This window comes from Clytia hemisphaerica, unplaced genomic scaffold (assembly GCF_902728285.1).
Source record: "Clytia hemisphaerica strain Z4C2 unplaced genomic scaffold, Clytia hemisphaerica genome assembly, whole genome shotgun sequence".
NCBI classification, from domain to species: Eukaryota; Metazoa; Cnidaria; class Hydrozoa; order Leptothecata; family Clytiidae; genus Clytia; species Clytia hemisphaerica.
Window position 1 is genome coordinate 85,418 of NW_027103325.1, and position 72,089 is coordinate 157,506.

General features: G+C 35.3%; 3 protein-coding genes and 2 long non-coding RNA genes across 5 annotated transcripts in view; 2 read left to right on the plus strand and 3 right to left on the minus strand.

The window, feature by feature from the left end:
- The first annotated feature begins 8,757 nt into the window (after positions 1–8,757).
- LOC136815227 (uncharacterized) lies at positions 8,758–9,335 on the plus strand. The gene is made up of 3 exons (XR_010847697.1): positions 8,758–8,807; positions 8,946–8,981; positions 9,157–9,335. It is a non-coding gene; the product is annotated as an uncharacterized lncRNA (long non-coding RNA).
- Positions 9,336–26,365: 17,030 nt separating this feature from the next.
- On the minus strand, positions 26,366–26,920 carry LOC136815234 (uncharacterized). Its single transcript, XR_010847698.1, has 3 exons — positions 26,879–26,920; positions 26,618–26,760; positions 26,366–26,391 (listed from the first exon to the last, which is right to left on the minus strand). It is a non-coding gene; the product is annotated as an uncharacterized lncRNA (long non-coding RNA).
- Positions 26,921–29,681: 2,761 nt separating this feature from the next.
- On the minus strand, positions 29,682–30,851 carry LOC136815241 (uncharacterized). The gene has a single exon (XM_067071689.1). It carries the CDS (start codon positions 30,849–30,851, stop codon positions 29,682–29,684), a length of 1,170 nt encoding a protein of 389 aa, XP_066927790.1.
- A 25,486-nt stretch (positions 30,852–56,337) lies between these two features.
- On the plus strand, positions 56,338–61,326 carry LOC136815252 (uncharacterized). The gene has a single exon (XM_067071698.1). It carries the CDS (start codon positions 56,338–56,340, stop codon positions 61,324–61,326), a length of 4,989 nt encoding a protein of 1,662 aa, XP_066927799.1.
- A 10,573-nt stretch (positions 61,327–71,899) lies between these two features.
- LOC136815263 (uncharacterized protein C14orf93 homolog) overlaps positions 71,900–72,089 on the minus strand; it is a 1,852-nt gene continuing 1,662 nt past the window's right edge. Inside the window, exon 4 of the mRNA XM_067071708.1 lies at positions 71,900–72,089. This exon is cut by the window's right edge and continues 216 nt beyond it. Coding sequence (XP_066927809.1) covers positions 71,991–72,089 — 99 coding nt within the window. The 3' untranslated portion in view covers positions 71,900–71,990.

Genomic DNA, 72,089 nt, shown 5'->3' on the forward strand with positions numbered 1-72,089 from the left:
TGAAAACCTGCAATATTTTAATAAATTTATGGTGAAATTTCAGCTAATCACCATGTCATTATTGAAAGATTAACAGTTTTTCACCGCCAATTCATCCAAAAGGTCAAGGTAATTTTTTTTTGATTTTTTCCTATTGATACCTTAAAAGAAGAAATTTTGGTGGGAATTTAATTTGGCGGATGGCCGAAAAAGTTTTTTAGGAGGGAATTTAATTTGGCGTTTGCTGAAAAATGTATCCTTAAAATGGCGTAAAAACAGCAAAAAAAAGCAAAAACACCTTAAAAGAGATCAAATTTTCAAAAAGTTCCAAATCCACCAAATTTTCTTTCCGCCAAAATTTCTTCCTTTAAGGTACTGTATACCGTGAAGTCTGGTAACATGCATAGCCATCAAATGACTGACCAATCAAAGCAGCAAAATTTCAAAACAAATGAACTATGCAGCTCTGCTCGCACCTCTACTCTACACTTTTTTATTTTGATTTAACTTTGTATTTTAATGACCAGCCAGGTCACTCATTTAAGGGTTATGCATGTTAGCCTCCACTGATGTATAGACCTTTTTTTAAAGAGGCAGCCATGTTGAATAATTATGTACTCCAGCATAAAAACAATGATACAGCCTTGCATAATTACTGTATCATGCATATTTTTAAAAATTATACATGGCTGTATCATTGTTTTTATGCTGGAGTACATAATTATTCAACATAGCTGCCTCTTTAAAAAAGGTCTATTAAGTTACCCCGATCTCACGGTAGTTTACAAATTTCATCTAAAATTTTACAACCATATCCTGCGAAAACACAAATTTTGTTTGAATTTTGTGAACTAAAAATTTATCATAATTCCTGAACCAATGATCAAAACTACTTTAGATTTGAAATATAGGGTCACTGTGATGATTGAAATGTATTTGTAAGGAAAAATTCCCCAAAAAATCTGTGGTTCAAATTTTCAATTTTAGACCTGAGGCCGAGAAGGCGTTTTTGACTGAACCGGATGTTTTGCAAAAAATACCTAGTCAAAATAAAACCACGTTGTAAATTTCTTTACTCAAATATCCTTTTAAATCATCCAAGTGACAATTCCATAACATCCCACGTAAAAATGAATTGATTTATTCAAAATTTTAAAAAAGATAACCAAAAATATGAAAGAAATTTCATACATTGATTTTGGCATGACAAATCTGCCCTTGAAAAATTCCTTTCAATTTTTTTTTTAAAGAGTGAGAATTTTTGCATGGTATATGGATTGTGTCTAAGACTTTCTTTTTTACTTTCTTTATAAAAAAAAAACAAAATTTAAAATATTCAATATGATTCAATTATATGATAATTGTAAATAATGCCTTATTTATATACAGTACTGTAAATGCCCATATTGAATACAGAAGGGCAAAATAACAACTATTAACATACAGACATATAGCAGTTCATAAGAAGATTAATAAACAAAAGTCTTTCTTAATGGCCATCTTGCTAGGAATGGTTGCTTTTTTGTCCACAATTCAAGTTGGTGTCAACATCATTGGAAAGGTTTATATACACCTTTCTAAAAATAAAAAGTTTTAGCACCTACTTGTATAATTTTTCACTATTTTGAAACTACCAAGATTATTTTGAAACTTTCATATTTTTAATAGCTATCGAAATTATATCAGTATATATATATGACAACTTGGTACAGGAAAAAAATTAATAAAATTCACCTTGACTTTTTAGTGAATTCACAGTGAAAAGCTGCAATTTGACAATTCACAGTGAAATTTCACCTTTTCATCTTGAATTATTAATTGCGGCTTTTCACCGTGAATTCACTAAAAAGTCATGCAATGATTTATATTGAATTTTTCCTGTGTTGGACTTGGTTTTGGTAGACTATTTACAGGCACACCACGACCGAACCTAAAATTTACCTAAAGCTTGCAGTCTGTAAAAAAACGACAAATTATATTGGCTTGCCTAAACTATATCTGTAGACAAAAAATCAAAACTAACAATTATGCCTTTTATGAAAATTAAAAAAAAATTCATAAAGAAAAATAATGCATTTAATTAAAAAAAAAAGCTGTTTGTGATTTGAAAAATACTGTACCACTCTTCATAAAATCTTCCTAGAGCAATTAGACAAAACATATACCACATACACTGTAGATAAACCTGGTAGATGCAAGTTTGCATTACGAAAAGTGAGTCTTTCAAAATAAAAATAAAAGAGAAAAATGCTTCACCTCTTCTTCTCTCTTTTATAGCTTTCTTGAAAAAAATATGATATATACTTGCTTGAATCTGAGTTCTGCTTGTTAAAAATAAATTCAAAACAAACCATTTACATAAAACACCTTGTTGCAAAGAAGTTACAAAATAAAGTACTAACTAATAGGAGGCTAGACTCAAAAAATGCTAAAGGATTGCACAAATAATTTCCACACCTACAGATTAACTTTCTGTCGCTATGTTTTGGAATCATTTTCCAGTCGGGTCCATCTGTATTAGCAGCAAGAATTGGTGGCGGCAATTACCGGCCAGACCCGACTGTTTGTTTACATTTGTTCGAACCGGGCCGGCCGATCACACCGCTAACCAAAACCCAAAATTTCCGCTTTTCTACCGAATTGATATAGTCTAAGACAACAGCTACTCCCGTAAAAAATTCCCGTCTTCACTATGTTCCTCTTAAATGAAACTCGTCTTAGACTATAGCATAGTCTACTGTCGTACATGTTTACTTTTAATAGAGTAACTTTGTATATTCTTCAATATACTCTAAGGGCTGTGTTAGGTACCGTATGCGCATCGGCGTATAGTCATTTTTTCTTTTGATCGTGAAAGTATAGTCCTTGAAGAGTCAGAAAACGTGTGTGGCGTTATTTGGATCAGGCACAAATTTCCATAATGGCGGATTTTGGATTTTCAAGCCTTTTTAGCCCTCTTGCTTGAAAAAAAGATTTTTTTGACTTTAAACATAAACATATTATATACCAATCGATCACAAATTTTATGCTAATTAAGAAAAAGGTCAGAATCATGGTCTGAAAATTTCGTTATCTGGAGATATGAAACACTTTCGATCTCGATTTTTTGAAATGACTACTTTTGGTTCCAGATTTGCGTGGCTGTAACATTTGATTGGCTTACTTAATTTACTTGTAACTTTCAGAAGTTCTTGCCTACCGTTCAAATAATAAAATTCAGGAAAAGTTTTTTTTCTACATGAATTTCGAAATCCATAATGGCGGATTCAAAATTTTCTTTCGTCACATGGGCTCTTAGGCTCTGCTACCCTAAGAAAAATATTTTTTGAGCTTAATACCCTGCATATTATATACTAATCGATCAGAAATTTTATGCTGATTAAGAAAAAGGTCAGAACCATGGTCTGAAAATTTTGTTATCTGGAGATACGAAGTACTTTCGTTTTAAAAACTTAGAAAACGTAAGTACTTCGTATCTCTTGATAACGTAATTTTCAGACCATGGTTCTGACCTTTTTCTTAATCAGCATAAACTCTGTAATCGATTGGTATATAATATGTCTATGTTTAAAGTTAAAAAAAATTTTTTTTCAAGCAAGAGGGCTAAAAAGGGTTGAAAATCTAAAATCCGCCATTATGGAAATTTGAGCCTGATCCAAAGAACGCCACACACGTTTTCTGACTCTTCAAGGACTATACTTTCATGATCAAAAGAAAAAATGACTATACGCCGATGTGCATACGGGACCTAACTCAGCCCCTAGAGTACAGAGTACCTTCACGTTGCAACCGGAGCATACGTTTATCTGATCATCAAACCAATTGACTCAAACGCTAAGTATGTTTACGATAGCTCGAAAACAACATATCGCAATTGTGGAATTCAGTTCGGAGCACCAGCACCTGATCTTCAACGTCCGTCTTCGACAAGAGGAAAAACAAACACTCCTTTGAAAGATACAAGGAAAAGAAAGTTCAAAATTTCAGAAATACCGAAGTTAAATGTGAATAGTCTTCCAAAATCCAAGCCAAAGAAATCGAGGACATCTTCGAAGGAACTGAATGAGAAGGATAATGGGAGCAAAGGCTGTAAATCGATTGTGTCGTCTGCAAATAAGGAGAATAAGTCTTTAGATAAAAACAAAGGAACACCAAGCATAAAACCGAAATCAAAAACAGTTTCAAAGAAATCAGCTTCAAAAACAAAGCAAACAAAAACAGCTTCCACAACAAAGCAAACAACTGCGTCCACAACAAAGCAAACAAAAGCTTCCACAACAAAGCAAACAACTACGTTCACAACAAAGCAAACAACAGCTCCCACAACAAAGCAAACAACTGCGTCCACAACAAAGCAAACAACAGCTTCCACAACAAAGCAAACAACTTCCACAACAAAGCGCTTGGTACGTTCTGCAATTTGTAATATTTGTGCTGGAGTCTCAGGTGGTGAATGCGTGTATGATTCTCCAGAAGATATAAAGTTTAGAGCTTCAAAAGGTGAAAGAGCATCTTGGATTGGTTGCGATTTCAAACAACGCAAGTGTACATATTGGGGCCACGCTTGCTGTGTGGGAGTTTTGATAAAACCCAGGGTACCGATTGAAGACCACGTCTTTCTTTGCCCAAACCACAGACCAAAGTAAAAACATTACATTTTTAAAACTCTTTTGTTATTAAAATTACGTAGTCATAATAGTTTATTTTAGTAAAGGACCAACATTAAAAACGAAAAGTTACTTATATCAACCTACCTCTGTGAGTTCATCTATGTTTCTAAAAACTTTAATCCATCGGTCGTTAGTTGGTACTCCGGACATTTTAAACCAAGATTTGCTCTCTTTATTAAGCTCTTCTAGCATGGCATCGCCACCTTGACAGTTTCCAAGAGTCCCTGTTCTCGAACCAGATACAAATTTGTTCATAATTTCCTGTAGTTTGGCTGGCATTAGTATTTGATCACGACCGTGTTGGAATAAAATATTTTGATAAATTGGATGGTTTCTCGCAAAAAAGACGTGCGAGAGCTTTCCAATAGATTCGTCGATGAGTGTAGCATTGCATTTCCGGACACCTGAAATGTAAACGGGACATGTAAACGGGGTCAAAATTATTATTCTCATCCTTTTATTATAGAATCTCTGACAGTTAAGCCCCCATATCACTTTAACCCTAATTATTGTCTTATTCAAAACAAGTGTGTAAATCAAATCCATGATGAATAAGACTTAAATTGTACATGAAAAGGGATCTTTTACCTGCCCTCAGCATCATCAAGCTGTGAATGTAGCTGAACACTGATTCTTGCAAGTATAAGTAATTTGGATCTTTGACTTTTTCTGACCAGTCCCAATAACTATCAACTGAAGGAGTCTCTTTTTCAACAATGCAATATCGTACATAAGGAACCATCAACTCCATTCCAAGACTAAGGTATAATATCTCGAGGAAATGCCAAAGTTTATGATGACTTGCGCCTTTATAAAGATAAGCTTGAGCTTTAGGGGACTTAAATCCCAATACAGATCCTAAACTACTTGTAAAAACATCCCAGTTCAGCTTGGTGAACGCTCGAGCGGCATTCATTTCAAGATGGAGTAAACCAAATACTGGCGAAAGCCAACCAAACTCGCGGCTTCCCTCAACTTTCTCTAACACGTAACATTTATGATCTTCAAAGTTAGATTTCTCATAAAAACAATCTGAACAACGGTAAACTTTTTCTATGATATCTCGGATAATGTTGTATTGTAAACCATCGCATTCCACCATTAACCATTCTCTATTACCTGTCCCATACTGCTTTACGCCAGCTCTCGTACCGATTGCTTGAATTATCTGAATAATGCTATCGTAGCTGCACGGATTCAAAAAATCGGGTTCACCAGCTTTACAAGAGATTTTTGGTAAAGATGTTTGATGGTGTGAAAAAGAACCGTAAGGGTTTATCTCGTCTGGTTCTCCTTTTTGAGAATGAGATTGATGTAGTGGAAATTTAATTTCGCCAATGTCTCGTTCCACTTGTACATCTATCTCATCTTTAGAAGATTTGTCGTGCTCTTTAACAACCTTAGTTAAGCATACACGAATATGAGCGTCTCTTGTCTCGCGAAAGTTTTTTTTTGAGGAAGACAGATATTCCTCTAACTCACCGGAGACTTTTCCATCTATTTCGTCCCACATCCAACCAAGTGGCTTCAATGTCAAGTCTTCTTGCAAATTACTATCGGGATCAAGAGTTACCCAGAGATGACTGGTGATGACACTCGTTTTAACTATATTCGTTTCTGAAATCAGATGTGTTTTCCCGATCTTTTGGTTGTTGTCGAACACTGATTTCGCCAGTCCGACTGGGAATGTTAATGCTTCAATTCCTTGTTCTCTTAGCCAATTGTTTACGTAAGTATAAGATCCTCCTGGGCATCTATTTCCAAGGAAACTCAATTGAGATTTGCAGTTGGTAAAAGTGTAACATAATAGATTTTCCAAGAAGTGATTTGGTAATACCTTCTTGGAATTCATACTGTAATATAAAAGCTCTACAACTTTGGAAAGTATGATGTTTTTGCCCTACCTGCGGTGTTTAAGTCAATACCACTTAGACTGCATAAAAAATGTAGCAAGGGTTCTGGTCTTTCTCTAAACCAATTCAAATGATCAAAGTTTTTAAGCTTGGTGACAGAAACAACATTACCAATTTTCTTCATATCCGAGACATTTGTTTTTTTAACTCTTCTCCTAGCTCAATACATTTTGATATCAACTCTTCATCCACATTTGAATGCTCAGTTTCAACGGTTTCAACATTGTCGTGCTCCTCCACGGTATTGTCACGATTTTGAATGACGATATTCAAACACACCCCACATATGTTTTTAGTGTCATAGTCAATTATCCCTTTAGAGAGAAATGTCTTATAGTCAGCACTTTTAATTCTAGATCTCTTTTGGAGATCAAACAAACTGGACTGTTCAATAATTGCAGAGTTGTCATGCATTTTTGATCCACACACAGCCCTATATCTACCCGTATTCTCATCTCGCTCTTGTTCATTTTCATTTATTCTCTTACTTTTTCGTTTTCTATTTATCTATGATATGAGGAATTTAAAGTGATTTCAATACTTTTATATCTAGAATGCTAGAGTTATTACCAAAAAATTAGGAGCCTGAATTGTAAAGGTAGAAAAATAGTATCTTTATTACGAGCCTTAGCATGGATTTTGATTTTAGTACAGTTTAGTAATACTTTAAAAACTGAACGTTAATATCTTTGAAATGCTTATCCGTTTTTGAAGAAATGTAATATCATAATGTCATACATATATATATAACCAGATATATAATCCTAGAAAGGAAAATCCTGTACAAGAAATGTGTACAAGAAACAAAAAGAAAGTTAAAAAGGTTAAAAGTACTAGATGCACTCAACTACAGGTCCTTCCAAGCTCTTGCTTTTTAATGCCATCTGAAGTTTTTCAATCACTTTATCATAACAAGAATCGAATGTTTTTAAAACGAACTTGCATGGAACTACAGCACCTCCACCTTCTCTGTCATTTTTTTGCTTTGGATTTTTTCTAAATGATTGGCGATGATCAACGTGCTTACTCGAGCAAGCATTCCCAACAGCAATACAGCTTATTTTGGTAATCTTTGCTTCATTCAAAAAGTTCGAAAAAATTCTGCATAAGTTGGCTGGCACATGTCCGACCATTTTCCCATCAGGCAGTTTCACACTAAGAGCAAGCCTATCATACTTGTTATTAAGATCCCTTTCAACCACCATGACCATTCCAGTGTCGGGTTTAATCTTGTAGATATGATATCCCTTGATAACAAATTTGTTGATGATGATATCGTTCATAATTATTTGCACTATTTATCCCTTCTTTTACTATCTATAATCAATACCTCAATATTTGTCCAGAATAAATGAATCACCCGATGGCCGTATGATCACTCGATCGGTCGCGTCCTTTTTGTCCGGAGGTCGACTTTCTCTAATCAGGTGATAATCACCCGAATGACGGTACAATCACTCGATCGATGCAAAGTGCGGTACTGTTGATGTAAGAAAACAGATTTTCAGAAGAAAATTTTTAGCCTCTCACTTGTTCTTTTTCAAACAGGTAGCATCTGCAACTTCTGAGACAATCAATATTGATTGTGCTAGTGTAAATGTAAATGATGCTGACCCTGATGCCACAGTAAGTTTGGACGAGAAAGAAGAGGACGATAGGATTGGCGAAGTTCCACAATCCACCCAAGCTTTTGAAGAGGTGACTAGATAACTAAGGTAAATTTTGGTGTTAACTGTGTTACATGAGGTGACAGCTTTTCAATATGATGACTTTACTCTAAAATCAAAAGCTGATATATATTCATCGCAAATCTGATCCAAATTAGTTTACAAGGTTGTTTAACGATATTTTTTAAATGAGATTGATATTATTTGCTTACTCGTCAGTTTTAATTCACAAGCTTTTTCATATTGGATTGACACAACGAATGTGGAGTAAGATTGGTCAGAAAGAGGAAAAGAAAAACAAGATTTTTTTTATATCAGCATAATAGAACAATAGGTAGACACTGTCCTGAAATGAAATATGTGTCGGTCAGATAGCTCATATTTTTCATGTTGACGATAAAACTACATGTCATAATCATAGGTATAAAGGCTGGTGAATAATTAAATTTTCAATGTTTTTAATTTCAAGGGCACAAGATCTTTCAATGGCATATTTGAAAACGGGGAAGATCCTGATATGATGCACGATGCCATTGAGAATGAGGATACTGAAGAGAGTGATGATGGTTTTAGTCAAGGTATTAAAATTTGATACATCTTTCTTATAAAATTAGGAAAAGTAAACATGTATTGCTTGAATGAAATTTTTGAGCTGATTTATATGTACCAATTTTCTGAAGCGGTTTATATTTGAATTATTATTTCTTTTTCAATAGAATCTCAGCCAGCTACAGCTCCAATAGATATTTCAGGTAAGTCTTCAATGTCCTTATATTCTAGTCTTATAAACACTTTTCTTATCTGTTGGTTTAATCATTTATAAAATGAGAAGTGGGGGGATGTCAAATTTCTTTTTTCGATGTACTGCGATGAGTTTGTCAACCATCAGACTGAAATACTATGTAAATTTTTATCTATTTTTCACAGCTTTTAGCAAGGACGATTTTTTGGATGTGGTGAAAAGGTATGTCGACAGAAAAACACCTAAACGAGGGCACGTGATAAAGGGTCTAATGACATCGGGGATGAAGATGGATGGAAAGATGGGGAGCATGACGGACGACGAAGTGTTCCAGCAGTTAGGAAGAAAGCTGTTCGAATTCAAACGTGTCGTAGTTTTCAACATCCCAATAAAGTCTAAGGATGACATTTTGATAATGCCAAAACGTGGCATTAGTATATCTAGCATCGAAAGTGAAAAGTAAGGTATTAACATTTGTTTTTGTCAATTTTAGTGCGATGCAAGAACATTTCTTTTCTTTTACGAACAGTATATAAGCAGACATTGCAAAAAATTAAGCATATTCAAAGTATTTACATTGAGTCGTTCATTTTGAGATTTTGGCTGAGATAAAAGGCATCTTTCAATCAAACCATTTTTGAGCCAATTCAGCTTTTTTGAATAATTATAAAAACATGTATATATACCTGTCCCAAGCCAGGATAAAGACAGAGGGACCCAGAGAGGACTAATTACCCTTTCATTGTAACATCGTCTCTCTAAGAGGAAAAAGAATTCGGCCACTCTTTGTTGTTTGTAGTTCTGACAGGAGAAAACATTTTATTTTTTCATACTATATATATTTGCCTAGTACATCAGGATGTGCGAGGATGTCCCCTGCCTGGTGTCTAGTGCAGTCGGCTCCAAAGGAGTCTAAGGTGTTTAAACCTTTGTTGATTCATGTTTTGTTTTCTTCTCCTGTCAGTCTACCTGGAGTTTGTTGTCATCTTGTACAGGCCGCTGGGGTAATGTCGCCTGACTGTCTTAAATGACATTGTAACATCGTCTCTCTAAGAGGAAAAAGAATTCGGCCACTCTTTGTTCTGACACGACAAAAACATTTTATTTTTTCATACTATATATATACTCCAGATTGCATTTGTTGGGGTTTTGAGTGATTTTTGGTGTTTGTGTTTACGTGATTGCTGTTTTGTTTTTCTGCTTGGCTTTTTGAACTTTATGTCTATTGGTTTGTTTGTTCTTTTTCGCTTAAAATTCTCATTTCTTGACAGAATGTTTGACTCGTTTGATTGATGTATTTAGCAAAATTCAAAAAAATGGAAAAAAACGTATGATTATAAAAATATTGTTCCTTTTTGTGTTTCATCTTTATTGCGGAACGTGCGTTTGAGCGCGCGCAGCGCGCTCAAACGCGCGTTCCGCATCCTTTGGCAAGATCTGCGTACGCGGGGCGTAAATTTGTATATGTTCGAGAAATGCTGCCGATTTGGCTCACGAAAAAACACCGAGCAAAGTAGACTTTTCTTTATTTTATAAAATAAAAGTGTTTTTAAAATTATATCGAGTTTGACTATCCAATCAAGTGCGAGATGTTTGTTTTTGTTTTGTGTGTTTTTGCACACTTGCGAAACAAAGATGGCGATTTTTGTCAAGGCAGGATCCTGCTGATTTTTTAAGCTGGAAGGCATCTTTTGCTTGTAAAATAACGTTGCTGCTGTTCACACTTAGTAGATTTTACTCGAGTATCATTCTTGAGGTTTTTTACCACTACCTCTGGCGTCTGGGAGAGGAGAGCTGTCCTACCATCCACTTGCTAATGTGACAATGTGTGTGGCTATTTTTTTTGTTGTCAACTGAAATTTTCGATAATGGTTTGACAGATGGTTGTTTTTCTTGTGGCATCCATACTGCATGGCACATTTTTGTGACAATTGATTGGAGTTACCATTCCCATTACATCAATTGATCTCATTGAAAACTATTTTTATGGCTTGAGATCAAACCAAATATCTGCAACAGTCAAGTCAGATTTAAAGCAACATTTGGATTTCGAAATAATTTAACATTTAGACTGTATAATTTTATTGGAAATGTCATGTCATGGTTAAACTTTACATTCAGCCGAACAATGATTATTTCGTCATGTTGTCAATACACGGTTCAACGTATTTGAGTAAACGCTTTTACGGAACGCCATCGAATATTGGGTGATTGTGGTCAGTAACATTTGTTGAGGAGGTATGCTGCGAAGAACTGACACGTTATTTTTTAATGGACTTTATCAGAGTTTTTTACTTTTCTAAAAAAGCGATGCATTGAGGGATTGTTTCGAGTGTACAGGGTGTCCCTAATTAAAGTATCGAGTTTGAACATGCGATTGAGTAGAAAAGTTTGTGTGTGTTATCGCTAAAATATAAGAACGTTCTCCATCACACAGGCTTATTACAAAAAGGTAGTTACAACGTATAAATTAATCGTAATGACAAAGAAAAAAGAGGGAGAGCTTAAAATACAATTTTGTGAACACGCACATAAAACTTTCTACTCATAGTTGTGTTTCGACTCGATACTTTAATTAGGGACACCCTGTATTACAAATAATATCTCTTAGGAACACTCCTCCAGGGAATTCTATTGTAATACACATCGCTTTTTTAGAAAAATCAAAAACTCCAATAAGGTCTATTATTTAACACGACATATAAGAAAGACTTTGTTGTAGTTTGAGATCAAGCTAACGCAAACATTACCAGATTCCCATCAAGATTCAATATTAATATTATGTAGCTACGTATAATATAATGCAACACTAGAAGGGGGACAAATTGTGAATGTTTTGGTGGTACATGGTGGGATGTTTTGTGTGTAACATGTGATGCTTAATTTAATGACATTAAATTTTACATGTTAAGGCAGCAATCAGAAAATACACTTCCATTTTATTTTTAATCTTTTTAAGTCAGTAGTAGAAAATTTCAAATTCACTGCTGCTGGTGGTCAAACACTTTAAATAATTTCCAAATAAAATAAGCTCTTTCACAGAATTTTCCTCAAAATTCTTGAACATGTTACTGGCAAAATGAAATGCATGGAGAGGTTCGTGATCGCTGCCTTATAATATTGGAATGTTTCAAGGGGTTTGAAGTCATTGCATGATTTGCTTTTTTGATTGCATGAATGTATGAAAACTAGTACGTAGTAGTGAATTATAAATTAGTTATAAATTTTTGTAAAAATGGATTTTATTCTTTACCACTTTTAGTTATGACATCCTAAACTATCAAAAAGTCTATATTATAATGTCACATTTACTGTAATATTTTAAAACTACAGAATCAAAACAATGACGAGAAAGACTACATTATTACTATAAACTACACATCAGGTGTGTTATTGTTTTAAGGACTTCATGATTGAAATAGGCTCTTTTTTCACAGGATACGTTTGTTGAAAAATTCTAGAAGGATCTTTTAAAAATCATCAAATTATTTTCAGTTTAAAAAACTACGGTGGCCGACAAGGGCAAAAATCTTACTTTCTTTTTTCTGGGGGAATCTTTCTTTTTCTGGGGGAATCTTTCTTTTTTTGGGGGGAATCTTTCTTTTTAGGGGGAAATCTTTGTTTTTTGGGGGAATCTTTCTTTTTTTCGGGAATCTTTAATTTTGTTCGAATCTTTAACTTTGGAGGAATCTTTTTTTTTGCAGCGGGGGAATGTTTTTTTGAGTCACGACTTTAAGATTTTCCTTTCATTCGGTACCGTAATAATTGAGTCTATCAAAATGGTAACACTAACAATAAGTTATAAGAATCACGTGCGGAGGAGATGGAAAGATGTTCAGTTGGCTAGTTGGGTTGGCTGGCTGGCACTCACTTGAAAGAAAATTAGAGCCCAGTGAATTAATCGACCCTGTTTTTCACATTGGAAAATTTTGCGGAAACTCAATTTTGCGGTTGGGCCCAAATCCACAAAAACCACAGAATTCAGTCTCGCAAAAACTAGTTCCATTAAGATATTATATTTGCTTCTCTGTTTTCCCATTCCTGCCTTCCAATTGTGGATGAGAATTTTGCTTTTCCTCTCTGAAGATATCATGTCAATCCCCACTTTCTTCATTTTCCGCAATTTAAACTCCCTTAAGTAGACTCCTTGCTGGTTGAAGTGGTGCATCTGCGTTGTATCAATGTACTTTCTTACACAGGTTCAACACAACAATTTAACAAAATTTAGTCCAATGAGTCCAGCTAAACAGCTAAAGTAGAGTCCACTTGTCCACTTCGACTCGTCAAATTCAGGAGACCATTTCGTCAAAGTGGAAAACGTTTAAGTTTCTCGCTTTTTATCTGAGCCATTTTGTAGAATCATCCGTTATTTTTAGTAAGTAAGTAAGCCAGAATAAAATGGCCGAGTTATTCCGGAAAAACTTTTAGGAATGTTTTGGAAATTTATGACAATAACGGAAATACGCTGGATGAAAATCAGTTCCTTTTTTTTAAGCGAAATTAGCCTGAAAACTCACGGGCATAGTACAGAAATCATTGGTCAAAAATATTTTCGGTTATCAAAAACTCGGTGTTTGGGGTGGGTAAAAAAAGCAGAATAAAATGGTGGGGGGTCATTATCAAGTGATTTTGGGATGATTTTCCCAAAAACCAGGAAAATGAAGGTTTTGGCACTTTTTAAGAACATTCCATAAAATGGGGGGGGGGGGGTCATTATAAAATGATATTGGGGTGTCTTTTTTCCAAAAAATTGCAAAATGACCCCCTACAATTATGCACAGAAGAGTACCTAATCAAAAGGAGGTTACAGGTATGTGTCGCTTTTAAGAATGCCTTTTTTGGATCTTGAGAACCCCACTAAAGGTCGTAAAAATGACAACATGTAGTTCCAGTCTCTCCAAAGATTCAAAAAGAGCTTAAAAATCCAATTCCTTGGCATTCAAAATCCAATAAGAATAACAAAATTAGTGAAAATCCGGGTTTATTTTCTAGATTTCTACCCTTTGAAGAATTCCAGATTTCACAAGACTCTGCTAATAGGAAATTCGGGTGTCCGCAAAGCCTATTACCTCCCCGGGCAAGAAAAAAAGAATCCCCCCCCCAAAAAAAAAAAAAGATTCCCCCAATATTAAAGATTCTTCACAAAAAAAGAAAGATTCCCTCAAAGTTAAAGATTCCCCCTAAAAGAAAGATTCCCCAAAAAACAAAGATTCCCCCAAAAAAACAAAGATTCCCCCAAAAAAACAAAGATTCCCCCCAAAAAACAAAGATTCCCCCCAAAAAAAGAAAGTAAGATTTTTGCCCTTGTCGGCCACCGTAAAAAACCCTGTATGAAATATTCTGTGTTACCCTTTTTTTTAAATACCACTGTATTACCCCTATAAGTCCATGCTACGATGCTACTTTTGCAGTTTTAGTTTTTAGTTTTTGTTATTTTAGCTTGTGAAAAGTTGTATTGAGCAGATATCTTTATACTTTTTCCAGGAAGATTTTTTGAAGCTACTACAAAAGTATTACAAAATCGAGTACAAATGACTTTTTGTCTTCTAATTTTCAAACATCCTCTTTTTTGGCATTATTTTTATGACTCACTAATAAATTCTAGGTAAAATGTAAGGTCTTATTAGTTTATTTTTTAAATTCTGCATTAATAAAGGAGTCAATTTCTTGTACATTTTGAGATTTCTTCGCTTTGCGAAAACAGAACGCTCGTTCCGCAACCCCTTTTATGTTGATTTTATTTAGTATTTTCAACACTTTCTCTCCTTGAGGTCAGATCTCTGATCTTCACCATTTGTTTGTTCTTTCCCGTGCGGACGGCATTTCGGACTTTAGGTGTCGAACTGGGTTCTGGGCCTACTTTTTGAAAATTTGTGTTTTTTGATACTTGTCGTTTGTTTTGTCTGTTGTTTAAGCCCCTTTTTTGTTTCTTTGTATTTATGTGCGAGTTTTTGTTTATTTTTCTATGTTTCTTAGTTTGTTTGGACTGTGGGTCGGCTCAGGGTTATGGAAGCTGGGGAGGCTGAGTGTTGGATGTCCTTAAAACATGTTTAAAGCCGTTGCACCTGTCGCAAGTCGGGGACTCCAGATTGGATTGTTGGGTTTTTGATTGGTTTTTGGAGGCTGAGTTTTGGACGTCCTTAAAACATGTTAAAAGCCGCTGCACCTGTCGCAAGTCGGGGACTCCAAATTGCATTGGTTGGCTTTATGAGTGGTTTTGGGTGTTTGTGTGAGACTTTGCTCAGGTGTCATCCACGACGGCCAAGCTTTTATGCCAATCACTATCTGGGAGGAACATATTGAATTGTTGCAGGATGACTGTTGTTATGTCCTTGAAAATGTTAAAACAAGAATTTATTATGGACCCTAACTTACAACAACAAATACAACTATTATCACTCAGTCTAACCAAATCAAGTCGTCATCCATTGATTGGACTACATGCGAAATGACGGACTTTGAAAAAGATGAAGCCAAGGCAAGGCGGCCATCAATAATATGTTCCGTCTGCGTCGCCCGACCGACCCACCCTCAAAACAAAAAACCCGAGTCGGATGAGCGGGGAAAATATCGGGATTTTGAACCGGGCGAGTGAAACTATGAAACTCCACCGTAGAGACTTTTAGGCTAGAACCCGCTAATTTTTCTGTGTTTTCGAAGAAAAAAGCATTACGGAAGAGAGCAAGCATGGCGAATTTGATCGGTGAAGCCGACGTTTTTGTTTTTCAACAGAAGACAAGACTGAAAGCTGAACCAGTGAAAATTGAATTTTGATAAAAATGGAACTTTAGTATATTTAAAAAACTTTTTGAATTATGGATGAAGATTTAGCTGCTGGATCTTACTTGGAAACAGGATGGTTCAAGGTCATTTTGGCAGTTGGAGAAAATGTATCAAAGGTATTATTTTTTTACAAAAATAGTCTGTTTCTAGTTTGACTTTTTTCTGTGCCTGTGGCTTATCGATTTTATCTGGTTTTATTGAAAGCTTATAGAGTCCTCAAAAATGGCTCTTTTTGGAATCTTGTTTTACTTGTGTCTTGTCTGAATCTCTCTGGGGTGCTTGTTTGAGTTTTTGGGGCTTGGGGACGAGTTTAATACATCAAAACGAGGCCGAAGCTGTGGTACACCTCCGAGTCTTCAAAAGTAGTTCGTTTTGTTTGAAATTTTATACACCTGCTCCTTGTCTGAAACCCTTGGGGTGCAAGTTTTATTTTTTGAATTTTTGTTTTGTTTTTGGGGCTTGGGGGAACGAGTTTAATACATCAAAACGAGGCCAAAGCTGTGTGGTACACCACCGATTCTTCAAAAGTAGTTCGTTTTGTTTGAAATATTATACACCTGCTCCTTTTCTGGTGCAAGTTTTATTTTTTGAATCTTTTTTGTTTTTGGGGCTTGGGAACGAGTTTAATACATCAAAACGAGGCCGAAGCTGTGGTACACCACCGAGTCTTCAAAAGTAGTTCGTTTTGTTTGAAATTTTATACACCTGCTCCTTGTCTGAAACCCTTGGGGTGCAAGTTTTATTTTTTGAATTTTTGTTTTGTTTTTGGGGCTTGGGAACGAGTTTAATACATCAAAACGAGGCCAAAGCTGTGGTACACCACCGAGTCTTCAAAAGTAGTTCGTTTTGTTTGAAATTTTATACACCTACTCCTTGTCTGAACCCCTTGGGGTGCAAGTTTTATTCTTGAATTTTTTTTGTTTTTGGGGCTTGGGAACGAGTTTAATACATCAAAATGAGGCCAAAGCTGTGGTACACCACCGAGTCTTCAAAAGTAGTTTGTTTTGTTTGAAATTTTATACACCTGCTCCGTGTCTGAGCCCCTTGGGGTGCAAGTTTCATTTTTTGAAATTCTTTTGTTACACTTGATACATCAAGGCTGTAAGGCTATCAACATTGTTGGACCTGTTGGTAATTTTCCCTTGCCTTTCAGCAAATAATGTTGTTTGTAAATTACTGCTTATCTGAAAAATCTTACATTTTAAATTTCAATTCTCTCTATAGAGTCAAATATCGGAGAGGCAGTTTATCGAATGTAGGAAAACTGGCACAGTTGATCTACTTTGGTCAAAAACTAAAAAAACGGAAAACACCATTTTGTTGAAAGCTTACTTAGCAAGTGAATCACAAAAACCTCCTGAATTTGTCACAACACCACTTCACTTCCCCCATATCACTCATCACTACGGGAAATGTCGTTTGGTTTCTTTTAAGAAAAGAACAGCAAAAAGAACTGCCCAAAGCTCAACCAACTGTTTCAGCTTATGATTTGTTGATGAAAAATGCCAAAAGGAAACATAAAATTGAACTCGTTAATGATCCAAGCAATAAGAAGGAAGAGTTGCTCAATGATGTCATCTTACTAACCAAAATGGAATGTTCTACCCAAATGGTTGCTGATGTTAAGAGAACGCTTGAAATCGTAACCAATGCTCTATGGTCAATCGACACAAACGAATCAAAGTTTACCATTGCTGCTTCAAATGGTCATTGCAAAACTTTACCCCCATATTTTTCACAGATTTACCAGAAGCAATATAGAAACTATAAGCAACAAAAAAAGGCTAAGCCTAGCCTTTCATGTGATGACCTCAAGGTTCAAAGTGACCAACTTTTTGACTCTCTTAGTTTCTTACATGGTTACGAGAATATCAATAATAAATTCTTAAGTGCTTGTCGACAGCTCGCCGTACTCTGACTTTCTTACAAAAACAATGGAAAGGTCTCAAAGCAATAGGAGTGAAGTATCTGATTTCAACTCAATAAGAGAAACTTTGGTTCAAATAGATGTAGTCCAGAAAGTCAAAGAGGAATACATACAATTAAATGAGCTTTTAGCAGATAAAGATTTTTATGAGTGGGTGGTGGTCGATGAATCATTTGTCCCTGAAGACAGAAAAAGAAGATATATTTGGTTCAAAGAATTGAAGCTTGGTTCTAGGTAACTTTCAAAATTTATTCTTTGAAGGGAAAAAGTTTGATTTGATTTGTTTTCTCTATGAAAGCCTGTTTTTAACTCTCTGATGTGTTATCTTTTTTGAGAAATCTACTTGGGTGATTATTTTACAGCATGGTAGTTTTGGTTTGTATCAAAGCAAAGTCAAAATCATGCAATATCTCAAGTTAAATGTTTCACATAAATTTTGCAGTAATCAATAAACCTTTAGTTGGAAAGTTCTGACTAATTAATCAATCAAAAGGATTTTGCAAAATTATAATAAAATGTCTGATGATTCAAAATTTAATTTTTATATATAGGATCCAGATGTTCAAATATAATTGTGGAAACCACATTGGTAATGCAGTGTTTGTATGGAAGGTAGAGGAGAAAATTGACCACACAAAACAGATGTCAGTATTAATTGAAGTACGGAAGCTGGTATCTAGGTATGAAAAGTCGTCGTTTGCTGAACAGATGAGGGCGAAGTATGAAAAAGTGGCTGCTATCACACCAGTGATAAGAAGAAGTATGGTGGAGTTTTTGACTGGAAACATATCAAGGTAAATGTTGCTTAAATACTTCTTACACAATCATTTGTTATCATTCAGACAAATGTTTTCTCCTCCTTAGATTTTTTTCATTCTTAGATCCCCCCACTTTACCAATTTGTGTGTTGTCTCATCATATCAACCAATTGAAATATTTACTTGATATTTTTATTGACAGAACAATTGACAATTTAACTTTGACAATGACGAAATGACCACCTTTGACATTCTTGAAGGTAATTCTGTTTGTGAATGAAATAAAAATGTTTTTCCAAATGTCTTTGGAAAAACATTTGTCTCCTATTTTGTGAACATACTGTCTAACAATACATGCATACATATACAAGACTTACATGAATACAGGACATAGACATAGACATAATATCAAATGACATACGTATACAGGGCATATATACAAGTGAAATTGAACAGCACTTGTAAGAAGTAGGTTTCATAACATTAAGCATTGTGTATATTTTACAATTTTAGTGACAAATCACGAATTGACGAACAATTTGAGTTGTTTACATCGATGCCACTCGGGGAAGACGATGAAGCTGAGTTTATCTATGATTTAAGAAAGACAAATGAGGGTCGTCCTGAAGGTGACTTTAAGGCGTTTTATGCAGAATTGCAGAAACTTCTGGAGGAATACGGAACAGCTGCAGAGGACAGGCGAAAAACAATGTCAGCTCATCTGCCCATTGCTGTTTCAATTGACAAACTAATAAAAAATGTATGCCTTGGATTGAGATGTTCCCCTAAGCGGATAGGGCATTTTCTGATGGTTTTGTTTTTTTAATCTTTTTAACTTCACTTTCCATTTAAGTTATGTACTTGCTTATTTTAGGTGAAAAATCGACTGAAAGAGAAAGGTGAAGTTGATGCCAACAATCCTTGTGAGACGTCAGTTCGATACGCATTTGAACCGCCGAATGGAAATCGAAAAACATCAACTCATTACAAAGGTCTATTTGATATTGTGTCGAAAATACAGAGGCGTCAAATTCGAAAGCACCACGAGGATGCTCATTATGTTTACGCATACTTTTTGTAAGACTTGTTTGTTATTTCATTTGTTTAAGATCAAAATATAAATCACATCACAAAATATAACCTTTACAACTTTATATTTTGTGGTTAGAATTCGATGTAATTGCAGTTTTTCTTTTTTTCACTTCTCTCGTTGAAATGAGGATTTTTTTATTTCTACAGGTATTTGAAGAACTGGTGCTTTGAGAATCGAGATAATACAGGACTCTTCTGTTTGGACGACAAAGCCAAGGTGTCAGTGGGTGAACCTGGTACACCTGAGCCAGCCAACAATCGAAACAGAAGAGCACTGACGAAGAAGGATGTTGAACTGGAGGCATCAGATCACAACTATCATGTTGCTAATTTGACACCATCGGTCTCCTTTATGGTTGATATACCAGATGAGGCAACCAAGTCATTTTTCACGGGCCAGATATTTGTTGGTATCAAAGACTCTATCTTCCAGGCTTCTGATCCACTCAGACACGTTGTCGAATTGATCAGTGTTATCAGGTCACAAGAAATAGCTGTTCCACCATACCTTTGTATCTTTTCTGATGGAGGAGGAGATCATAATCATAAATCTTTTTCCTTCAGTGATGTAAAGGCTGAAGACACACATCGTGTCATACTCAAGCTAAATCTGTCAGTGGTCCTTTCTCAGTGAAATTAATAAAAATGGTTTCTGATATACTGTCAGAACCATTATCAAAACTCATAAACCTTGCTTTCAATTCATGCAAATTCCCCCAGAGTCTTAAGAAGGCAAGGGTTACTCCTGTTTATAAAAAGGAAGATAAGTTTCTGAAGAAAAATTATCGACCAATTAGTATTTTACCAGCTTTTTCTAAAATTTATGAGAGAATAATTCATAACCAACTCTCTTCCAACTTCGATGACATTTTCGATTCAAGACTCTGCGGGTTTAGAGCTAAACACAGCACTCAGCATGCATTAATACAAATGATTGGTCAATGGCATCAAAGTCTTGATGGGTCCGGAAAGGTGGGGGCAGTTTTGATGGACCTGTCGAAGGCTTTCGATTGCATTGATCACAAACTTCTGGTTGCAAAGCTCAAAGCCTACGCAATTGATACAAAGAGTCTTGAACTATTGAAAAGTTATCTAAGTAATCGCTATCAGAGAACAAAAATCGGCTCTGAATACAGCGAATGGCAAGAGATCACTCTAGGTGTTCCACAAGGTTCGATTCTCGGGCCTCTTTTATTTAATATTTTCATAAATGATTTATTTCTTTTTATTGTGAAAGCTAGCATTTGCAATTTTGCCGATGATAATACCTTACACTCGTGTGCTGAAACTCTTGCAGAAGTCATCTCGAATCTAGAGTTTGACCTGGAAATAATCTTAGACTGGTTTTTAAACAACTACCTTGCTGCAAATCCTGGTAAATTTCAAATGCTAGTTTTAGGAAATCAGAATATTCCTATAGAAATCACTGTCAGAAATGTAACTATAAAATCTACGAATTCTGTTGAGCTTCTCGGTATTACCATTGATAACAATCTCACTTTCGAATTACATATCAATGATCTTTGCTCTAAAGCTAGGTCGAGAGTCTGGAGTCTGAACAGAATTCGCAATTATCTAAATTTTGATCAACGAAAGTTGATATTTAACGCTTACATCATGTCAACATTTAACTATGCACCAATAATTTGGATGTTTTGTAATAAAACTACATATGAAGAAATCACCAAAGTCCATAAACGGGCATTGAGAACATTACTTTGTGATTTCATAAATGACTATGAGGTTTTATTGCAAAACGCCAAATGTAAAACGGTTCATGAAATTCAGCTTTGCTTTCTACTTTGTGAGGTTTACAAATCCGAAAATAAATTAAATCCAAAGTTCATGCAACAAATCTATATAACGAAGGAAATAAAATTTAACTTTCGAAACAAAGTTTTGATGACAATACCTAAGGCTAAGTCTCAACGTTTTGGAACTCAATCCTTTTTATTCCGAGGAAGCCTGATCTGGAATCAAATTCCAGAAAAAATTAAGCTCAAACCATCAATCGATTCTTTCAAATCCTCGCTGAAAGAAATAAACCTTACAAATGTTTGTCTTTCTAAAATATGTATATAAAAATTTTTTATCTTATATATTCTTTATTATAGTATTGCGTATTCTCTACAGTTGGTATTAATTAGTATTTTATTATAACTATGTCAGACCAACATTAAATAAATCGGAAAATAAATAAATAAATAAAAAATAAAAATAATATAACATTTTTGTTTGTCCAATGTACACTGTTAGCACTGTTCAGAATCTTGGACTTTCATGTTCTCAATGTTGGTAGGTGTGCACCTAATCAATCCTATATTAACCCTGCTGAAAGATGCATGTCCATATTAAACATTGGGATGCAGGGCCTTGCATTGGAACGTGACCATCTTGGAGATTTTGAAAAATGCGTGCAGAGCTGCAAAACAATGAAAGATGTCCGTTGCAACGCAAAGAAGCAACAAGGACTTTCAGAAGCATATCAAACAGGTTTGATCAGCCCCATCAAACAGCTGGAACAATGCTACCAAGAAATGGAGCTTAAAGGGAAACCAGTTCTAACGTTCGGTCCCAATCGTGATGCCACAGAGATTGTGTCTTGTTTATCTGCAATTGAACCTCTGATCAAAGATGAATGTGACATACCTCATAACCAGCCAAAGCTGCCAAAATATCCCTCTCTCCAAAAGTTTAGGTCAGAGCACATGGTTGATGGATTTTACATGCTGCAGTTCAGAAAATGCAAAAATGACGCCTGTTGCAAACTTCGAAATTATCAATTACCACCTAAAGTCCCAGCACGGATTATCTGGATTTTGATAATATTGCGAAAGTATCTAGAAAAAGATGGCTGCCGATAGTGGGCTTAGCTGCAAATCTCAGTGAAAGATAGTGATCATTTTCATCATTATTCATGATGTTTTGGACATGATTTATGAGAAGTTTGATGCATACTGGTCCAACAATGTGGAAAGACTTTGGAGAAATTTTGGCCATGAATCGTCAGCTGCTCGAGTGCTAATCTTGCATATGGCTAACTTCTCTAGTTTTATGGACGTACAAAACTCTGTAACTTGACAATGGAATGAAAAATTCAAACACACATCCATTGGAATTCGAAAGAGAATACTAAAATTACAATATTACAGTGCAAATTTGAAAACGATCTGAGCATTTTTTGACTGGGCGACCATTCCTTTTGATTTTTAAAACCCGACACAGATATTTTACAAACATATCACTATGAGAATATAATAAAGGATACTGAAACACAATTCCTGTGTAAATTTGAACAAGATTGGAAAATTTTGGAAATAACAGTTGCGTTGAAGTATTTATAAGATATTCACATAATTGGTTATTCAAAACAATAGAGATGACGCGTTCTTTAGAAAAACATAATAAAAGTCTTTGTTTGACTAGTTAACGACCAATCGAACGACAAAAATTCTTGTAAAATGTTCATCTTGACCCAAAAATTAAGTCCTCAAGGTTTTAAAAGAACGAAGTATCCTACTAATGAAAAATTCTAAGTCCGAAAGGTCATTACACAGACTAGTAAAAAAATATAATACCCCTGTCTCATTTTCATAGGTCATTACACAGACTATAATCGATTGAGTTTTATCTAGAAATCCTACGGCCTTACGGCCTACTGGCATTTTCAAGCAAAAAAGACGGCTTATAAGGCTGATTAGCACATGGCTTATCAACCATGAACGGCTCAGCTCAATTCTCAACATAAAAAGGGTGTTGCAGGACCTAGGAACAACTCAGACTAGACCCTACTTTCCCAGAAATTAATTCCTTAAAAGGTTGTACTTCAAAAAAATTTGAAAGATCTTGTTTTAAAAGAGACTAAAAAGCAATCAATTTTCCAAAAATTTAGAGCACATATATTTAGACTGCGGAGAGCATTGGTTAGGCTGTAAAATTTAAACAAAGTTTTTTGTCGAACTATATAGCTTATGGAGGATGGATACATTCTTGGAAATCGTTTTATCAGAAGCTCTTTTTTGAATTTTAAGTCATCAACTTTTGGCGCGAAGTATATTTAAAACGGTTTCCAAAAACTACCCAGATTCAAATATCTGGCATTAGTTTGTTAGAGAAAAACGTATCTTCGCTTCTTTCAAGCAAAATAATCCCATGCCACGTGAAAAAAAAGAAAAGAATTTCTTACCAATGGTACGATTGTTCGTCGGAGGGCATTGGCCACCGTTTGGTTACCGAGCTGTTTTCAAGGTTGCAGCATCTAATCTATTAAAAAAATTCCAATTAAATCAATTACGAATACCGATCAAATGTTTAAAAAAATTATCACGTTTACGAAACGTCACTTTCAACGCTCTCTCTCTCTGTTTTCTTCTGCTCACAATTCTGTCTTTTATCAGATTGTTAAGCCGTATGAGGAACCGTATTTTCATCTACGGTTCAGGCATATACTAAAAGACGGATCGACGGATCAACGGATTGACGGATTACTAAAAGACGGATCGCCGTATTTTAAATTGCTAAAAGACGGATCGTCGTATTTCGGATTACTAAAAGACGGATCGCCGTATTTCGGATTACTAAAAAACGGATCGCCGTATTTTAAATTACTAAAACACGGATCGTCGTATTTCGGATTACTAAAACACGGATCGTCGTATTTTTTAAAATAGAAAGCTATAGTCTGAAATAGTGTGCAATATCATTTGAATTAATCAGGAGGACCCACCATGGTTAGGTCCGAGTAGGAAAATTTTAGAAAATATAACTTCTTAGACTAGCTAAAACCCTTCTAAATTGACTCAAAATGACTCACTTGATTGGCATATTAACATTGGCCTATTAAGCAGGCAAAAAAATCAAAAATTGAAATGTACTTTGAAGTAGAAACAGTAGAATTCAATCTGAACGACCATTAGAACTTGAAATTTGTACCCTTACAGTGCACTTTGGTTATTTCGAAATACACACCCATAGGGTCCGCACATACCCGTCGGTCGTTTTGCCTGGGTGCCCCCCCCCCGGGATAAAACTGTATGTTTTATTTTATTTTGTTCTTTATTAGATAACGTTCAAAGGAATCAAGTAACAACAAAGTCGTAGAGCAAGAAATTTTATACTCTTTTTACCTTTGAGAATATCAAATTTGTGCATTATGGATATAATTCAACTCCCATATTATCGAATGTAATTAAAGCTGTAATTAACATATGATTAAAAAAAGTCTTCTTTTATTATTGGACTTTATTGCATTATGTCAAAGAATAAAAAGACAACAAGAAAATAGATGTGTGTACGCGTGCTTAAAACGTGAAAGTTATATAATCATCATCAAAGTCCAAAGTCCAAAATCGGGAAAAACAACAGCAATGACAAGATTTCTATATATTTAACTAACATTGACCCAAGGGCCCATTCTTGCTACATTAGGGTTAAAAATTCAGCAAACGCAGCAAACGATGAAAATAGTTAGTGTATGCCTTATATATTTTCTTCAACAATCAACAATTTCACACTACCAGTCACTGCAACTATTTTCAAGAATTTTAAGAAGAAGAAGGAGGAAGCTAGCACACGAGGAATTCTTTCACACGAGGACGATCCGTGTTTTAGTAATCCGAAATACGACGATCCGTCGATCCGTCTTTTAGTATATGCCTACAGGTTCATGAGTATTGAGTTTTACTATATTTTAAGGTATAAAGATAATAATTAAGAAAATATTTGAAACCATTTTTATCCTTAAGAGTTGATAAATTTGTAGGAAACACAGTTCTTAGCTTGCCAAAGTGAACCTTAATTGAATTTACTCGTCTAAATATCAAAAGTAATGCAAATCCTACCGAGTCTGTCAATATTAAAACCAAAATATTTATGTAATTAGTAGTTTGTAAGAAAATGTTGTATTTATTTATTTGTCCGAAAAAGAAAGCCATAAATCGGTGGTCTTTCAGCTATAACGTTTAAATGTGTTCTAATCTTTCGAACTATGTCGTCTACGTTCTCGTCTACGCAGAGACAAATACCTTTGATGTCAGAAGTTATTTAGGAATTAGTAATGTATGAGTATTTTATCGATGTAATGTTATTGTAAGTTATATAAAAAAATTTTGAAAATACTTTGATTGTTTTATACAACATTGTTGAATGTAAAGTCAGGAAACTTTTGTTATGCGTTCATGCTTAAAATTTATTACATCAAAATGACCTTAAAACCGCACTTTATTCAACAATGTTATAACCATTGCTAATATTTGTCTAATGTATATTATGTTTTGTTAATGGAAGAATGATTATCTAATCAAATGTGTTCATGGTTGCCCCAAAATGTTACCTTCATTGCTCCCCTAGATTTTTGTAGGGCTTTTGGGAAAAAGAAAATAAAACAAAAGTTATGTTTTAGCTATCAATCGGTGGTCTTTCAACTATAACGTGTAAATGTTCTAATCTTTCGAAGTATGCCGTCTACGTTCGGATAGCAGAGACAAAAGCCTTTTATGTCGAAACCTTCTCTGACAACTCCTTTGATCAAGCACCAAGCGTCGAATGAAGGTTTCGGTATGCGACTTTTTATGCCACCTTTCCCTTCGAAGTGATCGTCAAAAGTTAAGTACGATGCAAAGGTCAGTTTTTCTCGTCTTCCCATGTTGGTTCCAATTATTGTCCGCAATTCTCTCTAATATTTGTACCAATTGATATCTTCGAATATTTGTTCTTGTTCAGACGAAACTGGAGCAATTCTTCATTTTTGAGTGGACTCGCAGCGAGTCGAGATGTGGAACGTAAGTCAACCTCCAATTCTGATGGCTCTGTTGTCTCTAGGAGCTTATTTTCGGTGGTGGAATCAACGTCGGCTTCAGTTTCTAGAAGTTGGGAAACATGTTAATGTTCAGTATAGTTAATGATATGAGGACATATAAGAATATCGTTGAATGTTGGTGTTCTCATAAAGTGAAAGCTATTCAATTGAGTTTTGTTCAAAGTTATCCATTATTTCAAATATTATTACAAATATTGTTCATGGCATTTTACTATTAGTACTAGAATACAATCCTTTCGACTCAGGTTTTAAAACAACTAGAAAATTACCGGTGTTAGAAGTGATAGCGGCATCTTGGATGAGGCTCTGACTTGGTATTGCTTGTGCTGCTTTTTCAGTAACTTGATTTGCCGGTGACATTTTAATGGTTCTTTTCCATTTCTGCAAAGATATTGGTCGGGTCTTGGCATATCTTAAAAAGAAGAAACGAGAAACGTTTTTTATTTCTTTTTAATTTGATTATTTTGCATTCAAGCCAGTCAAATATTTTGTTGTAAAGAAAACTTTAGTAAAATTTACCTAATATTTACCTATATCATGTTGCTCATCAATGGCTTCGTTTAATGGTTTTTTTAGCGTTTTCGTTGCCTTCACTATCACTAGTACTTTCCAAACTTTGCTGCACAGATCGTTTTGACGATGGTCCTTAATAAGTAAAAAATATACTCATAATTTCAAAATCAATAAAACCAACCTTTTAATTTTGATGAAGAAAATTTAAAACATGGGTCCACACTTTTGTTGATTATTCGACACAACAGATCTTAACTGGTATATTAAACGCACTTTCTTCGACACGTGATGAGGGACGAACTTCTCATCTTTTCCTTTTCTTTATCAGGCACGAGTTGCCGTTTCTGAAGAAAAAAATGTATGGATTTAAATCAATGCTAATTATAATTTAAATCTACATGTTCTTTTTCCACGCATAAGTTGTAGTTTGAGCTGAGGCTGGCATTATGCTACAGAGCTATTGGTTTCAAATTTGAGTCTCGTTATGCTTTTAAGTCTTACGGCTATTAATTACAAAAACATTTACTCTAGCTTTTGACGTTTTAAAGTTCTCGTTAAAATGACTTTTTTTTGCATTTAAAGCAATTTCTTTGATAAATAATACATACCTTGCGAAGGATGAAATCCTCGGGTTCTCTCAGGAAAAACGTTTCGGGTTGACGGATCGGCCTTAGGTTTTCCTTGATTTCTTTGACGATCCACATGAGGACGTCAAATGCGTATTTTTCCATCCACTTTGTTACACTTGCATTTTTAGAAGGAAGCCTTTTCATGTTAAAAATTTCGAAACGCAACTCTACTTCTTCTTGATCTACACCGTAATCTGGCATTTGGTTGCAGGTGATGTAAATTCCTGTAGCGCAAGAGAAACATAATTGATAATTCTACAATGTTAAAGCTTGAAATGTTACCAAGTTAAGTTTACGAATCTCAAAGTCTTTCGAAATGACTGTTTTCATATATAGCATGTTGATTATTACGTAACATAATGTTTTACAAACCTGCATTATTTTGAATCACAACTGGGGTAGCTTGCTTTCGAGCAACAGTCAATGTCTCTCCTTGAAAGAAAATTTTTGCCATGTCAGCAGATATCAGTTCTTCCGTCATTTCGTCAATGAAAACAAATTGAGTATCGTCGTTGATTTGACTAAGACCAGAAACCTTTTCCTTCGAAAGAGTGCACCAAAATTGTGGATGGGTAAGGGCAGTGACGATTTTAACCATAGAGGTCTTCCCGGAATTTTTCTCTCCAACCAAAAGGGGCTTTTCCGTTTTCATTGGTAGCTGGCCGGGCAATAAGCACTGGTAGAACTTAATTAAGAATGTTGTACGTTTAGTCGAGTATTAATACTGTTTGAGACGCATTCACCAAAATAATTATCTTCCATATTTCGGTTGTATTCTTTGTAGATTCTTGGTGAGAACTTTCCCAATTCGTCTGGCTTATATGGGCAAGGAATGAACTGCATGCTAGATAATTTGAAAAATTTACCACCCGTTGTCTCGATGATGTCAGAGTCGAAGTACAATTGGGGAATCAACTAAAATAAAGAAGAAAATAAAGCTCAAAAAATACTCAAAAACGAAAAAAACTTTTTTTAATCAGGGGCATCTGGGATGATTGGAGTCACCACAAACGATAGGTCAGTTTCTATTTGGGCCAACATCCATAATCTTTGTGGACAGCTTTTGACTAAGCTCGAGAATCTAAGACCACGTAACAACAAACCAAATGAAGTCAAACATAAAGAAGAAGGGAAAGGAAGAATAAAGTCAGACTCTGGAGATCGATCAAAGATTAATGTTGCACTTGGGAAATGCATTCACCCACTTAAGTTTGAAACACACAACTCTTCGAAGGCTCTGGTGAACATCTACACTGGTGAGGAATCTAATGCTTCATCTAATGTGCACAATGCTGTCTCTACTGGACAAAAAACAGATGGAGAATTTCAAGGCAGATCTTCCTGACAGTTTCAGGTCAACGTTAAAATCTAAGGTTGAACTGATGTCATCTGCAAAAGACAAAGCCACGAGAAAGAATCCCAAGAATGATCAATACAATGTGGACCTGATCTTTTCACGGGTTCTTCTACTTCTTGGGACCAACCAGATTGAATTTGAGAATTTAATTGATTTCGAGTTAGCTCCTGTTCCAATGTCTATGTTTGACGAATAAGGGATGGCAAGATACACAAAGAGCAAATCTGATCTTATGAAAAAGCTCAAGGTTGAAGAATCATCACGCTGTATCCAGTACCACTTGGAAGGGGCAAAATTGGTTTTTTAGTTTCCACTTAGACTACTTTAGAAACTTTCGCGAGGACGAAAAATCTCGAAATTCACGACATTTACTTTCGCGAATTTAATGGAAAGATATTTTTCGCGAGCATTAACTTTCGCGAATCAAGACGTAAAATTGAGTATTTTCACATGAAAAAATGGCTTAGAGGGACAAATACTTCTTGGATTGGCTTGAAACATTTGTCCTTTGACTTATTAGTCTTTTAGCAAGCTAAAAAGTGCCATAAAAGTTACATTTTATTCAAAGTTTGATGTTTTTACAGATTTTCTATTTTGTCAAGAATTTTTCGCGAGCATAAACTTTCGCGAATGGCCCTTCCTAGAATTTTTAAAGACATTTACTTTCGCGAAAAGGGCCAAAATTCGCGAAAATCGCGAAAGTTTCTGCTCAGAATAAAAACATACTAGTTTAAAATATTTCGCTCTCTCTTAGAGCATCTTCAGTTTTTTTGAATAACAAATACGTTTAACAATTATATTTAACGACGCTAGAACGGCATTACCATGACTTCTTCAGTTTTTGACGTCACAGAACATCTGGTACACTTCTTTCGCGTATCCGTTGCAGTCTTTGTTGAGACCTGATGGAGCCAGAGTTTGGAGTCTGCACATCCATTTATCTTCGGCTCGTTCTCTTTCTGCGGAGGATGAAAAGTCACTTTCTAGGATCATCACCTCAAGGTCAGCAAAGGAGTGGTCGCGATGGAAATGTTCTGCCAACTCTGAATTTTTCGGTCTGTTTCCAATGTCGTAGCGGTGCTTTGAAAAACGCGTTGACAAGGCTTCTCCTGTGTGACCAACGTACAACTTGTCATGGATCTTGCATCTGACTGCATACACAACGTTCTTCGTTTTGCAGCTACCACCATTGGTTACACGTTTAGTGATACCATAGCATAGCTTGCATTTACAACACGGTTTCGTGGTGTTTTGACGTGGTGGTCTTTCCAAGATATCATTTCGCACGATTTTGTTGGCGACTGTTGGAGTTGAAGGGAAGACGGTCGATAAGGCGATGTCGTTTTTGACGATGTTGAAGTTTCGACGAAGAAGTGATGATAGGTGTCTGAGAGCTGGATGCCATGTGCAGACGAAGATGGATTGTTGATCTTGTTTATCTTTTTCTTTTGAACGAAAGAGAGATTCCCGACTGCTCTTTAGGACGTCTTTGTACGCGTTTTCAACAACATCGTGTCTGTACCCTCTTTTCAGAAAGTACTGAAGGAGTTGTTTGCCATGGTTGATGTAGTCAGCTACGTTCGTACAAATACGACGGATTCTGATGAATTGTCCCTTCGGGATGTTTCTGATGACATGGTTTGGATGACAAGATTTGGCAATGAGGTATAAGTGTGCATCTGTTGCTTTGGAATACACGCTTGTCTGGATGGTGCTGTCACGAAAACGAACCTCGACGTTCAGGAAATTTACGGAGTCAGTTGATTGATGCGTCTCGTATTGAATGGTTGATTTCATTTTGCGGCTTTTCGAAAAGTTATTGCAAAAATCGATAAACTGATTCAGTGACTCGTTGCCATGGGTCCAGATGAAGAAGATATCGTCGATATAGCGGTACCAAACGAGGGGTCTGAGCTTGGTGAGTTCGTAATATTCGTCAAGCATTTTCGTCTCTAATGATGCCATGAAGAGGTTTGCGTAGTTTCGAGCCATTGGAGTACCCATCGCGGTTCCTTTGATTTGGTGGTAGATGTTGCTCCCAAATCGGAATCAGCTTTGTTAGATAAGATGAGCTGATCAATTTCTTGTTGCGTTGTTCCAGATGATCAAAGCAGGCATTTGCTCCTTCTTCGTGATCGATGTTGGTGTACAGTGAAGCAACATCCATTGTAACGAGTATGGTGTTCGAAGGAAGCGATGGAAGATCAGCTAGTCTTACAAGGAAGTCTTTTGTGTCGCGAATGTAAGAATTCGTTTTTTGCGCTTGGTATTTCAGGAAGCCGCCAAGGAATTCTGAGAGTCGGTTACTGTAGGATGAGAAGCCGGAGACAATCGGTCTTAGAGGCGGGAATTTCGAAAAGTTTTTGTGTAATTTTGGGAAGCCATAAAATACTGGTGTTAGTGGATTTGATAAATGTTCAGTTAATACGATGTGTTCTTTATCGGTGATTTTGGATTTCGATTGAAGATTGTCAATCTCCTTTCGTATGTTTATACGAAAGTATGTTTATATCTGCTCGCGAAAGTTTGTACGCCTAAAGTATATTAATGGAAAATGCAATAATACTCTTTAAATTTGCATTTCACCACTGGACTAAATGTTGGCTGAGCATCCAGGGATTGGACTTGATTTGTCTTTCCCTGGATCTCACTGATGAACCTTTCTGTAGTTTTTGTACCAATATTGCTTAGACCAATTGCAGAAGGGCCTGAGTGCGGAAAATGTGAAAACATAGCAAGAATATGGCATGTGGCAGCAGCGAACAAAATCTCTGCAGTTTTGTAACATCCATATGTTAAAAAAGTACCCCTTTTTGCGGGGTTATTTGCTACTCCCTTTGTTGCATTAATTCGCTTTTTTTTTCAAATCTAAAATTTTTCGCCAAATCCTGAACACTGTAATGCCAACTGTCATCCTTTCCTACATTTTGATTGGATCGCATTGAGGCTGCAAAAAAGGATCAAATAGAGCCACAACTCCCTTAATGTAAAGAACTGTCCCTGAAGAGCCAGGAACATTCTCATTAAGAAGGTTGGCAACAGAATCTGTGAAAACTTTCAAGGCTTTATCGCTGTTCTGGTCTGATAACGTGCAAACAAAAGATCATTGTTACTGAACTCACACTTTACACCTGAAAATTCACAATTTTCTTTTAGTTCTTTAAGATGATTTATAGTAACAGCATGACTATTTGAGGCAGACGGAAAAATATTCATGTCTAAAGTTGAATATTTCAGACATTTTAAAAACAGACGCAAATTATGGTCATAATCTAAGTATGCCATAGATGGAAGTGGTCCAAAGTAAGGAGCTGCAAACATACTCTCTCCAGCACCAAGTGTGAGGTAAATCACACCTGCTTTAATAACATTTACATGTGGTGTCATAAGGGTGACAGCCGAGGCGAGCTGGAAGCCCGGAGAATCAGAACAGTGAACAATAAGCATAACAGGGTTTTTTTTCAAACAACCGTGCTCATCAAGAAAACATCTTTTACGAACCTCATCCCATATACTTTAAAAATTTGAAGCGCAATAACCTGAATTAGGAGTAGGCCAATAAAGAAAGATGAGTGGTTGGGACAAAACTCCAGATGCCGAAACAAAATTGTGAATGGCTGTATCTTTTGCAAGATTTGAATTTTTGACCCTGTCAACATAGTCTTTTAGGGCACTAAACTGATCCTTGAACCCTTCTTGAGAGATGATGTCATGTAGGAAAACCCGAGACTCGCTCCATTTATTTATATCAGGGTCCTACCAGCTCTAATTTACCCTTTTCATCCATGATAGGAGAAACAAACCTCAAAGTACGAGCCTCATCTGAGGCTTCAATAAGTGGCCCATTACCATAAACATATGCAGCTGTTTCGAAGATCTTATCATTCATACCAATGAATAGTTTATTTTCTTTGCCGTGTTTTTTGGCACAGGTCTGGCCTGGTACATGTTTTTTTTTTATAAGGAACCTTAACTTGGTCTGAGCCTGGAGTTCCTTATTTTTACAGAGAATTTCAGTGTCAAAGTTCCTTATCGAGTTCCTTACTACATAGGAAATTTTGAACTTTTTGCCCCTTGAAAGATCAAAATTTGGTCAAATTAGTCCCAATAAGGTACATTATTTTCAAATCCACTTATTCTCAGCCTGAGCAGTTCCTTAACAAAACCTTATTTTTTGAACCATTTTCAGCCTCGAGTTCCTTATAAACGTGTTCCTTATAAAAAAAAAAACGTGTAGCCCAAACAAATCTTTGGTTAAGCTGTACTCACTATCTCCTAAGCGGTTATTATGCAAAGTGGCAATATCTTTTATTATCTCCCAGCCTCGAAAACCAGGGTCATATACCCCACTGATGCTAATATGCTGATGGGTGCATTGACGTGGGACATGAGACCCTGGTCTACTCGACGGCTCGGCTATTGTTTAAAATCTGTGACGTCACGGAAATTTAGTTTCAATCATCGCTAGCCTATATTCAGATCTTATAATTCTACTTGACACGCGGCCTGCTTGAATAACTTGGGAAACTCATTGCAAGCAAAAGAAACTTTGCCGTGCATTTTGAAAGATAATTATAAATAGGTACTCATTCAAGCACCCAGTCAACAAAACAACAAGGTCAAGGAGACAGTCTGGAGGTTATGCTTATGGCATCAAATTTGCATATTTCTAAACTCTATGAGATTTTAATTGTTTTATTCTGGAAGATAATGACAATGACACTCCTGCTGATTTTCCTGAAAACCTTGACAAGGCAACAGATGAAGACTAACGAGCATATCTACTCCCCAAATTGGACAAGTTTGTAAAAACCTCTTTGATTGTCTTACAGAGAAATTATGACAACGACCATGCAGATGATTTTGCTAAAAAATATGGGCTGATGACAATGAATTTGTCTGTAACAGGGGGGGGGGCGGACGACACAGGATTTCCGAGGGCAAAAGTTTTCACCAAAATTTGAAATTTCTAAGGCGAGAGAAGAAAATGTATGAATTTGCAAGGTAATTGAATTAAAAAAGGCAAAAAAGAGTGGAATTTCCGATGCACTTTGCAAAAGTACATGGATTTTCATCGGAATTTCCAACCACCACTGAAAAAGAAAAATTATTTCCGAGGCAAGAAAAAATTTAAAAATGCACGTCGTCCGACGGGGGTAACAAAAATTTTCTTGGTTGGCCCATTCCAGGCGTTCACAATTCAAAAATTCAAAATCAAAATATGCAATGGAGATGTTTACATCAATCGCACAAATAGAGTGTACCATAATGTTTAACACCACGTTTGTCTGAAGATGAAAGAGTATTATGATATTGCTATTGGTCTGAAAAACAACTACGCAGCTCCGTTCGCAGCTCTACTCTACCATTTTTGTTTAGATTTAACTTTGTATTTTAATGACCAGCCAGGTCATTAATTTGAGGGCTATGCATGTTAGCCTTCACTGATGCAAGTTACACAATCTCACGGTATGTACTTGATTCGAAGTTCTTCAATTGAATTCAAACTTCAATTTAAGTGTCCTTCATTGAGGGTTTAAACAGTGGTAGTAGTATATTTTATTGTATTCATTGTGTTTTATCTGCTAAAAATGACTGATAGTATATAATGTATTGCACAGTCCATTATTTTTATTATTACTCGTCAAAACATAACATGTCTTCCATACAGTGAAATTAGTCTGAAGTTCGAAATTCAATCACTGCTCTTTTCCATTTCAATTTATTCAATTTCTTTTAGTTTGCAAATCTAGTATCTCTTCATGTATGAATTTTTAACAAATTTGTATATGGATTGGTCAATAGAAATAAAAACCTTATTGTAATTGAAGTTATGGTAATAAATTCTTACATAGTGTCAGCCCCCCTCTTCTACTGGGGGGAGCTAGAGATTTTCAAAAAGTTCCAAAAAGGGAGGAGCTGAATATTTTTGCCATTTTTGGCTGTTTCGTGGAAGGATTTACCCCTCCCCAGCTAATTTTGTTGGATTTTCTTTCTGGGGGCTGAGACCCCTGAGGAGACTATGTTCTATATTTCTGGAACAAACCTTTAATTTGAAAACATACACCTTATAACTATTTTCTTGTTGATCTTGGTGTGAAATGTTTAGGGTCAAACCTGTGTTAGGTATTTGCTTTGTGTTGGCACTCTTTGCTGAACTTTTTAATAGATTTGGAAGATAAACAAATGCCAACTCTAAGTTTGACCTGTTTGACCTGTTTACGGTTTTGTATCCATGATATTTTCACATGCTCAAAGGTAGCAGCAAAAAGTTTAGTCTTTTTGGCAGGTGAAGATTCAGATTATTTCATGTACAATTTTTTTTTTTTTTTCAAAATTGTACCACTCCACCTTGGTGGGCAAAAAAATTATATGTCTAATACAATTTTTTCGCAAGTACTTTCGGTAGCTGTTCTTAAGAAATATAAGGACATATAAATTTTTGGAACTAGCCTAGAAATTTGACTTTAAAGAATTTATTAGAAACTACAGAAAAAAATAGATTGTTAGTTAAAAGCTCCAAAAAAGGGGTGAAAACGGCATGAACTAGCTACCTACTATTCTTTGCTTTAAATTTATATAAAATGATCTATCATTGTTTTGAAAAATTCTATAGTCGCTCTTAGCTTATCCAAATTATCCGTAATAAAAATATCATTCATATCTATCATTTTTTCGCCCGGCCACGATATTTTCGTTTTCATATTTCTGCATTGTACCACGTGTTCAGTTGTTTCGTTTTCTATCTCACACCATCTACATTTCCAATCACGCTCTGTTGCTTCGAAGTTCATCTTTAATTTTATCATATTTAACCGTATGTCCATGTATATCTTAGTATCATTCTTTCCGAGTTCTAAATATTTCTTCTCTCCGAAGTGGTTTGTGAATCTGGATTTCGTGCCTGCTTTACTCAGGTCGATTTCTATATGCTCTTTAAACACTTCATTAACATTCTTTCTCACTTCCCTCTTAGTTTTTCCGATTTCAAGAACTTCCCCCATATCATACTTCGTCATTGCATTTTTTAGTTCTGTGTTCCAACTTCCTTCTTTCTGGTTTGATTCTTGTTGTTCTAATACTTTCTTTGCTATTCTGTTGTCGTCAGACGTTTTGAGGGTATGGTATAGGTTAATTTTTTTCATCAGAATTTGTTTTTCTACCGGTAGGATGCCAATCTCACTTAAAAAAGCTAGGTACGGTGCAGATTGACTTATGTTGAAACAATTGCCTGTCATTATCTGAAAAAATTCTTGGAAAATGTTCAATACTTCAAAAGATGTAGGTTTTTCCTAGACCCTGAACGCGGTTTTGTAAAATTCCGCTGAATAAACTATTCAGATCATCATAATTATGCCTTAGCAATCAATGGTGATCGGTTATGAGATTAACTCGGATACGGCACGCCGAACCGGGTTCTAGGCCAACTTTTCAAACTTTTCAATATTGCATCTTTCTTTCCTAATCTTTTCACTTTTAGATAGTGCTTGATCAACACTTTCTTCTCTTTTGGTTAGATGACGGGTGACTTAAGTAGCAGCGCATGCTTACTCATGGCCACACCTGATGCTAGACTTTGGTCTTCATCTATCCGCAATCCATTAATCAACTTTCTTTATGATCACTTACCAGTTTTCTCTATGCTAAATTTGTATTTTTGTCGGTTTGTTGTTTTTTTAGGCTTTTTCATTTTTGTTGAGTTTGTTTTGTTCTTGTCTTGTTGATGATATGATTTCTTATTTGGTTTGAATGGTTTTGGACTGTTAGCTTAGCATGTGTTGTTTCAGAATTTAATTAGCTTCTTCAGATATAAAATATAGTAAAAACCTTTTTTACCATAGGATATAATTTGAGCAGCCCAGCTTATCCCAAGCTCTAATTTCCCTAAAAAGGAATTCGTTATCTTACCATCAGCCCCAAAGTTTCGTTCTAAACTATCAAAACGTGCAGGTGGACTTCTTGTGTGTCTGGTGGCATAATTTTTAGATTGTCATGTGTCTTGCTGTGAAATCAGATATTGGCTCACTGTCAGCTTCAGGATAACTTTGCTCTTCCTAAACAAACAAAAAAACTGTTTCGAAATTAAGTCTTTGATTTCGTTGAAAATCAGGGCGCGACTATAGAACTCCCGCTTGAAAAATACACGATAAACAAGGGTCGACCTACAAATCTACGTACCAATTATCAAGGAAATTTGAAAATAACAAGCAAAACAGCACATTAAAGCCCATACCATAGAAGTGACCAGATAAGTGAACCGTGCGCCCAGATAAATGAATGCCTGGTCGCGAGTTAACGCATGGTTGACTAAGTTAAGTATTCACGAGTCTGTATTCTGCAAAATCATTCCATAGTATTTGAACTTACGTAAACCTTTCAAACCTTGGTTTAGAGATTTAGTATTTGGACCTACGTAACCTTTGTAACCTTTATTTAGAGATTTAGTATTTGAACCTACCAGTATGTCATTTTACCCGGATCGGGGGACGTCACCCGATCGAATTACTTCGCTCATTCTGGGTACGCGCGTCGCTCGATCGATCGAGTGATGGTGTAGTCGATCGAGCGACGGTTTTCAATCACTTTTATTCTTTCGTGTTTCTGCCCGCGGCGCAAACTTTTGGGCCGATGAAATCTGCATGAAGGTTATCTATGAAAAATTTGCCGTCGAATGAGCGTTCAAACTAAAATTTTCACCGTCCCGTTCTCGAGTTATTTAATTAATTAGGATCAATTGGTAACTGAAACAACTCCATGTGGATTTTCTCTTAGAAACAGACAACAAACTTGATAAGATGGCACATAAGCAAAAGAAAAAAAAGAGCAATGAGCAATCATTTAGTGTTTTTAATAATTACATTTGTACATTCACTGAGAGGATCGCTTGACAAGTAACATACCTGGAATTGTGGTGACAAGAAAGAAGACATCCTTCAAAAAGCAATATTTTTCTTACTTAATTTTTACTGTAACAACATGTTTTTTTTTTAATTTGCTGGCAATAAAACAGATAAATAATACATAAATAATATACAAAATCAAAAATGAGTCAACAACAACAACAAAATAATCTGATTCCAACACCACCAATGTTTGAAATAACTTTTACAGAAGCGCAAGAAAATGATGAAATTGATTTTGCTGATGATGGTGGAAACGTAATAGACGACACAGAAGAAGTAATGGTTTTGAATCACATCATCCCTGAAACTGAGCTTGACATGTTGACTCAATCACTTGAAGAAAGCCTTAGTAATTCTACAGCAGGTAAACTAGTGGTTATATCTAGTTGAAATTATATATCGATGTATTTAAACATTACTTACGATTTTTTATAATCATTATACCATGACGTAGCGTGTAGTGCTGTAGGTTGGTGTTTATGACACAGCAGCACAGAAGGAGGAGGATATGAGGTTGAGTTGACAGTGCCTGTTGTGTTGTGTCTTTCTCCCAATCTTAACTGATACTCCAACTTGTGACAAAATTCAACATAACAACTGCTGACGACATTGTTTATAACACGTTATAACATTAAATTTTCTTCTCATTTGTTGCTAGTACAACAAGATGCTCAGGAGATTATTCCAGAGGAGACTGACGAAGAAGAAAATGAAGAAGAAATTATAAATAAAGCTGAGACCCCAAAAAGTATGTAAAATTGGTATTATTATTATTATTATTATTAATTTGAGACATATATTTTGTTATTGGTAATGTTTTGATAATGCACTATTGTTTTGTAAAATTTTTAAGGTATCCTAATGAAATATTAGAACAAAATCTAAAAGATTAAAATAGACAAAAACTAAATGATGCATAATAAATTACCTATGGTTTAAATTACTTAAAACATTGAATCTAGACAATTATTTTTAGTGTGAGACCAGCAGTTGCGTTAAGTTTTACTTTTTTCAAAGATAGGTTGAGTCACTATTATCTTAATTGTATAGAGGACTTAAGAGTTATATATATTTATAAGACAGAATATGTTGGAGATTTAAATCTTTAATTGAAAAAAGAACATAAATAAGTGATTTTAGATCTTCTTTCAAAGTACATCTTCTATATTCTGTTTAGAGAGAAATCATCACGAAGGCAAAATTAATATTGAATTTATCAACGATAAAGCAAAACGCAGAAAATGCTTCTATAAGCGAAAAGAATGTCTCTTGTTAAAGGTATGTTTTTGTTAAATATTATATGCCGTACTAGTTTTAGCTAATCATAGTTCTGAAGGTATAATTTGTACTAATTTTTTTATTTAAACTAAAAAAGTAGTTGACGAAGAAGTTTTTGACATGAAAATGCAAAATGATGTCACTTTCAGAAAATAAAATGAAAACTTTTCAACCATAGGATATGTAATGTTATACATAACTTTAACGTCACCAGGATGGCTTCCTTGTTACAGTAAGAAACGTTACGTATCTCATGGTCTAAAGTTTTCATTTTACTCAGAAATAAAAGACAACTAGGTACTTACCTGGACTCAACTTTTTTTAAGCTGAGCAAGTCCATGTTTTAACAGGATGCAAAGTTTCTTTGCAACTTGAATACAAAGGACGACCATACACATACACGAGTGAGAAGAAGCTACCAGCAACAAGAACCACTCAATCTGACAAAGAAAACAGGCAGCCCATTCAAGAGGAACAGCCATCATCATCATCATCCTCGTCATCGATACAAACACCAAAAAGGCTCCCAATGAAAAAAGCAGCTAAATCAAATCATAAAGTAATAGCTCCAAAGAAACTGGTTGTAGAGAGTATGTCAGGAAAAGACGATAGTAAGATTAAAAAGCCAAAAGACGCGGTTACAGGAAAGTGTGCTGTTTGCAAGCGGATATTCGAGTCAGAAGAAGACAAAAAGTTCTGCAAAGGAAAGAAGAAGGCAACAGAATGGGTTGGGTGTGATGAAAAAAACTGTAAATATTGGGGGCATGCTAGTTGTGTTGGTCTTGTTGCCAAAAAAAAGAAATCTATCAAAGACATTCCATTTCAATGTTTTCAACAGAGGAAGAAGTAACTTTGATTTATTTCATTTTATTTTTGGTATATTTTTAGTTGTTTATATTTTTTGGTATTCATCAGGCAGAGTATTTTATAGGAAACATTGATATAGAAACGCATATCTATTGAAAATAGTTTTATTATTTATGTTTTTAATTATTTTATTTTGTTGAATTTTATTTTTACATGTAAAAGCATTTATTTGTTTGTCTTTCCTAGAGACAATATTAAAAAAAGTCAACCTCTATTTTATATCAAGGAAACGTATTTTAGTTAGAAACAATTTTGTTTTGCACTGTTTGAAGATTTCTTGAAAGTTTTGAAAATTCGACTATTATTCAGAATAAATTCTGACAATTCCTAAATTTGACTTTTTGGCGTTTAGTTTTTATCAAATTATTTTTTGGACCTACCTGGAGGTCCTATAAATTAACCTTTGTTCGTCCGTCCATCCGTCTATCCGTCCGTCCGTCCAGCTTTTCTCGAGATTGGCTCATTAGTTTTTTCTGATTTTTGGCACAAAGATGCAAAATGGCAATGCCCAAAATGTGACGGAGCCCGATTTTCGAAAAAAAGATTTTTCCGGCCGAAAATGCCGGAAATATGCCTGAAAAACCGGTTTTTTGACATTTTCTCGACATTTCATCATTAGTTTTTTCTGATTTTTTGCTTAAAGATGCGTATTACCAATACCCAAAACATGACCGGGTCCGTTTTTCTGAATTTTCATTAGACTTTTTCCTTATAATTGGTTGTTTTTTCATTCAAAAACATTATTATTAGCAATGCCCACCAACAAGCATGTTTCAATTTTCAATAAAATTGATTTTTGAAGCCGGAACTATTAAAAAATCGCCGGAACAACCTATATTCTCCGGAAAGACAGTATTTCTTGAATTTCTCGAGCTGTACTTTATATTTTTTTATGAAATTTTGCACACTGATGCAAAATGACAATACCTAAAATGTGACCGAGCCCGATTTTCGAAAAACATTTTTTTCCGGCTGAAAATGCTGGGAATATGCCGGAAAAACCGGTTTTTTGACATTTTCTCGAATTATCATCCTTATTTTTTTCTGATTTTTTGCAGAAAGATGCGTATGCGCAATACTCAAAACATGACAGAGTTCGATTTTTTGAGAAAAATTTTTTTCCGGCCGAAAATGCCGGAAATCGCCGTTTTTGTTTTCTAGAAACCTTCTTTATTAAGCTGTGCGTTTTTCTGATAGTGTTTTTATAAAGAAAAGCGTTTAATAACTTTTTTACTTTTTTTTCATAAGTCTTTTTCAATAGTATTGATGATTTCTACCAATATATATGCTTTCATTTTATATATTTTTGTATTTTGACCAGTTACATACTTATGTGTTTCATTGTTTCAATGTTCATTGGTTAGTTTTGGTAACCAGGTAGGTCCACAGGTAGGTCCATAAAAGTATCACTTGTTCAGTCTATTTTGGTTTACTGGAATGTTTTTTTTATCAAAAATCAAAACTTAAACAAAATTTAAAACACTTTTTAACTGCACATGCAAAGTATTTTTTTATTTTTAAAAAGCAAAGATTTCTTTATAAAACTGTAAACTTTATAACTGTACATATAACTGTATATTATTGAAGTACATAGCTGATTATGGTATTTTCTTATTTTATTTGTAGCAGTAAACAAGCTAAAGATATCGAAGTGACACTATACTGACTTCAATTACAGTTTTTTTATAAGCATAAGTATATGAAGGCTCAAATTTGCAGATTTCCTAAGCATGACATATGTTTTTTAAGTCATCAACTTTAAGCATTTTGTAAGCATGTAAGCATATACCACATAGCATAGCATATACCACATAGCAAAAAATCCACTTCATAAGCATATAATAAGCATAGGCTATGCCAGGATGCTTTGAAAGCTTAACCATATACGAGCCTGACTAAGGGGCACACACTTGCTTTTAAAAAAAACATGTTGGACTTATGACTCATTTCACCTGTATGAAGTTAATTGTTTAGTGTTGCTTGGAGCTGGGAAAGGCCACTTTAGCATATCCCTTGTTATATTTATCACTCTTTTTGTTATTTATTTTAAATTCATGAAACTTTATTGTCTGTTTCAAGAAGTGGTAGTTGCGTTATTTAAAAAGAAAATTGTGATTGAATCTAAAGTTAATTTCCATATGCTACCATTCCCAATGTTTTAACACAAAGTGGTTCTCCCACATCTACAATAATTAAAGCTATATATAAAATTCACATTGTCAGGTTAACTTTAAGAACAATTTCAAGTTTGATCAAAAAGTATTAAATTGCTTCTACATATCTTCTTCGTTTTCCTCGATTTCAGCCTCATTATTTTGAATCATTTCGCTGAGCTCATAGTAAAGTTTAACATAATCAGCCTTGAGTTTAGATTTCTTAAGTTTATTTTCCATAACTTCTTGTGAATCCAGTGGTAAATAACTGATTTGCTGACAAATAAGTTTCTTAAGATCTTCGATTGTAAGAATATTTTCTATGTTTTCAAGTTCCTCGCGTTCCTGCTTGGTTACACACGCCATATCCATTAAAAAATCTTCTCCGTTTTCAATCTTTTTAACATAATTCATTAAATTGTTTAACCCAATTTCATCAAGTGCAAGTAAGTCGTCCTCTAAGATATCCGAGTCGATACTGGTTAGATTAATTGTGTTTTCATTAGTTGCTAAAAAGGATTGCTTCCGAAAGAGATGTCTCACTTTAAAAATCTGAACCATGACCTTCTTATTGTATTTCGGTTCAGTGTCGCTCTCTTTCGATGTGTCCATCAATTTTTGTTTCATCTTAAAAATGAAAGGAAAGAGCTGTATTTGTATAAGTCATGTTCACGAACAAGAGTTTCTTGACCTAAATCGAAAGCAAAGCGGTAATTACAAATTATTAAAAGGTAGTCGACACTTGCGTTTAGAAATGAAAACTTAAAACAAAATCCTGTTAAAACACAAAGGAAAAAGGACCCTTTAATGTGAATCTCTCTTCCGTAAAATAATGCGGAAAATAAAAAATGTACCTTAGTCAAGTCATCCAAATTTCGCATCACTTTCAGCCATTGATCCTCTGTTGGAATTCCTGACATTTTCAACCAAGATTTAGAATCTTTGTTTAACTCTTCCAGAATAGCATCGAATCCTTGACATACACCAACTTTCTTGAATTTAGAAGCGGTGATATACTTTTCCAGTAATTCTTTCAGTTCTGCAGGCATGAGTATTCGATCTCTGGCTTCGTAATACAAGATACGCTGATAAATCGGATGGTTTCGCGAAAAGATAACGGGTACAAATTTGGAGATTGCGTCTCGTATCAATATCGAGTTACTTTTCCTAATCCCTAAGGTTAGAGAGTAAAATTATTGTTTAATATTTAAAAGTATTTTCTTACCGAATAGAAATTTTGGTTAAATTTTGTAACGAAATGAAACGACAAAATCCATAAATAGGGGGAATGCTTTTGGGGGGGGGGATTTTACTGATTTTCTCAGGAAAAAATAAAGCTTGTGGCACTTTCTCAGGTCAAAATCCATAAAACGGGGAAAAAGGCTGATTAAAAACAATATCAAAGAGCAATACTGTAAATCTCACCAGCTCGCAGCATCATTAAGGCGTGAAGGTACGTAAAAATTATTTGTTGGATGTAAATGTAATTCTTTGATTCCACCCCATCTACCCACTGGCAGTAACCATTAGTTGTTGGAGATTCCCCCTTTTCAAGGCTTTGTTTAACATACGGTCGAACCAACTCCAGAGAAAAAGCGGTGTAAATAATTTCCAGAAGATGCCACAACTTGTGGTGGTCCGAACCCTTTTTCAAATATGCAAGTGCTTTTGATGTTTTGAAGTTTAACGTGTGGCCGACCGACTTCGAAAACACATCCCAGTTTAGTTTAACAAAAGCTCGTCCCAGATTCATTTCTAAATGCAAGAGACCATAAGTTGGAACAAGCCATCCAAACTCTTTTTTCGATTCTGCTGTTTTCAAAATAAAACAGCTATGTTCATTAAAGGCACCAGATCCCCAGAAACATCTAGTGCATTCAACACATCTCAAAACTTGTGAAATGATGTCACGAATCATGTTACTAGGCAAACCATCGCATTCTACAAATAGCCATTCCCTATCACTGCTGCCATATTGCTTCATGCCACTTCTCTCCCCAATCCCTTTCAGCACTTGAACAATATTGTGGTAACCATTTGGGTTAACGAACTCTGGCTCACCAGTCTTGAAAGTTACCTGGGGAAGCTTGGGATTTTGGTTTTAAAAGCAGTGTAGGGGTCAATGTTAAGATATTCGTCATCCTTATACTCGGTAATATCAAATTGTTCCTTAATTAGTTTCCCACCGCAATCGGGGTTTCTACACACTCTAAAATTAACATCGTTCTTGCAACCACATTTTATACATACGTGCTGTTGATTATTCTCGCTCTCATCGTCAATAATTTTATCTATTATATCTGTTTTGTCCACTTTCAACTCCTGTTTAACAAAGTTTATCGCCCATGTAATTTGGTTATTTCTTAACTCCCGGAAATTATTCGTTGGGGTGGTCAAGTTTTTGACAAGCATCTCTTTTTGGTTTTCGGATAACTTAGAATTTATCCATGCACTCGCCGAGAATTCTTTATCTAATTGAGATTTGTTTTCAGCATCTAACGTGACATAGAGTTGACTTGTGATTACGCTACTCGGAACTTTATTCGTCGAGGAAATTAGATGAGTTTTACCTATTTTTTGGCTATTGTCAAACACACATTTAACAAGTCAATCTGGAAAGTCGATAGGTTCCTGGGTCAGATTCTTCAACAAGTTACAAACGTGAGAATAACCTCCTCCCGATGAACGTTTTGACATAAAATTCAAAAATGATTTACAATTGGTCAAGGAGTAACACAATATATTTTCGATGAAATGATTCGGCAGGACGATTTTATTAAACAAACAGTTATAAATATTTTCAATCATTTTTGAAATCATCACCATTTGCTTCACAGTTGCTGATTGGATATTTTCAATACCACACAATTTACATAAAAGAGTTATCAAAGGGCTTGGTCTTTCTGAACACCAGGCTTCTTGGTCGTGGTTCAGAATATCCTTAATGTCTTCAAAGCGTTGTTCTTTTAAATGATCAAGATCTATTTTCAGAAATGGGCATAACTCATTAGCTAATTTTTCAGCTTGCTCGGATAAATAATTTTGGTATTCTTGATCTAAATTACCGACGTCACTGTCACTCGTACCAATCGTATCGCAATCGCCTATATTATTAGCAGTTTTGTTTTGTTCTTGATCCAAAATGTTTCCCAAACATACTTTACAAATAAGTCTGATGATCGTATAATATCATAATTAACTTGATTTAATCTTCTTCTATCCAGCAAATTGGTCAAGTACGTATGTATCTTTTGGGTGTATCTTGCTATTACATTCGTTCTTGAATTTTCCATGAGCCGCTCTTTTTTAATTTTTCTCTAATATATTATTATATTGTTTAATTGTTTAATTCTATAAAAGAAAAAAAGAATGAACATATATGATATTATTTCGATTAATTTAATCTGTATTATCATTGGAAAATAATGCCAGATAATTTTTTGAGAACTTTATTCAAAATATTTTTGGTTCCATATGCTTGCATATATCTTTTCACCTCTGCTGCATTGATATCGTTGCACTCTAGTTTATAAAAGCAGGGTATAACTGCTCCACCTCCTTCTCTGCTTTTGCCTTCTCCCTTTATTCTTTTGAAAGACTGTCTACAATCTACATTTTTGGCCAACATGGGCTTTCCAGTTGCAATACATGTTATTTTTGACACCTTTCCATCGTCTAAATATTTAGAAAAACGTGTACATATATTTGCTTGCACTCGACCAACAGTCTTTTCATTCAACGTCACCACAAAAGTATACCTGTCATATTTATTTCCATAATCTCTTTGTACTTCCATTGTCTGCCCGATGGTTGACCTCATTTTTAAATGGTGATAGCCTTTGATAAAGGCCTTCTTTACCATAAATTCTTTCATTTTTGCAAATTAATTATTTCGTTTTTCCTGCAAATGAAAAATGGAGTATGAGCGCAATTTACTCGGGTAATGTTGTTTCGATGTTGTTTCGTTCGTTCTAGAGCTATTTTAGCCTGGATACTAGAAAATGCAGGTCAACATGTTTACTGCAGATTGCGGATCAAAGCCCGTTTGTCGCGTTGATTTTTATACTCAACCTCGCTCTATTATTAACACTTTTAATCTAATCTTTATTCCTGTGCATCTATTAATAAACATTAAACTACTTTAAAGCTAACCTAGCTAAGCTATGTTGGCTGACCTTCCAGCGCAGCTAGTTTATTTTAGTTTATTTCCCTGTGTATACCAAACTAGCGAAATAATTGAATCCCTTTTAAAAGTGCCTAATCAATTAGTTCAAATTTTAAACCTCTATATATATGGTAGTTGTAACAGGAAAAATAGTACAAAAAGCGTCCAATATCAGATTCAGACATAAAGAAAATGTACCTCGCAATTACGTAAATTAAACACAGGCAGATAAAAAGTTTACAAGCGTATTTCGCATAAGCGTAAACAACATAGAATAAGAAGACAATCGCTGGGCCTTCACGCCGCTAAGGCGTCTTGTTTGAATTCGAATAAACTTTAATTTCAAAATCGATTTTAATTTAAATTGGACTTTTGGTCATTGCTTCAAACTACCTATACTTCAAAACAACACTTCTGGATTTTTCCTTGCAACAAGGATAATTCCCGTTCAACATCAAAATGTAAACATTCGACAAAGAGTATGTCCTTTCTTTTTTTCCTTCGTATAATAGTGAATGTAATGATGGCAGAGGAAAGAGAATGAGAAGATGACCCTAACTTGAAAACTGATCTTAAAAAGTATGTGGAAGGGAATATGAGAAGGATTATCGAATGTACAAGTCGAGTTTGAGGACTTAGGACAGAAGGCTGAGCCCGGGGGGTACTACCCTTATCGACCGACGGGGGTGCTCCGCTGAGGTTCGAAAAATGGACCCTACGTGGGACTCGAAATTTGCGAAAAAAGTGACCCTGAATGGGACTGAAATTCCCAAATTTTCTCAAATTTTCTACTTTTTCTCCAAATTTTCCAAAAAAGGCACCCTACGAGGGACTGATTTTTCTATTTTGGTGTTTTTGCGACCCTACCTGGGACTCGTGGAGGTTAGAAAAGGTACCCTGACCAGCGGAGCATCCCCGTAACCCATCTTGCCCTAGTACCCCCCCCCCCCGGGAGGCTGAGGTTGTTCGATATTTACTACCATGACTTATCTCAAGATGTAGAAGACATTGAATCCATAATACGCGATGAATTAAAAGGACCTGGGCAATTGCTGGTATACCGTGCAATGCATTTAAAACTGAGACAAAAATATGGTGTTAAAATACCACGCGATTTTGTATATGAAATTATGCACGACATAAATCCAGAACTACTTAAGAAGAAAAAGAAGAAAACACATTTTGTTACAAAAGGGCCTGAATGGGTTTTCTCACTAGATGGACACGACAAGCTAATGGGATACCAAAATTCCACTTCACTCTCGCAATTTACGGCTGTATTGATGCAGCAAGTAGGAAACTCATGTTTTTAAAGGTTTGGGTAACAAACTCCAAGCCAGAGGTGATTGGTAGTACTTACTCAAAAGTCGAATCGTTCCTGACTACCTAAGAATCGATAAAGGGACAGAACCGACCACTATGGCAGAGATTCATTGTCATTTGAGACTAGCTCGTGGAGATTTAGCAGACTTAACACACTCAATCATATTTGGCCCGTCAACATCAAACCAGGTGATACCTTGTGGAAACTAATTTTTAGGGTTGTTGATGTCAATAACTGAAAGTTTTCAAAAAATTCTTAGGAAAATGAAAGTGTGTGTCAATCTGAAGTATACAAATATTTTCGACCATCTTGTCCGAAAAAAGTTTTATGAAAATTAGTTCCTTTAAAGGCCATCACTTGTGATTTTCTGACAAAAAAGAATGTAAAAATATATGCAGAAATATGTAAATCTTTCCTTTTAAAAACTTTTCGAAAATCATCAATATCATTCAATCAAAACAAGTCTAAATATAATATACCCAACAAATTTGAACAAAAAATATTTAAATATTTCCTTGTTTTCGTTTTTTTAGATTAAACGCTTATGAAGGGAATTACACCATCGTCTGGAAAAGATTTTCAAAGTAGGTCTTTGCTGGTTAAAAGAAGAAAACCACTATGACCCCCACTGTGCTGAAGAAAGGTATTTTATATATACACACACACTTTTTTATAACAACGAAATCAGTCACCGAGGCATTACAGCTGGAAATTATGAGCTGTTCTGGAAAAGATTTTAGAAAGAGTCCGCAAAGGCTTTGAAAACCGGACAGCTTTATAACATTTTTGCCTCGTGGACTGCTTTTTTAATAATACCAGGTTCAACATCGACCAAATTGTAATAATACTAGATTTAGACAAAGTTCGGTCAAAATGAGAGACCACTCAAAAAAGTGTCTAGAATAATTTTTCAGCAGAAAAATCATATGAAAAATAATATGCTAAGAATATCCCTCCCTTAGTTTGGACATATTTGTTTAGAAAAGTTATTACCCTTAGCCAAATAAAGACTTTTCAAATGATTTAATAGTACAAACAATATAAACAAAATAAAACTGTAGACGGTTTTGGCTGCTATAATGAATCCTTACAAAACATAGATAAATAACTCTTTGTGATATAATAAAATATAAATCTGTTTAGAGACATGTTGGCATTCATTATGATTCCTTTGATTCCTTTAATTCATTAAATTTGGACGAATTCAAGACCATAGTCTGGAATTCACACATTAATGGCGGATGGAATTCCGAATCACATGTACGATTTCCCAACAAAATATTCGATGGAACAGTGTGGTAAGCACGCCACTTCCTAAAAATGTTGCAGGTCTTCGAAAAAATGTTTCAAAATAGGTCTTCCCAAAGTGACTACACGAAATTACATTTCTGCCTAAAAGTTTAAAATTCAAGTGTATTAAAGGACGTAGTTTTCCCAATTAACCAAACATAAAATAACTGTATTCTTATCAAATTCTGCGAACTCAACCTAGAGGGTATTCTTACAAAAAAGCGTGCATATTGGAAGTAAAAGCGAAAATTCTAGTAAAACCGTAATTCTAAAATGAAAAATACTAGTACAATCATAATATTTCTAGCTAGCAAAAGCAACTTTTTTAATTTGGCTTCTGAGAAAATAAAGATACTTAAAAAATCAAACATTCCAGTAAAACAATTTGTATTGCAGGAATAATTTTTACTTCTCAGTTTTGACAAAAAGTCACTAAATTGAACCATTTTTATGAAAGGAATGAAAAAGAAAATTGGTCCAAAAAATTCAAAACTGCAAAGATTTAATCCTGCATATTGTAATATTTGAAAATATATAACAAAAGAAAAACGTGATAACTAATTTAAGAAATGTAAACTTGCAGTAGTCTGTAGAGGTTTGGTAGTAGAGACGTTCAAAATCCAAGTTTTTATTTATACCTTAAGGGAATGAATTAATGCGAGAATAAATTAATGCGGAATGAATTAATGCGAATGACACCTGAAAAATTTCATGTTTTGCGGAATTAATTAATACCAATGAGCCACATTTTAAACTATTCATGATAAAATTAGAGCAAAATTATTGAAAATGCGGAATTGATTAATGCGAATTGACCAATGCTAGGAATTGCGGAATTAAATAATGCCAATCAGGGCCAAATTCGCATTGAATAAAATAACAAACGTGTTAAAATATATTTCTACTTTGGCATAAAGTCTCCGGATAGTGGTTGCTTTAAAGCCAATCATTTTGCAAAATCTGTTGCAAGCGTGGGTACGAGAAAACATATCGATGGCAGGTTTAGAGAGGTTTCCCAAATTAAAAATGAGCCTATCATTCTCTTTAACAGCCTCCAATTGGCGTTTCGTCTTGTTTTTCTTCCGTGGTTTATTCCAGCACCTCCGAATCCGTAGTCGCAATTTTTTGTCAAGCTCTTAGCAAATACAAAAAGGGAAAAGATCGCAGTTGCAGTTAACGCATAACCCGAATTGTGGATAGTTTATTGAGAAAGGGAGATTGCATTCATGGTGAAACCATTTCTGACAGTAGTCACAAAAGAAGGAAGGAGCTCTTTCTGCTAATTCCTCACATACCGCACAATTTGTGTACATGCAACAGCGTTACGATTTTTTAGGATTGTTATCTCTTTGTGTAGAGCAGGAACTGTCAACTTTTCAAAAGTTTCTACTTTCATTTCGAGTGTCTCAACTTTATCGTTCAAAGATTCCACTTTTGCCTCGAGTTCCATTATTTGGTCCAAGAGTTTCTTCTCCAGGCCTGTGCGGGTGACAGCAGGTGAGAGAGATTGTTTTTTAGCCGTACCTTTCATGATGATGTTTTGTTTTGTTCTTTGCAGGGCGCTGAATTGACGTTAAGTTAAAGTTATTGCATGTATTTTTGACGTTACTCCTTCAATTTTGATCCAATCTTCTCAATTCTTTTATAGGATGTGAAGGTTACCTTGCTGAATCTTTTGGTGTAACTTTCGGTATGCAAAACCTCGATTTCGAACAAAAAAATAGCAGAACTTTCCACTTGTTCTTCATTTTCTTCTCACTATCAAAAAAACGTCAGTTCGTTAAAAGAAGACGTTGCAATGTTTCTGATCAAGGGAACTTAGCATTTAACGGGTTCGATTCCCACCGGTGGCGATATTTCATTGAATTGTCTTTTACAACACAGCTGTGAAGGTACAAGATATTTTATCCTGTTTGTACTGGCTGGAATAGTTTGTTATTCAATAGACCGTTAACAACCTTAGACCTCTTGCTCTCAACCAGGACAAACAGAATAATTGTAAGGGCAAGTTGTATGTTTGATATTCATGTGTTCTGTGACAGCAACTTCTTCCTATACTCTTGTCTCCTGAATAGACGTCCCCCCGTTAATTGTTAAGAGAAAAACTCCACCCTACCCGCTCTTATTAAGAAGACCCCCCGCTAATTAAATTCGAATAATTCAATATTTTATTACAGTGTAGATAAACCTTAAACTTGTTACAATTTTCCTTTTTGTTACTATTGTTTCTTTTTAAGTGCCAATGTCGTACATATCAGACATGGGCTATCTAGGAGGGCGAAGCTCTCTTGTATTGCCCATTTTGAGTTAGAAATCGTTATTTTTGGTCTAACTCGCAGGAATTGGATTGGGCTTCATGGTCAAGCAAAAAAGAAATCAAAAGTGAGTCGTTCCAGCGAGATTTTAAGTGAAAAAGTAAAAAAAATGCAAAAATTTGACAAAAATCCACTTTTTTAAGACTTTGACCGTGGTCAACGAGTGATCCAAGAACCTCCAAATTCGGCCCTGCTTTACTCGACTCTGTCTTTCAGCATTTAATTTGAAGTTTTACCATTGGGCATCATCATTCACACGAAGAATGTGCACCGTTTTCAAGAAATCGAAGCATTCTAGAAAATTTCTCAATTTAAAAGAATTTTCAAGGGTTTGTGAGGAAGGAAGTTAAGGCTTATTTGGAGTTTAATTTACCTCCCCTGGTATCCGCACAATTCCCCGACAATACCTCAAATTATTCTTATTCTATTCTGTTCGTGTTTTCGAGGTAAGTTTCAGGTTTTTTTTTTAGCTTTTATCGCTTTTCTGAGACAAACACTATTCAATGCTTAGGCTTGATCTTATATTGTTTTTAAAAGAGAAACATGGTTCTTTTTCAAATTACCAATTATCCATAATTTAAACGTATTTCACTTTGACAAGTAACCAACGATTTTAATTTATTGACAATATATTTCGATATTATTTAATATCATTTTCAAATCTAAAAATAAAAGCAAAGTTAAAAGAAGGATAAAACATCTTACACATCAGAAAAATCTACACATAGTTAAAAAGTACTCTCACAATTTTCTGCAAAAAAACTTAATGTCTAAAATATTGGAGAAAAAAAAATTAATTCAAGATCGGAGTTAAACAATGAAACTATCTAAACTTATTTTCTTATAAAAACTAAAGTTTGGGCTATACTTTTTGAAATATGATCGATAGTTTTTTCATAACTTCTGAATGAATGATATAGTTAGGGAAAATTTTGTTTTGGGAAATGTCCGTCCAGGGAAAAGTCTGTTCGGGGAAAAGACTGTCAAGGAGTGTCTATCGGGGTAATCCCTCCACCTAACTAACAAGCAGGGGAGTGGGTTTATATTACCTAACACTCGAGGGACGGTAACTTTGATGCGACGTCAGGAGTAGAATTTCGCTCAATGAAAATGTCTTCTCATCCCATTAATTTATTTTTGCGTACGTCTTTTGCAAGAAAATCAAAGGCACGCGAAAAGGCCTATTAAGTATTGATCTTGAAAAATGGTCATCTTTTGTATTAACAAAGTGTCTAGCTTCTTTTTCCTTATAGGATCGTTGAAAAAGTTTAACAGATTGATACCATCAGCAGGTAAAGGAATTTGAACCAACATTGTATCACGACACATTTCCATTAAAGCGTCTGAAAGTCGTTACTGAACTTGGCCTTCAAATAATTCGAACAATTAGTAGTCATTCTCAAACCCTGTTATTATAGGTCAGACTGGGGTTTATATAAGACATTGAAGCTTCTGAATGTTAAAATTCAATTTAAACAAAAGACTTTGGTTTGGCAAAAATAAGAAATGTAATGTAAAACATAGAAACACTATTCTCTCTAAAATATTTGCGTAACCCAGGTCCTGGGATAAAAACATACCAAATACACCCTACAATATATATGTACCCCTTAGGTCCTGAGGTCCTGATATGAGATTATATCAAATACACCCACAATATACATGTACCCTCTAGGTCCCAATGTCCCAATATGAGAATAATAACATAAACCCCCCCAATCGATCATTGAGGAAGTGACCTCCAATCCATTGTCTGGTTCTCGGCAATCGCGTGTGTGTAGTGTTTATTTATTTGTCTATAACAAGACTAGCTACCACACTCATAGAAAAAAATCTAAACGAAGGAGGTGGTCGCAAAATTGTTAAGTTACAAAAAATAAATCTTCGAACATTTTTATAAAAATAAGTACGTTAATGTAAGATAGAAATGAATCTACGGCTAGAATATATAATTTGATAAAAATAATTACAAATATTGAGACAGGTATATAATTTCCTTAAGACGATCCTAATCAAAGGTCAAGAATTTCTGAAGCTCGTCCCAAGATGAAATGGATTGATATAGTACTGAGTAAATGCCATAAGTTACTGTGGAGACCTCGGGAAGTTTTAACCGACCAGATTTTCATTGCACGACTTCATGACGCTCAACATCATCGAGACGAGTCAAAATGAAGTGTTCTTGCAGAGGAGGTGGTAACATTCGATAAAAGATTTTTAATAAAGAGAATATTCAGGTATTTTACGAATTCAAAAAAGGTTAAAAGAGTATGATCCAAGAAGAGAGGTGAGGAATGTGCTCGAAAATCTGAAAATGTCATAATTAGGAGAGCTTGCTTTCGTAGTGTTAGAATTCGACGGGCGTGAACAGATTTGCGTTGTCCCCAGACTGTAACTGCTTAAGAGAGGAGAGTTAAGTAATGAATAATATAATGCTAATAAGGTTTTCTTGTCGCCATAATGCCGAAGTTTACTCAGTAAACCATTCGCATGTTTTAATTTGTTGCAAACAAAATCAATGTGGTGCTTCCAGTTTAGATGTTAATCGATATATACACCAAGATATTTCACAGTTAGTTTCAAGTTATTAGGACTGAGTCTGTGTCCGTTGATTTTTATTTTTAGGTCGTAGTTTATTTTTTTTCTAAGAGATCTAAAGATAATAAACTCAGTTTTGTTAGCATTCAGAGATATCTTGTTTGCATTCAACCAATGCATTAGAAGCTTAAGGTCGATGTTAGCTTGCTTGTCAATAGGTTTTAAGAGTTCGTTTCTGAGAAAAAGCATTGTGTCATCAATTTGATCAACACAATATTGAAGTGCTGTTTCTGTAGAGTGTTTTGAGCGGAAACCAAATTGGAGTGGATATAAAGAGCCTGATGGATCAAGAAAAGTCACGAGACGCTTGTACATAAGTTTTTAAAAGATATTATCAATGTTTCAGAGCAGAGAGATGGGCCTGTAGTTTTCAGCATCAAGTGGAGAGCCTTTTTTCTTTAAAGATAGGTATGACTTTGGCTTCTTTGAGTTTAGATGGAAAGATTTGTTTTTGAATTTCCTAAGCTTAGGTGGCAAAAAGTTTTTGCTACTATAATAAGTGAAAACTAGAACAATTGGCTCAAATGTTTTGTAATGCAATGGCAGTTCACTATATATTTTATTTATTAGAAAATCAAAAAAAAAATTACTTTTCATTCTGTGCTTTTTTCAGTCTCTCCTTCTCAGTGTTTTTCAGGTTTTTGTCTTTTGTTTGTCACTCCTTTTTTCAGTCCCATGTGTCTTATCCTTTTGTTTCAACTATTTTATCATATATTTAATTAGGCCAATTATCAATAATTATGTCTCATGACATCACTTTTTTATTACCTCTAGGGAATAGAAGTATTTTTTAATTAATTTCATATACTTTATAAAAAAATCATTTTTTCAAACACACCTCATGTGCAGTAGACATTATGCATTCAGACTGGAAGGATTAAACAACTTTTCAACTTTCAAACTTTTCAAATAATTTCAACAACTTTTCAAATCAATTTCAAGTATCAACACACACACACTTCACACAGCTTTCAACTTTGGCTCACCTGGTAGGTTCATGTTTGTTTTTGTGTGTGTCAGCCATTTTGTTTTGCTTTTTTAGGTGTGTCTTAGGTTAAGTTAGGACTTAGAATATTTCACTCATTTTTCTCATCATTTTTTTACTTAACTTTACTCAGACTTAAGTTCTTTTCATGTATTTTAATTTTCAATTAGCCTCAAATTCATTTGTCAATTAAGACTTTGTCATTTTTTCATTATTTTTTCAATTATTTAAACATAAGTTTTTTTTACCTTTTCAGTTTGAACTTTGAACAATATCACATCATCGTTACAAATTTGAGTCAATTTACTGTGTGTACTACATTCAAACAGAAGATCCTATCAATAATCCAATCAACCATCCTCGTCAATCGTGGATATCTCAGAACAACAGTTCAATCAACCGTCTTCGTCAATCGTGGACATCAGAACACCAGTTCAATCAACAGTCCTCATCAATCGTGGACTTAGTCAATAAATTAGTCAATGTCAAGACAACAAAGATTCCCTCGAATCGATTATCGCAAACTCAACTCAACGGGTGAACGTGTTCCCATCACTGAAGAGAACCTTTCATCCAGACTTCAAAATCTATCAATCAACGATACCTCATCAACAGAGTCAATTGAGATGGCCGACCCCAGCAAAGATGCCGTCGAGCTGGTCCTCATGTCTCAAGCTGTCACGGATATAACAAATGAAACTCCAATCCAAACCATGGAACCAGATCAGGTCACTGCTATCTTTGATAAAGTCGAAAAAATTCGTTTCGACATGAATCGATTACAACTCACCATCAAACTCAGAAAAGAAGTCTTACCAGACGAATTCAACGAGATAGTCACCACTGCAGTACAATCGATAAAGGACTTCAACACCAAAGTTTATGAGGTCCAAACTCAACATCACAAATCTATCAACCAAACCCAACAAGCCAGTGCAGCCACCGTAAAGGAGGAAACTGTTAACTTCCTTCTTGATTGTGTTAATGAATCCATCAAAGAAATTGAAACAATTTTCAATCGTGATGTTGAAACTGCTGATTCCAACATACTTCTCAACTGGCGAACCGAAACTCCATCAATCAACTCTACCTACGAAAAGATTCGGGACAACTACAGAAAATGTCTCGAAACTCCAATTTCAAGTGCAACACTTCGTGCATCCATGACGAAAACCAAAGCAAGCTATTCGAAACTTGACGAACTGAAACAAAAATACAACAACAGTTTGGTCAAAGAAATCAAAGATCGTGAACTCGACAAACTTACAGAATTCAACAAAGCATCACTCAACATCAAACTAGAAAAGTTTTCTGGTTACGACGGACCAATTGATTACTACACCTTCAAATTGAACTTTGACAAAATGTACAATGATAAAACACCATCTAACCTCTTACCAGATCTGCTTAAGAACAATTATTTGGCAGGTCAAGCACTCACCATGGTCAAATCACTCGAATCAATAACTGAAATCTGGCAACGCCTCAAAGATGCATTTGGCAATCCACGACTCATGTTATCAAAGAAAGTCCAAGAGATCGATTCACTCGAAACACACACAAGAGAGATGCCAAGAAATTACCTTCCACCTTGAGCAAAATCATCAACATCATGAAGGAGGTATCAGCATTAGCCGAGAAGCACCAGATTGAGGAATACCTATACTATGGGGACACCTTTGGAAAGATCAATCAATTAATTGGTGAAGGGAGATCTACTCGTTTCATATCAAGCATCTGCAATGACACACTCACACCAAAGCAGACGTGGCATCAATTCATCGACTTTCTGACAAAAGAAAGGAAAGTCCTCGAACAAAAACAATTGCTATCAATCAAGAATGATCCAACCAAGAAGGAAGACAACCGTCAAGGTGGTGGGAAGCGTGGCCCATCATCTCACCACTCGAACCTTCCAACTCCACCAACAGATCCTGTCTGCACCATCTGCAATGCACCTGAAGGATTTAACGAGCACGTATCAACATCTGGTCCGAAATCAACCAGAATCATGCAATACTACACCTGCAAAGAGTTTGCTACACAGTCTCCAGCCGAACGTCTGAAGATCCTGAACAACAAAGGCTTCTGTATCCAATGCCTCTTCCCAGGAGCCAGCTCAACGACAGGTAAACATCAAGATGGAAGATGCCAACATGATTTCATCTGTCCACATCCCACACATCATCAAGATCCAATCAAGAAGCACGTCCTACTCTGCGAAGATCACAAAGCCTTACCATCAAATCAACAACTGCTCAAGAGGTATGTAGATCGTTTCATCAAAAGCCCAAAACTACCAGCTTTTGCTCGTCAAATTCACCTCTACAAAGCTTCCAACAATGATTGCAATGAGAGAGGCATCTACCTTCTACAGAAAATTCGCGTCAATGGCAAAGACCTCGTCATATTCTTCGACAATGGATGTAGTGATTTTGTCGTTAGTCACGAAGCTATCAAACTACTTGGACCATTTGCAGAACAACTATCATCTGAACCAATCAGCATTGGTGGTGTCGGTCAAACACAAGCACAATCAACACTTGGCACCTATCGCGTCAAGATTCCACTCCACGATGGTACTGAAGTCTCACTCATTGGGGCTTGCCTTGAGAAAATCACTGAAACATTTCCGATGTATCCATTGGACCAAGTTGAACGAGATATCAATCATCAGTACAGCTTATCAAATCAATCTGGCAACCTTCCAAAGCTTGCACCATCCATCGGTGGAGATGTTCATCTAATGATCGGTGTCAAACATCTTTCACTTCATCCCATTATGAAATTTCAACTTGAATCTGGACTTGCCATCTACGAATCCAAATTTTTCAATTCTTCTGGTGGACGAGGACTCGTTGGTGGACCTCACCCAACCTTCACAGCCATTCATCAAAACTTCCTGTCATCATCAATGACAACCTTCTTCACAGATCAGTTCATCAGAATCCGCAGTCGACCAGATTCACCTCTTCTTGGATTCAAACCAACACATCCAGCTCAACCAATCAACACTGAAGTTCACCTGTCAACAGCAATGCGAGTGTTCGAAGAAGTAGAAGCAGCTGGCAGTGAAATATCCTACAGATGCCCCAAGTGCAGAGAATGCAAAGACTGCAAGCACGACTCAAATGAAACCATCAGCATCAGAGAAGAAGTCGAACAAACAATCATCAACAAGTCGGTAACAATCGACTTCGACAAAAGCATCACCACAGCTCATCTACCATTCACTGCTGACCCAACCAAACGTCTCTCCAACAACCGTGAGAAGGCAATGAAAGTGTACCAACAACAGATCAAAAAGCTCAACAATCCAAAGAACTTCCAAGACAAGCAAGACATCCTTGAATCAGAAGGAAAGCTACATCAATTAGGGTATGTCGATTACGTCACAAACTTATCCCCTAGAATTCAAGCGAATCTTCAAAATGAACAAGTCCAATATACAATCCCATGGAGAGCAGTCTGGAAAGGCAATTCGATCAGTACCCCATGTAGGATAGTATTTGATGCATCCCAACCAACGTCCACCGGTGAAAGTCTCAATGATATCTTAGCAAAAGGCACCAATAATCTTAACAAACTTCAGGAGATCCTTCTTAGATGGACTGTCCAACCTGTTGCCATTGCTACTGACATCAAGAAGATGTACAATACAATCAGACTCCATGAAGATCACTGGACGTATCAACGCTATCTCTGGCATCCAACACTCGAACCAGGACAGGAACCAGAGGAGAAAGTCATCAAAACGTTAATTTATGGCATAAAATCATCTGGCAATCAAGCTGAGCATGCTCTTCGTCAGGTTGCAAAAGTTTCACAATCAGAATATCCAGAAGTGCACGACATCGTCCACAAGGAAGTCTATGTTGATGACTGCCTCACCGGAGAAGCTACTCGTCAACTGGCCCACACTCGATCAGATCAATTGGAAATCGTCCTCAATCGTGGTGGTTTTCAACTCAAAGGTGTTGCCTTCTCGGGGGAGGAACCGCCAAGCTCACTCAGCGAAGACAACAACACTATCTTTGTCGCTGGCATGAAATGGTTCGTCAAAGAAGACATGCTATCATTACACGTCAGTGAACTCAACTTTGCTAAGAAGAACCGGGGTAAGAAACCTTTAAATCTACAAAACATCATACCCTCTCGTCTCACTCGTCGTCACTGTGCTTCAAAAGTAGCAGAGATCTTTGATTTAGCTGGAAAGGTTGCACCACTGATCGCATCAATGAAGATAGATCTTCAACACCTACTACATCATCAACTGGACTGGGATGACCAAATTCCAGACAGCCTTCGACCTCTTTGGGAATCCAATTTCGAAATGATGAAAGAGATTGGTCAACTTAAATTCAAACGAGCCATCATTCCTGAAGACGCCGTCAACACAGATATCAATACAATCGACTTCGCTGACGCTAGTCAATCAATGGCCTGTGTTGCAATATACGCCAGATTCCTTCGACAAAATGGAGAATACTCATCCCAATTGATATTTGCTCGAACAAGAACGGTCAAAGATCTTACTCAACCAAGAGCCGAGCTGTATGCTGCCCTCATCAACTGTCACACCGGTGAGATAGTAAGACGTTCCATCTCCAAATGGCACCGCTCATCAATCAAGTTAACTGACAGCCAAATCGTCCTACACTGGATTGACAATGACGAAAAACCTCTGAAGAAATGGGTCAGAAGCAGAGTCGTCGAAATTAAACGTTTTACATCCAACGATCAATGGCATTACGTCGACACATCAAACATGTTAGCAGACATCGGAACTCGAAGAGGATCCAAACTCAACGAAGTCGACAAAGATTCCAAATGGATAAATGGCCACGACTGGATGCATCTCGACCAAAACTCATTTCCAATCAAATCAGCCAAGGAGCTCAAACTAACTGAACGTGAAATGGAAGAGGTGCAGAAAGAAGTCCAAATCAACATCCATCATGCAGAGTGCCCAACGAAAGAATTCGAAAAGAGGTATACGTTTTCAAATTACCTTCTAGATCCAAACTACAGAAGCTTCACCAAAGTCACCAGAATCATGGCTTACGTCATCCGCTACTTCAAAAATCTACGTTCAAAGAAGTACTCAACATCAACTCCAAACATCGTCATCAAAGAAGTGCCACAACTCACTGACGAGGAAATATCTGCTGCTGAACTATATTACTTCAAGAAGGCAGCCGATGAAGTACGACACTTTCTTCCTCCAAAGAAATTTGAGCCAATCACCACATCCAAGGATGGCATCCTACTCTACAATGGTCGAATTCTACCAAGCAACTCGATCACAATTGTTGGTCGATACACAGAAGCAATGTTGGACCTCATTTCATCAACATTCTGCGTTCCTGTCATTGACAAGAGTTCACCAGTCGCCTTCAGCATTGCATCAGATATCCACTGGAACCACAAAGACGTGCAACATGCTGGCATCGAAACAACATTACGTCACATCATGAAAAAGACCTACATCATTGAAGGACGCTCACTAGTCAAATTGATCAAAAAGTCATGCCAACGATGCAGATTTCTCAACAAACGAACAATTGAAGCTGCAATGGGACCTCTACCAGAAGCTTGCATCACAATCGCTCCTTCGTTCTACAATACGCAATTCGATCTCAGTGGACCATACAAAGCCTATTCTCCATTGCACAAGAGATCAACAATCAAAGTATGGCTTGTCGTCTACTGCTGCTGTGTTACCTCAGCAATCTTCATCAACGTTATGGATGATTACTCAAGCACTGCTTTTATCCAATCCTTCACACGATTTGCTTCAAGATATGGTTTTCCAAACCAAGTCTACTGTGATGAAGGAACTCAACTTGTTAAAGGATCCAAGGACATGAGATTCAACTTCAAGGACATCCAATCCAAACTTCACAAAGATCATCATGTCACCTTCCAAACGTGTCCTGTAGGCGCACATAACATGAATGGAAAAGTGGAACGAAAAATCAAGGAAGTCAACACATCTTTGGAAAAAACAATCCAAAACGAACGTTTATCAATCCTACAATGGGAGACAATCACTGCAATCATTTCAAACTCTATAAATGATTTACCCATTGCTATTGGAAATGTCATCGATGTGGAGAACATGGACCTTCTCACTCCAAATCGTCTCCTTCTAGGACGCAACAATGACCGAAGTCCAACAGGTGATTTCATAATCTCATCTAATCCAACGAAATTACTGGACCAAAACTCGAAAATCTATGATGTTTGGTTCGAATCATGGCTACTAAACCACGTTCCCAAGCTCATGTCACAATCAAAATGGTTCAACCACGAACGAAACCTCCAAATTGGTGATGTTGTTCTATTCAACAATAAGGTCGAATCGAAACTATCCAAATCGTACACGTATGGTATCATATCAAATGTTGAAGTTGGTGATGATGACAAAGTTCGTTGTGTCATTGTCAAATATCGAAACGAAAACGAAAAAGTTTCACGTGAAACAAGGAGATCAGTACGTAACCTGATTTTAATTCGCTCTGTGGATGATAGTGATATCATGAAAGAATTGGGAGATATTGCTAAAAATGTCGATATGAAATTCAAGTTGAATAATTGAATTTAAATGAATCTTTCAAATGAGAAAGCAATTTTTGTTGATTTTGGCTGGGAATGTAATGCAATGGCAGTTCACTATATATTTTATTTATTAGAAAATCAAAAAAAAAATTACTTTTCATTCTGTGCTTTTTTCAGTCTCTCCTTCTCAGTGTTTTTCAGGTTTTTGTCTTTTGTTTGTCACTCCTTTTTTCAGTCCCATGTGTCTTATCCTTTTGTTTCAACTATTTTATCATATATTTAATTAGGCCAATTATCAATAATTATGTCTCATGACATCACTTTTTTATTACCTCTAGGGAATAGAAGTATTTTTTAATTAATTTCATATACTTTATAAAAAAATCATTTTTTCAAACACACCTCATGTGCAGTAGACATTATGCATTCAGACTGGAAGGATTAAACAACTTTTCAACTTTCAAACTTTTCAAATAATTTCAACAACTTTTCAAATCAATTTCAAGTATCAACACACACACACTTCACACAGCTTTCAACTTTGGCTCACCTGGTAGGTTCATGTTTGTTTTTGTGTGTGTCAGCCATTTTGTTTTGCTTTTTTAGGTGTGTCTTAGGTTAAGTTAGGACTTAGAATATTTCACTCATTTTTCTCATCATTTTTTTTACTTAACTTTACTCAGACTTAAGTTCTTTTCATGTATTTTAATTTTCAATTAGCCTCAAATTCATTTGTCAATTAAGACTTTGTCATTTTTTCATTATTTTTTCAATTATTTAAACATAAGTTTTTTTTACCTTTTCAGTTTGAACTTTGAACAATATCACATCATCGTTACAAATTTGAGTCAATTTACTGTGTGTACTACATGTTTTTGGTGTGTGGTGAAGGTATTCTTTATTTGAAGTTAACCAACCTTACCAAATAGGGTAAACAATAACAAATATTTGAAATTAATTGAAAACATGCAGGCATCAAATTTTTTGTTACAAAAAAATCCAAAATTTCATTGAAACAGAAAATTAACATGGTAAGCATGTTAAAGGAAAACAAAAAATAAATAAAAATATATCTGAACGCAATTTGCAGTTCAATAAATTGACAATCTTCCATTCTTGATTTTTTTTCAACGAGCACAAAGTCCCTAGTCAAATTCGATTTCTATATATAAAGCTATTTCTTGTTTAGGATGCAGTTTATTTTGAAACTCAAGAAAACACAAGACAAGAGAACACCAAAAAATAAACGGTCAACTAGGAAAAAAGTGTCAACAAGGTGAATAGTTTTCGAAAATCCCAAAATTCAGTGGATGATTATCACAAACATTTCCTAGTTGAAATTTGGCAACACAAAACTAAAAAAAACGTGATCCAATAGATCCATAAGGCATAATGTAATGAAACACAAAATAGAAATCACATATAAATAAATAAATAAATATAATGGAATGGAATGGATGCATTAGTTTAAATAAATAACATATTAATCTATCAAAACAACTGAATGTAAAAGATGAATTAAACTTCTTCAAGGCAATAAATATAATCGAAATAGATATGAACGTTAGTATAATGGTATAAAAAATACAAATTTAGCCAGAGCTTGGCAGGCTTTTACGTAGAGCAAGTGTTCCCATGTTATCAACTTGTTCTTTTGATTTATATTTTACAATATTCAACCAAGCTTTAATAAAGGCATGGCAACGAATCTCTATCCAAATTTTGAAGACTGACTCTTCAAACTGATTTGATAATTTAATATCTAGATTTTTAGTTAACGATTCCCATCCCAATCTTACAAGTGAACTGCATCGAACTTTTTACAACAAAATTGGCCGGAGATCTTTACCTGCATATTTGTTCAAAAAGGTTATGTTTAGAATTTTCCTGTCTTCGAGTCTTCTTATGAAAATAAAACATTCATCATTAACAACATACAGCCCACCTTTGTTGGTCGTTTTTGTCCACTCATTGGTGTACTCTAAAAAATCTTTCCTGATTCTTTCCTGTCTTTCAACTTTTCCAACAAAGACCGAGGAATCTAGCCTGCCACATACATCAATATATTGCCCTCTTCAGAGGAAAGTCTCAGTTCCTCATTTGTCACTTCTTTTTCCTCCGGAACTTGCAAATCATTCCGAAAAGTCAATATTTCCTTATAAAAACTACCAGAAACATTACCAAATAACACTTTTACATTTTTCATATGCTCATTGACATCAAGATTTTCATTGGCTAGAAATAACAGCAACCACTCATACCAAAGCTCACCGTCCCACAACAATCTTTCATACCTCATTGTTGAGGTTTCCATTTGATAAGGTGTTGCTGGAACACATTTGCTAATACCATTGAACAATAAACTGAAAAAATCACATAAGCCAGTAATTTCCATCATGTAAATCAATCAGAAATCAGAATGTTGTGAATGGAAGACTGTGGTCTCAGCCCAAAAATTGGGTCGTCTCTTGCTTTGGTTAAGGAGCACTTTGAAAAGTCTTTATGTTTCTTTGCTGCTTTCTCGTACCATTCATGTTCGTTTTTGTCAATTTTCACTGGTGCATCAGCAGGGTTACCTGAAGTTGAAAAAATTGATTATAATTTACAATGATTTCAATTCTTTACTTGTTTTCACATATATGAATTCCACCTTCCACATTCCATCTTTTATTTGTTTCTCTTTTTTACACTTTCCTTTGGCCTATGCTATATATGTCTTAGTAAAAATGTAAGTTTTTTTTGTTTTGCCCTTAGTTTATATAAGTCTTCTGACATATGTTGATATATTTTTTAGCTTGAACACTGTTTCGGATGTTGTTTTACTTTAACAGTACGTAATGGCTTGTATCACGGCGATCTCGCTCTCTACAAAATTAGCTTAATTAATTGAAGTTTAATTACGCCGATTTTTGTTAATTTTTCAATCACGAAACTTCTTTTCAATATTTTGACTGCAAAACATAATATTTTAATTTAATTTCAACATTGATGTATTGAAAATAGATTTGCCTTCGATATCAAAAAATTACTGTTTAAATGAAGATCTTTTGTCGTGTATGTAATCGAGGGATTATTTTTTATTCGCAAAAATCACCTTCAATTTTTACATTTTTCAAGAATAGATTTCGCTCTTACAAGAAACCATCCTTTTTTCTTTCTTAATCTTAATTTATTTGTTACAATTCACATGGATAAGGCCAAATTTTGAGCTTTTTCTTGACAAGGGTCAAACTTGAAAAAACAGATTCAAATTTGGCAAAAATATGTTCTGTCATTTGCTCATTCAAGTTTTGTCTCTTTTTTTCGATTGATAAATTAGGTTACCAAAGCAACGCAATTAAAAAAGAAGTGTGAGTGATTTCAGAAACAAAGTGTTCTGCAATTAGACGCAATTATAAAGGAACTCTGACTTATTTACCGAACGCTTCCACAGCAATTAGAAAAGAGAAAATAATTCGTGAAAAAAACTTCTTGAACTTCCGAAACGAGATCGCAGTGTATGCTAATATAGCAAAGTAAAATATATTTTTTCTAATTTGAATTCATTGTTCTCAACTTACCACATTTCACAATGTGTTTATCCAGCCATATCTGTCCAAGATAGGGTTTTCTACATACATAACCTGCAAATAAGCTTTGGTGTTTCGTAGTCCGCTAGACTTGCTTCTCCATTGTCAACTACGATGATGGGGACTTGATTTGCATTAATAAATTTAATCTTCATCTCTGCATTTTCAACACCGAATTCTAAATAATTTGAAATTTCAATGTCATTCTCCTCTACAACGATCTCGCCTCTTTGAAATTCTTTTTGCAGCCCCTCTTCATCGTCGTCACTAAAGGTGAGCTCTTCAAAGTCAATACTTTCTATAATATTTTCCTCCTTTTCAGCAAAATAGGCCATCATCTTTGTTTACATTTAAAAAATTGTTTTTCGCTTTCCATATCAACCACGGCTAATTTTAGTGTACTTGTAGTCTTGTGCGCATAACAAATCAAGCGCTGTGATTGGTTCAGAATGAAAACAATCGATCGACCGCAGACATTTCAATAGAAAACAAAAGATTCTACAGCCTAGCTTCAAATAGATGAATAGCGCATTTCTTATCCTCTTTTCCCTGATCTCTGTTTCAATATTATTCCTTCAAACATATTGTTGCAAATCGACTAATTCCCTCTCAACAGCGATGAAATCTGTACTCTGTTTGAGACAAATTGACATACCTTTTGCAACTTCCTCCTTTAAAGTTACAATTTCGGTCTGCATTTCAACAATCTTTTCGTTTTTGTCATACATCTCAGTTTGTAGCTTGCTGATTTCGTTCTTTAGAGAAGTGTTTTCGCTTTGCATTTTAATGATTATTTCCTCTTTGGCCAAGCCGATTCTTTCCAAAAGTTCTTCACGTTGAAGTTTCATCTCTGTATAAATCATTTCGAGAGAAAACGAGTTATCCAGCTCATCACCTTTCGTAGTCATAGGCTCCTTCAGGATTTCTGTGTTACCTTATTCGTCAGCAACATCATCCCATTTTTTCTTTCCTTTTCCACGAGCCACAGATAAAATCCAAAAATCAAATTTCAAAACTTAGTTCAGGCTCATACGCTTAACAAACAAGAAAGCCTTTTTTGAATAAGCGAGACGTGTGTTCACCTCGATGGCCAGTGAAAAGTGTCTTTGTACAATACATGGACAGTTTGATATTAACACGATAATCTTTAGCTTCAAAAGTATTGAAGATTATCGTGTTTTTTCTACTGTTTGGGCAATCAGTATTGCAGCATTGATAAGAAAAATTTAATGAACCACCACCATGGCCACAGCATATCTTAACATGCAGCTCGCTTTTTTTCGTTTGCTTCTCGACAAGCAATGATGTACTAAAAAAGAAGACGAAAAAATAAAGATAAAAAGAAGAAATTTTCATTTATGCAGGAAACCACAGTATTTCTTTCAAATTTTCAATTTACAAATTCTGAGCTTTAGTTTGTAGTTGATTACTTTTTTAATTTTTTTAAATAATTTTTTACCTCTTCAGAGAATCCAAATAGCCAAACAAGTGCCCTTTTAGACCATCTATGTAAGCCCATATTTTCCTTTCATTATGTTTCAAGTCTTCTTGCACCGTTTCGGGAATTGGAAAGGGCCATTAAAACAAATGACAACAACACCAGTCAGATTATTCCTGAATTCTCTTTGCTTACGCTCGGATTCAAAACTGACATTACTCTCTCTCATCCACCTAAAATTCAAATTAAAACATAAACTATGTATGAAATTAACTTTTGTAATAATAACCTTTGATATCTTCTATGCATGATTTAAAGAATAACCTTCCTGATTTCCTCAGTTTTGCCCATGGTATCTTTAAACCAGCCTTCAAAGCCACAACTCTTTTTCCATCAAAGACTTTGGTACTTTAAACTTATTTTGCTCAATTAAACTCAATGAGTTGATATAGTGTGAAGCTTGACTTGTACTTTCTACATTACTGATTATATCCAACATCTAACATTTAATCGCTACATTTTTCTTGATAGCTTTAGGTGTTGTTACAAGAACAAGAGGCTTAAAAAGAAATGGCATATATAATATTTATACCCTCATGGAGAGTTCTTACAAAATAAAACAGCCCAAAAACATTTAATGTTTTACAACAGCCTACATATTGTAAAAAAAGAAAACTCTTTTCAAACCTTTAGGTATTTTATTTATAGTTGTTATCTTTTTATTTGCAGATTGGCTTATCCTTTATCCCCCAGTGTTAAATGATTGCCTTGCCTTAAATGGACTTGTCACCCGATTGAGATGGTAGAGGTAGCTGGTTTCAAACGGTTTATAATGTCAATGGTTTACTGAGAAAAAACAACAGTTGATGAATTGACCATTGTTTCACATGATGTGCATGGACATTTACATTGTAAAAGTTCATTGCCTTCAATGCGACTTAGCAGGCACAAAAGACAAATAACATGCTGACATGGCTTGTCAATAAGCTTGTAGCAAACAGGACACTTTACCAGCTCAATGAATTTATCTTGAGTAAAAGAACTTAAGAGCCATTGTCTGTAAGGATCAGGCAGTTTCTGAAATTTGGGAAGTGATATTCTTAGATTTTTAATCAAGGGAAGATATGTGACTCCCCAAGCGATTCCAAGTACACAAAAGTCCGATTGGCTATAGCGGGTAAAAGACCGGTTTCATAGCGGGCGAAGTGAAATTTCAAGCGGCCTAACATTTTAGAAGATCGACCATGAAGCGGCCAATGGAATTTTTCCAAGAACAGCCTCAAGGCCTATATTAGAGAATTTTTCTTGATCGAGAGACCTGCCTATTTAGCAGCCTTCTTTAGCGGCCAGCAGCCTATCAGCGGCCTCTCTTTGAGCGGCTAAAAGGCCAGTATAAATGTTTGCCGGTGACCGACGAAAAAACAAAATTAAATAGAAAAAGTATATTTTGCAGAACGATTTAACCACAAGAATGAAGGAAGCAATTTAGAATTCGGTTCATTCCTAAAATTATCTTTATCCGGAAAATTCTTCTGATTGTTGCAAAAAAACGTAAACAAAATCGGTAAGTACATATTGCAGAACGACCCATCTTTCAATTCAACCATGGAAACGAAGAATTCGGCTTATTCCTGAAAATATCACGAGCTTGAAGAAGGAAAGTTTTGAAGTAAGAAGTTTCTTTTCCAGACATGTGTGAAATGGAAGAAGACGTCCCTGCTGTCTGTACCTGACACCGTGGCTGAAAAAATCTTTTTTTGTTCCAAATGTACTTGAAAATGTAAGTAAATTGAAAAACCAAATTCGAGAGCTGAAGGCTATACTGTAAACGGTCGATGTTCGTTTATTAATCCTTAGCTTAATTTAAAGTGGCTTCAAAATGAGAGCTACTATTTTTCAGTCAAAAAAGTTTCCCTACAAGACCAGATTCTATTAACCTAACTAATTGAAGCAATTATCTTTTCATCCTTTCATTAACATTGGGCATAAAATTTCCCATTCTCGTTACAAAATCTAAAAACTACAAAAATTAATATAATATGCGGCAAAAGTAGAATATACCACAATGAAGAAGATGTATGACATGACAAAGTGTTGGTATAAAATTGATATAAGATAAGGAAAATCTGACCTTTTGACTGATTTCCTGACAGTTCCTGACTCTTTCTAAATTTTTTGAGTCAGTTAGGTAACCCGAAAGGAAAATATTTGTGATTGCCGCCGGAGAAATAAGTACACAACTAATGAATAAGACTTAATGTTCCAATTGAACCAGATTGAACTTAATCTGCCTTACAAGCTCTAAAATTAACAACCTTACAATTTCAAAAGATTAAAACAAATGATTTTTATCTACCCAAGTAAGGCCACAATCACAAATAACTTGTGTTCGCGTTGTCTTTGGGTAAAGAAAACGAGTCGGTCGGTCGGCCAAAGAATTTTTCGGATAAATTGGATTTTCAAATCAAATCTATCAAAAATTTCGAATAAATGGCCCGTATTACTGTGTTTATATGTAATGGTGGTTTGCGACTTCCCAACTCAAAATAATCAGAAAATTAAAAAAATTCATCAGTCGGTCAGACGACGCGAACACAAGTTATTTGTGCTTGTGGCCTAAAGGAAAAATAAATAAAAATTTATGGCAAGTTACACGCAGAATTATTTCTTAAGATTTGTCTATATTTTTTAAGTTTGTTTGTAATTGCTTTTTCAACGTGTTGTTGTAGGGGTTTTGAAATATTAAATGTTTGAAATGTTGCTTGGAGGATGGCTTTCATTTTAGACGTTTCAAACTTTTGGTAACCTTGTCGGCTGTTTATGTTGCACCTCATAATTTCCCCAATGTTAAACCACCCAAGGACACTTGTATAGCGTAGCTGGACTGAGTACAACGGCTATTTCTCTTTCTCTTTTTAACACATGTCTGTCGTAGCGAATCCACGAACCCCGGTCAGCGGTTGAGAATATTTTTTTCAAATTAATTGAAATAATTAGTTGTTGCAAAGTTTATTAGTTTTCATAAAGGACTTTTTTGCAAGATTTTATATTTGACTTTATCTTGAATGGAGATTTTTAGAATAAAATATAAATTTGATCAATTTATAAGCCAAAAACCTTGAAAAAAGGGTCCTTCGAAAAAGTTAAATTGTAAATTACGTAACTTATTTCAAGGTGTAACAAATATTTTAAACAACTCTTAGAAGGTTGAAGTTGAAAATGACGAAGAAAAAATGAGTAAAAAATAGCCTAAACTCGCCTAAACTTTCACCAAAGTACCCAAATCTTATAATGGCTATAGCAAGATGTCGAACAAGGAACGGAATACATCATACTACAGCTGCTAAAAGAAAAATCTAAACATCATTCATGAGAAAGAAAATTTTCTCTTTTTTAATGATTTGATTGTATAAAGGCGTGATAAAACTCATTATAAAGTAATTGTTCGATTGTTGTTTTCTTGTTATTGCAATCATGTCAAAGGAATTTCATAAAATATCTTTAGCAATAAACTTTCCGTGCAAAATCCATCTTTCTGACGATGGTTTTTCATTGTGAAGTACTTTTATTAAAAAGTATTTCTGATTGGTTGAAAAAACATGAGGAACGACCTCTTATTGGGCAAAGAAAGACAATATCTATTATTACGACGACACACATGGTTCAAAGAAAATAAATTTGTGCTCAGTCCAGCTACGCTATACAAGTGTCCTTGAACCACCGCTTAATTTCTTCCAAACCATACTCTGCTGCAAGCTTTTCGTCTTTCATCTGAATCTAATGAGCTTATGGAGTTTGAAAGTTGGTGAGCGATGATTTGAATGTGATGTTCTTGGATCTCAACATCATGTTGTTGGTCGTGGTCAATTTGCTCAAAATTCAAGGGTGGTATCCAATCATTGTTGTCGTCATTTAAGAGGGTCGTATTGGTTTTTGTTGAGTTGGTTGTTGTTGTTGACTTGATTGTTCTTGTTGAGTTGGTTATTGTTGATGAGTTGGTTATTGCTGTTGAGTTGGTTATTGTGGTTGAGTTGGTTGTTGACTTGGCCATTAAGGAATGTTAAGTTTTGGTCTATGAGATGGAGTTTCTTATTAATCTCATCAAAGCAGCCTTTCATCCAATCTTTCAAAATAGTCATAGAACAATTACAAATTGGACTAGTATTTTGTAATACTGTCCGAGTGGCTGCCTGCTGCCCTGAAAGGTTAGGTGTTGACATTGCATCAAATACAGGCACTTAAATCGCTCCTGGCAAGGAACAATTATGCTCAATCGAAGTATTTGATTGTTGTATCTTTTGGAGCCTACTATTTGATGAATTAAAACCTGGCGGGGTGTCAAAATTGTCTCTGTTGGATGTCTTGTGGGTTCTGGAGTTGGTGGCTTGGTGGGCTCTGGAGTTGGTGGCTTGGTGGGCTCCGGAATTGGTGGCTTGGTGGGCTCTGGAGTTGGTGGCTTGGTGGACTCTGGAGTAGGTGGCTTGGTGGGCTCCGGAGTTGGCGGCTTGGTGGGCTCTGGAGTTGGTTGCTTGGTGGGATCCGGAGTTGGTGGCTTATTGGGCTCCGGAGTTGGTGGTTTCTCGGTTGGCGGTACAGCTATTTGCTTGGTTGATGGTTGTTCAGCTGATTGAGTTTGATATGTTTGCTGTTCTTGACGAGAAGGTGGTTTCTTCAAAAGATTTGAGGGTTCCAAGCAATCGTTGTTTTTGAGTTTATTGTAGTTGACTCGTTTGATCAGGAACCCATTAACTTCTTTCACCTTTGCCTCTTTCTGTTGCTAAAACTGTCTGATTGACTCTTTTTCACTTGAGCTCATTTCACGAGACTAAAATTGAAAATTATGTAAAATAGATTGATTTTTGATTACTTAAATCGTAGAAATTTTAGCGAGACTAATTTTAGCGTTTTAGCGAGTTTTCCCTAACACGGCAAAAAATGATAGGTATCCGCATCCTATTAACTTAGCATAATCATTGGTATACGTAGATTTTAATAGGCGGATAGCTAAGTTTAAACTAAGTCCGTCTAACAATAGAATACGAACCCCTGAGTTTTCCTATTATCGGTCGAACTTCATCCGTAGTTATCCGTTAGCTGTCCACCCCTTTCTATCGGGGTTATAACGAGTTATCGTTAAGCAAAGTTTAACGTAGTTGTTTAATAGCACGCGGTTATAACCGGAAAACTGAGATAACATTAATAAGGGAACCCGGTTTAACCTCGTGTACTTTAAGTCAGTTTAGACGTGGTTTTCATATTTAAGCAGTACTTTTCTTTAAACTCAGCATAATTCATCTAAACAACGTATACTCAAGTTATTACAACGTTCACTTGAGCGTTTATCCTACGATTATCCAGGGTAACAAACGAATAGTTTTTGCTAGTATGACGATTTCCAGTATGGTCGATTTAGCCTGGTGGACAATGGAATAAAGTTTTTTCAAATTTTCAAGGCTAAATAAAGATCGACAAATTACGATTTATTTGCTTAAGAATTTAAATATATTTCCAAAGGAAAGAAATTTGTACAGTATCTAAATAAAATAATAATGATGTTTTTAAAAATATATTAATAGTATTAGTTTTAATTATATTAGTGTGTAAAGAAATAGGAGTTAATAGTACAAATGAGTTTATTTATTTACAAATAGTACAAAATTACCAAATTAGTTTCAAGTAAAAGTTATTAAAAATTTTTTATTCAGCAGCTACGTTCATGTTGCTTAGGTACATTCCTGGAATGCTGACGGACGGCTGACGGGTGGAAGGAGCTCCTTCATTCCTGGACATAACACC

What these genes read in the sequence shown, in the direction of transcription:
- LOC136815241 (XM_067071689.1), bottom strand. Translation starts at nt 30,851, where the DNA reads ATGGGTACTCCAATGGCTCGAAACTACGCAAACCTCTTCATGGCATCA.
- LOC136815252 (XM_067071698.1), top strand. Translation starts at nt 56,338, where the DNA reads ATGAAGGAGGTATCAGCATTAGCCGAGAAGCACCAGATTGAGGAATAC.